Consider the following 72,089-nt stretch of genomic DNA (forward strand, 5'->3'; position numbering starts at 1 on the left):
CCTCAGTCAGGTATCACCAAGTTCCATGAAACTGGATCTTTGGGGTCAGTCTTCTGTAGGGCATCATTGTAATGAGTTCTTTATGGGAATGATTACTTTGGGTCTGCAAATAACCACAAAGTTAAAATAATAAGCTAAGGAATGCCATGGCAATCAGAGGGCCTTGACCTTCAGAGATGGGCAGGTTAATCATGACAGACTTAAAAATTGAATAGATGACTATGTTTCTAAGTATTATTCAATCTATACAAGTGGAAGGGGGGAGAACTTTTGTCTGAACAGAAACAAGTCAGTACCAAAAATAAATAAATAAATTAATTAAAAATTTAAAAAGTCTTCTCACCACATCCCCAGATACAATTTAAATAAAAAATGACGAGTTCTACCAAACCTTTTTCTATAACTCCATGTTATATACAGCATGACTAAATCAAATATGGAACTCTAGACTGTTATGTTGGCCCCATTCCCATATACATTTCATGAATATGGTCTCATGGCCCAAGTGTATTTTTTTCTTTAGTCTTTTTGTTTTGAACTAATACGAGTTTTTCTCTCAAATACCAGTTCCTTATTCTTCTGTGTCACAAATCACCATTAAAAAAAAAAAAAAAAGGCCCTGAATATGGAAGACTCCAGGTCCTCCTGAAGAAGTCTCCTAATACATCAGTGCCTCAGGACCTAAAATGCTACCATAGTTTACCATATTGGAGGCTTATGGAAATCGGTCCATACACACGAATCTTGGATCTGATGAGCCTAACCTCGTAGTTAGCTCCCTTGTTTCTGAATGGTGTTAAGGAAGATATATTGAGAAGTTTTCATGATCCTTATAGGACTCCTTGGCAAAAACAAGCAAGGCTAAAAGTTAAAATGATAGCACACTGAACGGAGAGGAGGAAATGAAGTCAGGAGTGAAATGATATGTCTGAAGAGAAACTGGGATGAATTTTGTGAAATAGTTGACCAACTAATGTGGGAGTTGGGGAGCAAATTACCTAATGGATACAAGGTTTTGTAAGTGATGGGGGGGTGTATATTTACTATTTCTAAGACACAACAGATCTAGGAGTTGGCCGAGTCCACAATGAGACAAAGGAGGTGTGTGATTGAAGTAGGGTGAACAATATTTTATTTGATAAGAAATTAAAGACTGAGAAATTAGTATTTTGAAAACATCTTCCAACTGAATGTTGAAGTAACTAATGGTTAAGGGCAGGGGACACTTTAGGGATTAAAAGATAAAGTGTTGAAATCTCAATAAACTAAAAAGAGAAAGATGTTCTAAGTTGAATAACATGAGCTCCAAAGGGACACAGTTAAATTCAACTGGAGAAATTAGGTGGGAAGTTCTGATCTTCAGTTATTGAAGTGGTCTACACAGGTGAAGAAGTTTCTTGTGGTACGGTATCAGTTGAACAAAACCAGGCTTTTGTTAAGCACTGAATGGGGGCAAAAGACAAAAATGGTGAAGATGTAGGAATTTTCCTAATATTAGAAGATAGAACTCTAAGACACAGTAGAGAGAACCAGAGGAGAGTGTTGACTAGAGCACAGGCATAAGGGCCGCACAGAGTGGAGAAGGCTGGCATACATCTTCTGGGGAGAGCAAGTGGGTACAGCTTGCTGGATACACGTGTGGTCGAGTAGAGTCACCTGGCTGAAACAGTGCAAGAGAATGAAGGCCAGCTACAGTTTCCCCTTTAATCCTGGAATTTACTCCCCTTTTGCCTGTCCCATCCCACCCCCGAACTTTACTGCCACAGCACTTTGTGCACACGCACACACACACACACACACACACACACACACACACATACCCTTCTCCTTTTAAAATGGAGAAAGTGAACACACTTTTTGTAATTAATAATCAAGCCCTCCAAATATAAAACAAATCCCAGGAAAGTCTAAAGACCTCCCTTATCTTTCTAGTCCCTCTTTTTTGAACTGCAAAGCATTTTTCCCAAAGTATAGTTCCTGTACTTATGTTTCTTTAAATGTAAAGCCTTTTTGCTTTCTCTTAGCAATTACCAGGACTAATTGATGATTCAGCCCAGCCATTAGGGGCTACTCCCACAGGGCCTCTGGGTCTCTCCAAAGAGAATGTGAGCGGACTCCTACTCTCTGTATTTAGAACATTCTGACTTGGGATCAAAATTTTCTTTCATCGAATGGCAAATACCTTCACAACGAAATCCTGGCCATTTATAGGAGTCTTAAATAGTCTTTCATCTTATACCTTGCAAGTTACACAGTCCTGATTCTCAACTTGATACTGAACCAAGGGCTCTATATTCCTTTTAAACTAGGCTGGTCATCTCATTTATCATCCAGAAAGGGCTGCTTTAGAAAGCGAAAGTGTGTGCTATTAACAATTATGGGAGACAGTTGACATGAACCAAGACCATTCTATATTTTTAACCAACCTAGGACTTGTGTGATGTTCCTTTGGGAAAGGTACCAAGTTCTTATGATGACAGGGACCGATTATTTAAGTTATACAGCCCTTCCTCCTACAGTCGTACTAACTCCAGTTAAATTTATTACCATATAAAATCACTTATACCCATTTATTAACATACCTCGCTTAGTTTACTTAGTGATGAGTGTGACTTCCATACATAGTGGAGTCAGACCAAAGCCCTTTTCCAAATATAACTAACTCTGTGCTAGAACACAGCTAAATCTGTTACAGAACTCTGACTGTTGCCTTGGCCCCCTTCTTAAACATCTCATGAATCAAGTTTCGAGGTCCTATTTTTTTTTTCTTTTTAAATTTAGTCTAATTATTTTGAACTAACATTGGTTTTTCTCTCAGATATCAGTTCTTTATTCCACCAGTACAAATGATTATAATTTGCCACCATTTGCCTGTGGGGAAACCCATACATTTCTCCTGAAAGATCACTATAAGGGTAATAAGATTTTCCTTTTTATTCATAAATAAATAGGATAAGATCTCAGGCTCATGAGTGAAAAATAGGAATATATGAAAATAAAAATAATAGTTAGCATTTCCTGAACACTTTCCATGTACCTGACTTGTCCTCATAAAGTATGCAACAGGAAATGTTATCCACAGGGCAACTGGGTGACATTTGGGGAGGATAAGTCACTTGCTTAAGGGCATAGAGATAATAAATGCTACAGGGAAGCTTGAACCCAGACTGTAATTTTCAATAATTGGAAAACATGTATACTTTAAAAATGTTTTAAATTAGGAAATATGTATACTTAAAAATGTAAGGCTAGTTAAACATTTGTAAATTGCTTCGTTTCTTGAGAGACGTTCAATAGCATTATTATAAATTATTATTTACTTTCATGCATATTGTAAATATAAGCAAAGAATTATGGGCAAGCCAAGAACTGTAGACTCTACCAAAAATTGCTGCTTTACTTGTAATTTAGTTTTCTTTCCCCCCAAAATTATCTGTTGCACTAAAATAGATGTAGAATGTAGTTATTCATGTCTAATCAAACCCATGGGATTTTTAAATGAAAGAAAGCCTATATTGAAATTTTAAAAATATCACAAACCCCAAGTTTCAATTGCAACATAATTTTGAAGCAAGAAGAAATGTTCCAAAGATGGTAAATGCAGCGACAGCAGATTTAGCTCCTCTTACTTGATGGCTTCTAGATATTGATTTTTTAAATTTTTTACTAAGGGTAAGCACCTAGGTTCATGTTAACTTTTTTGCTAATGAAGAAATTAGCAGACACAACTTATGTTTGATAATGAGCCCATTTTAATCTCTCCCAAGAGAAAAACAGGGAAAGGTAAGGTTCCACGAGTTTTGTGGAGGACATCTAAGCAGATCGTTATATTAACTTTTAGAGAAAATATGACACTTCCCTTTGCCGTTTCCAGAGGTCTCATCAGGACCCGATATTACAGTTTGATAGTGACATAACATGACCTCATGAATAATTTGAGGTCTGACTTCATGAACTACGACTACAAAGTTACATAGAGACTCACAGAATAAAAGCTAGATCTAGGTAATTTATATTTTGGTCATGTGTTAAAGGAAAAGATAAAGGGAGAAATGCCGTGTGAAGACCAAAATGACCAGTGGCCATAAAATGGGCAATTAGTCAATATAGGCCACCTGGCTGTTTACAAAGCTGATCACTTTCAGTGACCACTGGTTATTCTTCCTCTCTGGACTGTTTATTTTATAAGATGCAAGATATGAGACAACCAGAAATTATGTGGAGGAAAGTCACAGACTATTCTCAGCATCTGGAATTTCAGGTGACTTGTGTTCTGGCATCTGGGAGAGAGATTGGGTGCAATTGATTTTCTTTTTAGTGGTCATTTTTTCAAAATAACCTATAAGTCAAGAGCACGAACAAGTTTTGTTTGCTTGCCCTAAGAGATTTAATCTTCAATCTTTCATTTTAAGCATTTTTGATCTTAGGATCTTGATGAAAGAAAGTCTTGATTTGGTTTTGGGACACAAGTGAGCAGCCATCACTTGTAGTCCCTGGCCTGTCATATGTAGAATGAGCAGTATGGATTGATTGCTTACTAAGCTTGATTCCATTTCTGAAATCCATTCATTTTCGGAAGACATGCTATATACATGTACAGAAAAAGATGTCATTTGTGTTGTTTCTGTTGTTATTATCTTGTCCTTGACTCTCTCATATCTTTGAAACTGTGACATGTGGAGGAGACCATACCCCAGCACTACCAGGGTATCAACTTCTATAATTCAATGGAAAACAAATTTCAAAAGCTCATCTTCAGTTGATACAAGTTAATGAATTTCTCCTGACTCGTGTTCTCTTCTGTTGAAAGAATTTCTCTGTGGGTTTTTTATACTGCTTCTATATCTAAAGAGGTCTATTTCTTTTTATTTCCCCAAGTGAGAAAAAAAAAAAGTACTCTAGGCATAAGGTTACAGGTGAAAATATTTCTCAAGGCCCTGAAATATTCTCTCCTATGCAGTTTTGAGCTTCTCCAAAGATCATATTTGAGAACACAGTAGAATGAACCTCTTGGTGCATGGATGGAAATTATGAAAATTTCAACTAAACCTTCTTGCCAGAGATGTGACAAAATTAAGCTTATGCTTCTGGATCCACAAGGATGATCATCTAATTTCTTAGATGGTTTTATTTTAGAGGTTATTTCTAAATAAAATACTTAATTTGATGTTTTCCAATTATTGAGATAATTTTAAAAGTTTACATTGGGGGGGGCGCCTGGGTGGCTCAGTGGGTTAAAGCCTCTGCCTTCGGCTCAGGTCATGATCCCAAGGTCCTGGGATCAAGCCCCGCATCTGGCTTTCTGCTCCGCGGAGAGCCTGCTTCCTCCTCCCTCTCCCTACCTGCCTCTCTTGCCTACTTGTAATCTCTGTCCGTCAAATAAATAAATAAAATATTTAAAAAAAAAAGTTTACATTGGGCACTTAAGCCCCAATTTAGGACAGATTATGCAAGTAGAATATGGAAAATAATTTTATCATGAGCCTTTGTGAGTGAAATATGGTTTCCCATCAAGTTCAAAGTGAACAAATGCCCCAAAGCTGTCTTAGGAGAAAGGGACAATGCAGTTGATAATCAGAGATCTTGAAGAACCCCTCTCCTGCTTAGCTCTTGGGTGGATCAAAGGCTCTGAAAGTTTTTGGGAAAGATTGTGAACATCATAAGTCAACAGTGTTTGAAAGATAAAGTTAAATAAGTTTTTATATACAAGAAAAGAGTGCAATGCAATCTAAATAAGGTGCCAAAGGAAAGCAATGGAATGAACTCAAACAGATTGACTTACACCTTTGGAAGGACCATATTGAAGTAAGAATTCCTATTACATATTATTTTAGAGGAAAAATAGTGTGGTGATACAAATATTTAATTTTTAATATAAAAACAAAAACAAAAGTTAATTTAGAAGGCAAGAAAACAATTTAAAAATGAGATTTAAGATTTTATTTTTGGAGCATTAGTTCACAGATAGGTTTTTCTTTGTTTGTTTGTTTGTTGAAGAGATTTGCAGTCATTTTTATAGGGTAAGGCACCAGCGATGATCATTTTGGAAAAGGAGAAATGGAAAGAAACTGTCTCTCCCATTTCTGGATGCAACAAGTAATCTGTCCTGGTAAGTTACCACCAATTTTATAAGAGAATGTGGTGTTTTATAAGGACTTATAAAGATTGTGGGACTTTGTCTCAGAACTATGACATTTTGATATATTAGATATATTTACTTTATAATTAAACTTTCTTATCATTTCAAACTGTTATTATAGAAACATTTTTGTCTTTAATAAGGCAAATGTTCTAAAAGAAATAATGCAAGTGTGTTTACCAACACTATTTACAATCCTTGAGATGATAAACAGTATCATTTCATACAATATAAATGATATTTAATATAAAATTATTGGTTTATCTTGGCAAAATTGAAAATAAAATACCTATCAGGCATTTTTTACAAGAAAAATCCTTTTCCAATTTTTGTCTTCCTTGTTACTTTATTTCTTCCTCTTTTCTTCTTTCTTTTGTCACTTAAAAGCTTAGAAAGTAGTTTGAGAGTTTATCTGTCTTATAAAAGATTTTCTCACACTTTTACACTTTTTCAACTTATTTTTATTGTACTTTTATAGTTACAGAGATCAAGTTCCCCTTGAGAGAATTTGAAGTGCTTCTCTAAACTAATTCAGAACTTCCCTTGCTTAAAATGGATGCCCTTTTCTTTATATTGGAAACTGTTCTAACAGCAGATAATCTTGAAGTCAGGACATTTTCATGACATAGTAATCTCATGTTTATGTTAAATGCTTCAACTAAAGCTAAAATCATGAAATAAACACTGAGCATATCTTGTTAGGGATAAAATTTATATCCGGAGAGAATTAACCTCTGGGGATTTAATACCTGCAAAGTTTTGTTTATTTTTCAAATAATGTTAAGTATGGCATACGTATATTAACTGGGATTGTTTCTATATTCTGAACACATTCTCCATGAGAGAGTATTTGCAGATAAAGAGACTTATTTTCTTGAAATGACATACTTCAGAATCTTTTGCTCAATACAAGAAGGATATGAAGTCTTGGCCTAAACATAAACAGATGTAAAATATTCCCCAGGACTTTCTCCAGATCTTATCAATCTTATATTGTGTCTCTACTCACAGTGAAAGGTAAATATATCTTCAGAAAAATAAATAATATTGTATTTTATAACATTTTCTGATCATTTCCGTTATTGCTGCATTCAGCAGTAGAAGGCTAAGTGGTTTAAAAATCCAACAGCTCTCTTAAGGTTAATTTCTTTCTGGTCAGTGAAGGAATTAGCCAACTACAAATTCTTTACCAGTAAAATGAACATACGTATACTGCGTTGGTTTCCTGACAGCATTGTTAAGGCTGAGTCATATTTTGAAATAATTTTGAAGATTTGTGGTATAGTTGCATAGAAATAATAATGGGAACAAAATATCTGGTGTTCTGCTCAGATAACAAATGATTTTAATTTTGTTAAAAAGATTTAAATTCACTAGTTTATGGTTGGACTTCATAAGGACAAATGGAGTCTTTAACATACTGTTTGTAGATTTTTAAGAAGAATAGAATATCTCTATCTCAAACCTTCTCCAGGGCAAATAAGTAGATTTGTTCCAAATTTTAAAACTTATTGTACTTTTCTTCCTAAAATAATATTCTTTATCCATATATCATATAAAGAACATTAAATAGCTATTGTCATGCAAAAGAAAAGCAAATAAACAGAAAAATCCTGCAATGAAGACCTTCCTGGTATTTAAAACCCCTCCCCCATTCCACAATACAGATGGGAGCAGAGAAGGCAGAGGGGTGTATGAATTTTTAAAAGAATAATAAAATAAAAATAAAAGTAATCATAGTATGGTGGGCTTTTCTTTCTGGAAAATTCTCTCAGTACGTGACTTTTTATACTTTTTGTCTTTTCCATTTGCCAGCTAGAGTGGTATGGTGCCTGCATGAGCTGTTTCTCCTCTATTGGAGGCTGTTCGGCAATAAATTCGTGAGGAATAATAGCATGTGATCATTCTAGTTAAAGCAGTTAATAACTGGTTAAGCGACATTTCCCTCAAATGACTGTTTTCATCGCCCCAAAGCAGTCTCCTTCACCCCATCCCATTCCTCCCCTCCTCTTCAACAATGCCCCAACTTCCTCCCCAAATCTGCAGCTCCCAGCCCCCTGCAACCCTACACCGCAACCCTACAACTGTATTGTCCTCTTAAGCACCGAGCGATCCCGTCTGCCGAGGCAAGAAAGATTCAATCGATGGGGAAAAAAGGCAAATTGGAAAAAAATAAATGCTCCTGCTCTCCAGAAGGAAAACGTAGACGGAGACGCCAAGCCCGAAGCCTGCGGCGGGCCGCCCGGCCCGAGTTCCTGGCAGGTGGGGAGCTGTCCGGCGCGCAGAGAGTTAAAGGCATCATCGCAGCCATTAGAGGGAAAAGTTGCGGCGCGGCGAGCCCGGTGAAGTCCTCCAGCCCGCCCCTCTTGCCCACTCCCCACTTCCCGAGCTGGCTCGGCGTTTAGGGAGGGCAGTGATCACGCCAGCCGGAGCAGCGGGCTGACGTTGGACGAGCTGCCAGGTAGCTGAAAGCAGGCAGCGAAGCCGCGGAGGCACTTCCCCGCGTTGCAAGCCCGAGTGTGGACTCGAAGCCTCTCCGAATCCGAGCAGCTGGTTTTAACCTTCGCGAATTGCACTCCCCTCTCCCCAGAGCCAGTCCTCGCGGAGCTAGCAGCAGGATGTTTGCAGTGTCGCGCGCAGGGCTCTGAGACTGAGCCTCTGAGACGTTTGCATTCCTTTCTTTTTGGGCTTTTTGGCTGTTGGCTTCACTGATGTGACCCCCCCCCCCTTTTGGAATGATGGGGATCTTTTTGGCATATGTTGGATTTGTTTTCTTTTCCGTTTTATATGTACAACAAGGGCTGTCTTCTCAAGGTAAGTCTGTGCTCGTTGGCAAATATACATTTGCTTGCAGTGTGTGTGTGTGTGTGTGTGCGCGCGCGTTCTCTATACTCAAAGAACGGCCAAGCAGATGTAGTCAGAGTCCTAGCAAGTAACAGTGGAATAGTGTTCTGTTTGGCGTTTTTCCTTAAAGTTTATTAAATAGTAGACAAGCTAGATTTGAGAGCAAATCTACTTGGTTCCTGACAATGAAGTGGGGTTCCTGGGTAAGCGCAAACACAGGGGTGTGTGTATGTGTGTGTGTGTGTGTGTGTGTGTGTGTGTGCCTTGTGTATGTGTGCATGCACTGGGTAACCACTCATGCATACATAATCATGGCAAACAAACAGAGCTGGGGACGGGGGGCTCTCCATCGCCAGTCCTCCTCAGTGTAGGCAGAATTGGTTTAGTTTCCTTTTTCTGGGTCCTTGCGACTTCGTTTGCATGTGTGTTTATCAAAGGACAGACTCCTCTGAGGACCCATAAAAAGGCACGACTTGCATTCCAAGCAGCAGCAGCCGCGGCAGCCTGCTGAATCCAGTTGTTCGGGACTTCGCAGGCTGCAGTGATCGTTTCAGCACCATGAACAGATCACATCTCTACTGCCAAAAGACTGCATCACTTCTGCAACCAGAAATGCCATATTCCTCCTTCCAGCTTAAACAGAAAAGTCCTTTTCACATCAGAATGCCTTCTTTAACATCTGCTACTTCCTTTAAGTACAAATACAGTTCCACGCCAGTTGAGATCATTTTGATATTTCCTAAAATTTTGAAAAGACACACTGATGATGCCGCTCTTTAAAAAGTGGGGTTAAAGTGCATCCACCCTGAATCAGTCCTGCAGCCCCTCAGTCCTCCTGTCCACGAGTGTGCATTGTAACTGTGCACTTTCATCAGCCACAAATCTTTCCAAGATTACTTTTAGGGAAACATCAGCTCTTCACAAAGTATCCCTTGGACAAGAGAAAAACAACCACCTAGAGCATTCAAGAAATGCCTTTGAGAGTAAGGGAACATTTCATTTTTGTGAGTTTCACCTTAACTCTGAATTTGCAAACAGGCAGTGTCAAGACTGATAGGGAAAAGACTGAAGAAAAAAAGAATCTCTGGTGACTTCAATACAGTCTTTACTCTGAACTAAAACCAGGTGTGTAATTCTCATATGCCATGATGTATGGCAGTTTACCATACAGCTTGACGAGAACACATATGAAGGTTAATCTAGAAAGAAAGAAATGTCCACAGCTTAGAAAGTGTGCAAATTGTTTCACTGCTGAGGCCTTAAAATCACAATGGCTAATGATTGTTTTGATAGATCAGGCATGTGCATTTTGACAGGTAATTCTGATCCATTCTCTATGACTTGAAACAATGATTTAGTCATAGATTGTCTAGAAACTTAGAGCAAGAAGCTCTCCCTATATATCAGCTTGGCGGATTTATCAAAGATGTAGCTCATTGAATCCCTCTTTAAGTTTCGGGTAATGCTGCAGTCTGACAAAAGGTATATGGATCTAACCATGGGCATCTTGGCTAACAGAGATGAGTTATTTGGCCAGCTTGTTAACCTTTCCATTATTCTGGACTTCATCAACAATAAAGTTATTTAGGCATGATACCAAAAATGAACAGGAATGAGGCAAAGGAAAGGGGGTTGGGTAACCAGGCAAAGTCCGAGAAGTCACAGAGGGGTTTTGTCCCCCCCCCCTTTTTTTTTAAGTCCAAGAAAAATAGCGAGCTCTCAGGGAAGGAGACGCTGACAAGAGTGGTGTGGGTATTCCAAAAGAATGCATTTCTGTTTTGCAGCAAAATTTACCGAGTTTCCGCGGAACGTGACGGCGACCGAGGGGCAGAATGTGGAGATGTCTTGCGCTTTCCAAAGTGGCTCTGCCTCGGTGTATCTGGAGATCCAGTGGTGGTTCCTGCGGGGGCCCGAGGACCTGGAGCCCGGGGCCGAGGTGGCTGGTGCGCAGGTAGCGGAGTCTCGTCGCCCGCAACGCCCCGTGCGTCTGTCCCACTCACTCCCTTAGTCTTCTAGGTGCACCCAGGGGTACTGGACGTCCCTGGGGACCCGCCTGGCTCTCTTAGCGTGACTGATGCCAGGGAGTGAGCCGGAATGTGTCCTGGTGACATTACGTTAAAACCATGGAGGAAGTAAGGGTGTGGAGTGTTTCCCGATTAAAACTGGGAATAACCTCCTCCTTTTAGTACTAGCTGTTGTCCAGCTGTCATTAGGGGACTACTGTGTTGTTACATCCCAGGACACCCTCTGTCCTCCTTCCAGGACGGTGGGGTCGAGAGGGATTTTTCTGTGTCTCCATCTCACACACACACACACACACACACACACACACACACGTCAGTTCTTCTCACCACTGAGGTTGGGAGAAAAGAGATCGGGGGTAGGGGGAGAGAGATGAGGGAAAAGGAGGGGTAAGGGGAGGTGGGCGTTAGAGGGAGGGAAAGGGGAGAAGAAAGTGGGGGAGAGGGAGAGGAGGGGCGGCGGGGAGGTGCGAAGGTAGAGGCAATGGGGAGTGAACTAAGGAGGGTACCGGGGGCTACTCTGGAACACACTAGAGAGGGGGGCGGAGGCGAGGGGAGAAAGGGGAAGGGGAGGTGTGGAGAAAAGGAGTAGGGACTGGGAAAGGGAAGCAGCGGGGCGAGGAGGAGGGAGCGGGTCGGAGCCGAGATCGGACAGTTCGGCAAAAGACGCGGCGGACTTGTCCAAGCGAAACAAGGAAATCTGGAGAGACCCCAGGGAGGGGAGGCCCGCCGGGCAAAGACGCAGAGTCCTGTCCGCGAAAACTTGCACTCGCGCCCGCGCGCCTCCGGGAGTCCGTCCAGCTCTTCCAGGCCCGGCGTGTGGGGGATCCAGATCCCAGCGCGCGCGACTCGGCAGCGCCCCCGCGCGGTCCTGCCGCCCCGCGCCGCGCGGGCCTCAGCCGGGGACCTGCGGACCCGCGGGCCGAGGCTGCGCGCGTCCTGGTCGGTCTCCTTCCTAAATCACCCCGACCGAGATGGCCCTACTGCCCCGGACTGGGTCCCGCCGAGCCTCACCGAGCCTCACCCAGCCTCACCCAGCCTCACCGAGCTGGCTCGGTGCGGCTGCGTTCCGGATCAGGACGGGAACGGTCGGGGTCCCGAGTCTGAGCATGGTCTCCTTCTCCCGCAGGTGGAGCTGGTGCCCGACCGAGACCCCGACAACGACGGGACCAAGATCAGTGTGAGTATCACAGCGACAGGCGACAGGGGACGCGCGCCTTTGTCAGCTGCCAGGCAGGCCCAAGCTGAAAATTGGAGAATTTTAGGTTTTTAAGAGCTTTTTAACTTACTGTCCCGGGAAAAGGCAATTTCACGAACGCAGGACAAGGTCCAGTTTTCTTTTTCTTACTTCACTGGGCACACAAAAATTGAAGCAGATTTAGAGTGGATACAATAAAATTATTTCAATATTGTAAATATTTAAACAATTACTAGAGAATTATTTGCCAGCCAAGAGTGTGACATTTTTTTCTTACTCTTCTTGGCACTTACATAACTGTAGGAGTATAGGACTGCAATATTAATATTCATTCAAAGCCATAGAAATAATTATCCTTTAAGAAGAAGTAAAACATGGGGCGCCTGGGTGGCTCAGTGGGTTAAAGCCTCTGCCTTCAGCTCAGTAGTGATCCCAGGGTGCTAGGATCTATCCTGGCATCCAGGGTCCTAGGATCGATCCTGGCATCCGGCTCTCTGCTCGGCAGGGAGCCTGCTTCCTCCAACCTCTCTCTCTGCCTACTTGTGATTTCTGTCAAATAAATAAATAAAAATCTTTAAGAAAAAAAAAAGAAGAAGTAAAACACTAGCTTATGAAAATCTTTCTAGGCAGGAAAAAATTATGTTGAAATTGTATTGAAAACAACTGAATTTTCAATGTGATTCATAAGGTATGCAATGTATTCCTACTGAAAATGCTCAAAATCATATAAATATAAAACTATAAGGCAATATAAATATAAAACATAATTGGAGGAGGTCGGCCTATTGAAAATATAGAGATGTATTTTAACTTTTAATAATTCTATGTGAAATTAGAAATAAAAAGAAAATTGTATTTTTTTACTATACCACCAGTGAAACCTCCTAGAATCCCTTTATATTAATAGAACTGGTTAACTAATTCATAAATAGTAAGCAAGTTTTCATTAGGAATGAAATAGTTAGATTAACTCAGAAAGTATGTCTGCTTAGTACATATGCTATAAATATATGTATAAATATATATTCCTATTATTTATTCATTTTAGGAATCTAAAAATCTAATAACCTTCATTAAAAAAGAAAATTTATTCTGGAGCCGTTACAACAGTGAAAAAGTGGTATAAGATTGGAGTTACGTAACAACTAAAAGTATAAATATGTATTGTATTAACAGAACCAAATTCTGATATAAATGTATAAATATCAAAGTAAGACATAAAACAAAAACTACAATTTATATTCATAAACTCACTGACTTTTTAGAATATTTCAATTCAATTATTATGATATTACAGAAATTATTGTTTTCATACAGTGCTAGAAAGGCTTTACTGGTAAAATCAATTATTGACATTACTGATCTTAAATATTCCGTTTTTATAGATATATAGGGGCGAGGTTGTCTACTGACCACCATGCTTCACCCTTCAGCCATGACTGTATCCTCCAAAGACCAATAAGGAAGAGCCTCACACATCCTGAACTAGGAAGCCATACGGTTAAGATAACGTGATCATGTACATAGCTACTAACAGTATTCTCTTTATAAAAGATCATAAAGTCTAGTGAATCAGCAAAAGTTCTAGTTACAGAGATAGAAAGAAGTTTAATAGAGTGACCTTGGTCATGTATCTTAAACCAACAGTTGTTGACTTAGAATTCTCAGGAATGCTTTGATCAAATATTGATATGAGCTTTGCCTCCTTAAGAGGCAAACTTAATGTTTCCACATTAATCCAAATGAGGCCATTTTCTTTTATTAGTAGTAGTAGTTTAGAGAGGGGGAGAGAGGGGGAGGGAGAGGGGCAGAGGCAGAGAGAATATTAAGCAGGCCCTAATGGCCCATTGCAGAGCCCGGTGTAGAACTCAATCTCATGACACACGAGATCATGACCTGAGCTGAAATCAAGAGTCGGAGCTTACCTGACAGAGCCCAGAAACCAGACACCCCTAAATGAAACCATTTTCTAACAGCTCCCTAGATGATTCTAATGTATAGTTAATGCTGAGAATCCAGGACCCAAATCCCCAAGCCTCAGTTTACTCTACTGTAAAATAATCATCATAGAACTACTCCAACTATCTCAGACTTTATTAGGAAACTCAACTGAGACTTTATTTGAAACTATTAATCCCCATTATTTTCAGAGTATGGGTATATCAATATGTAATTTCACATACAAATAAATACAGGCTATGGTTATGGTTTAAATATTGATAAATATTTGTATATACAACTCTGTATGTAAAAAACAGATGACCACTTCCCAAGTTTTCTTAATTACTTATGGCCATTTGAAAGTGTATGTCTTCTTCATTTCATTTCTCTGTCTTTCAAAATCATGCACATCCTTGAATCCTAAGAGTCTTTTGAAATCCATCATCCTGTCAATCATGGATAATATATGATGTATGTCAAATCTAACTGTTCTGGTGAAGATGCTTATGGATATATATGTGTGTATGTATATTACACATAACACAAACTTATATATAATCTTTTAATATTTGTATATAATTTTGCTATTAATCTGGCATCAAAATTATTAAAAGAAATAAGAGAGCCAACTTTAATTTTGAAAATCAGACCAGTGTCTGACTGATGGCATCTCCAGGTCCAGTGGCTTAAAGACCCTGCCATGGCAGAGGGTATGTCCTTTGACCATAAGACTCCAGGTGATCTTAATCTGTACCTTAAGCCATGCCACCCCCTGATTGTTGGTAAGACTGCACCAAACATTTGAGTAGAATATTAAATATTCAAAGTTGGGGCGCCTGGGTGGCTCAGTGGGTTAAAGCCTCTGCTTTCGGCTCAGGTCATGATCCCAGGGTCCTGAGATGGAGCCCTGCATCGGGCTCTCTGCTCGGCAGGGAGCCTGCTTCCTCCTCTCTCTCTGCCTGCCTCTCGGCCCACTTGTGATCTCTGTCTGTCAAATAAATAAATAAATAATCTTTAAAATAAATAAATAAATATTCAGAGTTATTTTGTCAGTACCTTTAGTAAGGCATCCCAATGTGGGGATCAAAACACATTCTCGAACTCTGTTGTGACCAACCAAATAATTTTGTGATCTCTCAGAGTTCGTTGTAGCCGGCAGTGAAGGAAAGAGGCTTTAAAACGAAATCATTTACCATATTCTGTTTGTGCTTCATGTGACGGAGCTCTCCAGGCAGAGGTCGATCTCGTGGTTGGAAAATGGCAGGACTGCCTCTGGAACCTGGGAAACAGATCCACGTGGCCAATAGAATCTGGCGCTGACTGGATTGAACTAATTATTCTGTGATTTTGTGAAGCCGGTTGTTAGTGCAATGGGATAAATATGACTTTCGGATTTGACTGTTGAGAAAATAAATAGCTCTCTGACTGTGGCTTTGAGGCTGTTAAGACCCTTTAATTTTCCAACATTAGCAAGCTCGTGAGCGAGTATGGGAACAAAATCGTTTGATGTACCGCTTTATTTTTTTTCCCCACCTGCAATTTTTCAGACAGTGAAAGTCCAAGGCAATGACATCTCTCACAAGCTTCAGATTTCCAAAGTGAGGAAAAAGGATGAAGGTTTATATGAATGCAGGGTGACAGATGCCAATTACGGAGAGCTACAGGAACACAAAGCCCAGGCCTACCTGAAAGTCAATGCCAACAGCCATGCCAGGAGGATGCAGGCCTTTGAAGCCTCGCCCATGTGGCTGCAAGACATGAAGCCTCGCAAGAACGTCTCCGCGGCCATTCCCAGCAGCATCCACAGCTCCGCCAACCAGCGAATGCACTCCACCTCCAGCCCTCAAGCGGTAGCCAAAATCCCCAAACAAAGTCCACAATCAGGTATGGAAACCCATTTTGAGCCTTTCATTTTACCACTCACAAGCCTTCCCACAGGAAGATTGGTCAAGTAGAGTAGACAAATGTATTATGTGCGATGGTTTTAAAAATTGTTGGAGACCTAGTTCAGTTGAAATAACGAGGGGATGAGACACGGGAAGCTTAAGGCTTGCCTTCACAGAGGGATGTGAGTTGCCCTGTTAGTCACTGACAGTGCTTCACATCCAGAGGACCTGAGAGCTGGACTTTTTTTTTTTTATCCCCTTCTGTATTTACTCATTATAAGGTCAGTAAGTCATGTAATGTTGGTTGCATTATAAATGCTGGTTCATTTTCTCTACAGATTTATGTATTGATAATGGCCCAAATTAAGAGACTTTCACTTAATCAAAATGTAAATGAAAGAGACAACACATTTTCAGCAGCCCATAGCTTTAAGGCAGGATTGTTCTCCAAGGGCTTTTGATTTTGAAGGGGAAACTTCAGCTGTCTGTGATGAAAGTGATGATGATAATGGGAGGAAGTGAGGGGGGATGAAAGGCAGTAAGTGGTGCGGAGATAAGGCAGCTCCCGTAAATGTGCCTTCGATGCCAATTTGGAAGCTTAGTCACACATTTCCAAAGTCAGCTGTGCAAGTTAAAGCAGTTCTGAATGGCATTAATTTATGCAATCACTCAGCCAATGGAAACTCATTGAAGGTCTAACCTTGATGTGGGATAAAGTCTTCTCGGAATGAGCAGCACCCTGCACGACCCTGTGACTGTTCTGTATTTTGTTCAAACACTTGACGTAATATTACAGGATGAAGGGAGCATAAAAATATTTAATTTATCATTCTTTCAGTTTTTCCCCTTACAATTTATCATCGAAGAATTATTGATACTACTGTTAGTAACAGAAAATTACATTGCTAACATTCAATGTCACTTTAGCCATTAAATACAAAAACCTGGTCATTTCATTAGGATGATCTCAAATACATATATAATATATATAAAATATTTGTTTGTGAACAGCACTTTTATTTTTTTTAAAGATTTTATTTATTTATTTGGGAGAGAGAGAGAGAGGAGAGAGGTCAGAGGGAGAAGCAGACTCCCTGCTAAGCAGGGAACATGATGTGGGACTCAATCCTGGGATTGCAGGATCATGACCTGAGCCAAAGTCAGTTGCTTAACCAACCGAGCCACCCAGGTGCCCCTGAACAGCACTTTTAAAATAATATGTGCCAACCTAGGTTTCCTACTCATGCATCACGTGCTAATGGATATGATTTGGAGACAGATTGACTAAGGGTCCCTGGGAGTTTGCATTGCCTTTAAATGTAGGTGAGCAGGCATCCCAGCATCCCTTAGCCATGGCAGTTTCTGCCAATCTGATAAATAAGTAGCTTAGTCTCTTAGCCTCCCTAAGGCTCAATTTGTGTGGCTTTGTTTCATTTTCCTCTTTATCATCATTTTTGTTTTTCAAGTTAAAAACAAACCCATAGCTAGAATGTATATGTACATAGATACTATATGCATGTATGTCCACATAGACATATATAGCACACAGAACTACATTTATATATGCACCTAATGATTAGAATTTTTGTAGTCATGTTTGATAAAGATTCAGTGTTTTTGGAGACATTGTCCCCCTCTTCCTCATGTAAAAACAACAAAGAAAAAGAAGCAAAATTACAGATTAGCTTCAGCAGACAGTTTAGGATCTTCTTGGTGAGAACTCCTAATCATGAAAGTTAAATTATTAGCATACCAAGAATATCCAAACCAGATATCAAAAATCTGTTTCATTGAATAAAATCAAATGGATTACCCATTCCAATAGAGGGTGCATGGAATGAAATGTCCTATTTCTACATTATTTACTTTTGGATGAAATAATGTACACTAAAAATAGCTATTTTAACATAGTTTTCTTGGTGTTGTGATGGGAGCTAAATGGTACAGCTCTTGATATCCTCTAGCAATCTTCACATAGAAATCACTGCTTTTCTTCCAATACGCCATAAGCCTTCCTTGTTGGTTTCTCTAAAGCAAGATGGAAGAAGGGGTGCTGACTTCATGAAAATGTATATGCATCCAAAGCTATCTGCTTACAGCAAAGATCAATATGAAATAAATCAAAATCATTAACTTCTATTTTTTTCTACCAATGAATACTGAAAGATATCTTCAATACATTTAGTAATGCTTTTTGACTATTAGTTCAGAAGCTAGGGTTCCTTAGCCACCCATCCTATCCATGTGTAAGTTTCTGTGCTTGCACAATTATTGTATAAAATACAGTGGGTGTATACAAATTCCTAGGAGACTTGTTTTGTTTATAATTAATATTTAATATTTAGACTATTTTACTGAGCAGACTTTATAAATGAGATATTTGCAAGACACTTAAAGTGTTACAGTTAAAGTGTTACAGGGTGGATATGTATAGGCTAGATTCACTGTAGTACCTGCATCCTGGTTTATAATTTTGCTTTATGATATTTGAGGTTATATCCAAATAAAGCTGATTTCAATACTCATGCTTCATTTAGTCACTCTCCATCCTTCTGAGAGCTTCTATGCCAGGCACAATGATGCAAAAATGGGAGACATACTTCCGCTCTTCCAAGAGTGTATATTTTTATTTGTGAGCAAACAAAATATTTGTAAATTCCATTGGTCATGCATCTTTTTTTTCTCATATTCTAGTAAAGGCAAGACATGATGAAGACATAAAAATTAAAATCTTGCTTTTACAGGCCAAGAGTGGTAGTAGCCTTTTTTTTTTTTAAGATATTTATTATCTTAAGACAGAGATTATACTTAAGACAGAGATCAAAAGTAGGCAGAGAGGCAGGCAGAGAGAGAGAGGGGGAAACAAGCTCCCCACTGAGCAGAGAGCCCCATACGGGGCTTGATCCCAGGACCCTGGGATCATGACCTGAGCCAACTGAGCCATCCAGGTGCCCCTGTTAGTAGCCTTTTGTCTGTTTTCACTTGCTGCAAGGAGGCATGCTTCTTTCATGGTATATGTGTTACAAAAGGCTGGTTTATCTGGCCTTTTATCTTCGTGATAGTCTTAGACTTAGTCAATTAAATTCTTTAGGCTGAATTGCTCAATTCAGTATTTTTCACAGTATTTTTCTGTCCAAGAATTTCTGTCTCTATGCAGGAAAAGTATTAGCTGAAAGTAATTTGGTATATATACATATATATAACGTCCAAATGGTCATATAATTAACCGGTTTTCCTAAAGCAGAAATTGACACCAAAAAAAAGAGATGGAAAAAGAATATTTCCATCTATATACCACGAGATAAAGAAAAGATTTAACTATCATTTAATATAGCTAGTCCCATATATTTTCCAGTATTTTTGCAAAAGTTAGTGAGCATGTGACTGTACCCTCCTGCTTTAAACTGTTAACTTTTGTGACATCTCTTTTTAAAATTCATTTGATTCTCCACAGTTAAAACCAAAACAATGAGGAAAAATGATAAACAAAACTTGGCTTTTGCACGCCTTGATTTCTCATCTCCAGTGCTTTTGAACGCTCTTCAGTTTCGTGCACGCGTAACTAACGGGAGAAGAAATGTCCTGCAGATGTTCGGAGGAGGAGGACTCCCCGATCCTAGCGCGAAGCAGTTCTGTTCCTCCTTCAAAGGGAACACGGACATGTACTTGAGCCTCTCCCCTCCCCATACCAGAGCATCCTCTCCTTGTGTCTTCCTGTCTCATCCTCCTTTTCAGAAGCCGGAGGTGCCCTCCATAAGCCATCCCTCCAGTCTTCCCCGTGTTCCTGTTTCCCTGCCGCTGACTCCTCCCCAAGCCCTGGAAAACCTGCAAACCAGACTGCGTCCCGCGCCCACGTGCTTCCCCCAGCCGCACCCACCTTCCGGCAGGGGGCGCCACCGCCCACTCCCATGCCCAGCACCGCCTTCCCTCTCGCAGCTCGTCCGCGCGGTTGTGGGAGCGTAAGTCCTCCAGCGTCCTCTTGATTGGCTGTTAGAGTCCGACCTCTCTGTGGACTCCCTCCCCCGCCCAGGCCTCTCTTAAATGTAGTCCTGTTGCATTCTCACTCCCTGCTCTAATCATCCATTTTTTTAAGATTTCGACTGCTAACTTTCCCCCACGAAATCCCTCCACTCACGTTTCCAATTCTGATTTCTCTCCGGAGAGCCAGGCGAGGGTTCACTACGGTCCCCCAGGACAGCTCCGCACATGCCCTCTATACGGGCGCTGTGGCAGGGCAGGGATGGCTGCACCCATTGGGTGTGACACTGTCCCCCCCCTCCCCCAACCCTGGGCCGCTCCCTGGCCGCTTTGACAGTGGGGTATGAAGTAATCTTATGCAAGTAACGCAAGGCCAAGTCCGCACTTAGCCTTTCCAAGGCGGGCAGCATCTGCTGTGACCTCTTGGAAGCCAGGCACCAGGTGCAGCCACCCTGAGACCCCTTACAGAGAAAAGCCCGAGCCGCCCAGCCTTGAACTTCAGCCCTGCTGCTCTGTCAACCAGCACTGCTCAGCCGAGCCCAGCTGATACTGACTCCGGAGAGATTTAAAATATATGTGTGTGTATGCACACACACACACACACAGTTTGAGGGTACAAGGTTTTAGAGGGGGTCTAGGTTAGTCCCCTGAACACAAATACACAAAAATGAGTGTATCTTAGCTTCCTCACCAAAAAGAAACGTTCTTCCTCTGGTGCTCCCCAATTCTCTTAATCATCTCATGCAAACACAGATCTCGTGGAAACCTTGAAAACATTCTTATTTCCTCTTCCTGTGGTGACCACAATGAATTAGACCCTCTGTCCCGCTTTCCTCATCTCTTGCAACAGCTCCTGATACTGCTTGTTTAAGTTCTAAAGCACAGAACAGATCACAACAGAGCAAGCATGAAATAATTACTCTTCCCAAACCATCACCAACTTTCCTGATCTAATTTCCAGCGTCGTTTCTCCGGAGTTCCCAATCCTCACGCCCATAATCTTCTTAATCAGTATTTCCTCAAGTTTTCAGGATACTGTCTTACCTCTGCGACTTTGCAAATGTGTTTTCTCTGCCTGCGTCTTTCCCTCTTAGCTGAGCTCCCCTCAAATGCAAATGCTTTTATAGAGCTTCCTCGGATCCTCTTAGTTTGTTTATAGAGCTTCCTCGGATCCTCAGTTGTTTCTTCCTCTAGGGCTTGGCTGCAACTTGTTTACCTTTCCTTTGAAGCCATTGGTGTGCCTTGTAGTGTAGGAAGTTTTCCTGGGGGCTTTCCTCCTTCCGGGGCTGGATTCCACCCTACATCCCAGGAAGCCCCCCCTCTGGCTCTTGGGGTAGTTGGTCACCCAAGGCTGATTTCAAGGCTACAAACGCTACAATTTGCATATGTATTCCTCCAGGTGCCTAGACCAAGTGGGGTTCCTGTTTTTTGTTTTGTTTTGTTTTTTAAGATTTTATTTATTTATGTGTCAGAGAGTGTACAAGCAGAAGGCAGCAGCAGGGAGAGGGAGAAGCAGGCTCCTGCTGGGCAGAGAGACCTATGTGGGGCTCAATCCCAAGACCTTGGGATCATGACCTGAGAGCCAAAGGCAGATGATTAACCCATTGAGCCACCCAGGGCCTCCCAGGCTCCCCAAGTGGAGTTCATGTTTGCAGGAGAAAAGGAAAACGACAGGGACAGTAAATCTTTGTTTTTATCTTTTTATCCTTATAATTATATTTGCATAAATACTACCACTATTCCAAAACTCACCGAGACTCTGAACACTGTTTCTCAAAGTGTCCTGCAGACAACTTAAGCCAGACTCGCCAGGGAGCTTGTTAAAAATTCATATTCTAAGACTCTACCTAGCACCTCTTAAATAAAAGTCCCCGAATCTAGAACCGGAAATAGACATTTTTATGTGCAGCAATTTATGAAAATCATTAGCTCTAAAATGTTCTTATGGAGAAGGAAAAAATTTGTGTCATTTATTATGAGATACGCAGGCATGCGTGTGATGCTACAAAACACTTTTTTATAGAAACTGGTCTTTTGCCATTATTTATTTTCTGGTATTGAGGTGGACTTTTGTGAATTTGTTCTCTTCCCTCCTGTGATCAACAGCCGGCCCTTGTAAGAAAATCGGCTGTGGCTAAGGGGTAGTTATGTTTCTACGTGTAGAGTCTCTAGTCACTCAGCAGGGACGCTGGTTCTCTGAACTCCAAAATATGGTTATTGTGTTTTCACCATGAGGTGAACCTGAACATTGAGAGGCAGCTGTTGCCACAGCTGCTAGAAAGGAGGCGCTCCCCAAGTTCCCTCTGCAACTGATCAACATGGCTGCTTTCCAAAAGTGACCAGATTTAGCCAGCATGGTCTTGAAACAAAATTCAAAGCTGGCAGGCGTGGGGGGGAGTCAGATGAAGGGCCGAGGGTCTTGCAGGAGGCTGTTTTCTTCATTTAAAATATGAGGAAAGGATGAGTTACATTTAGTTAGAGAGCCAATAATATAATTTAGACCTCAATGTTGATTTTGGTTTAAATGATCCAACTTGGCTGCTTACACAGGTTAAATTAATTTGATCACTGTAATTCTATCAGTTAAATGGCTGCTATGTAAATCAAGCATCTATGAATAAGATGAAAAATAGATTTGGGGCAGTGCTTTAGATAATACAGTCCACGGGATCTGCTAGAGCTGTGTTTGAACCGGAATTAAGTAGATTAAAAGTCCACACTGGCTAAATTCGCTCACAAACCATATTTAACTCGCTGAAATGGAGTAACTAGCTGAATCCATAAAACCAAGGCCCAGCTATATGTTGGAAGGGCTTTTCGGTGCACCCCTGGCCACATTAGGGTGCATTCGTGGTTGTCAGGAGCTTTGTAATTGGGGAGACATAAAGCAGCATTGCCAGAGTTGTAAGCTCTTGTCTCTGATGATTCCTTGAGATTTCAGAAAGCTGCTAGGGGAGCAGCTATCTGCATAGACAACCAAAGGTTTGAGAAGTTGCTGGAAGACTAGCTTCTGTTGGTCAAAATAACACATGTCCTAGAAGAGACAAGAGTCCCTTCTCCCAAGGAACACTGATGCCGCCTGTAGCCTACCACAGTTGCATTCATTTCAGCCTTGGAGGGCCCTAGAAACAGCAACTGAGGAGGAAGGCCCCTCCCAAGTTATCTCCATCGCTCACGGCAGGCCATGTCTCCCTTTCCTCATGTGTTAAGTGGGAACTACGGTATAAACCTCATCAAGTTTGAGAATTAAATGAAACCATATACAGAGAGAGCTTGGCATTGATCAAGCCCTCAATAAATGATAACTGGCTGCTATATTAATATTGTTGCATATGCTTTTTTATTATTCTGATTATTATTAGGAGCAATGAGGTGCTGAGAGTAAGTGGTCTATACCACCTAGCTCCGCGGTGGTGAGTATTTTCCTCACTGGGTGTGTGTAGGTGAGGGGTTGAAGAAGGTAGACTGAGTCTTCTTCATTCCCGGCTTATGTTTTATCATGTATAATTTCAGAACTTTCTTTTTAACTTCTGTCACAATGCCATTAATTGATGATAAATTCTCCCCCATATAACCATACTGAATATATTAGCCACCAGCTGTCTTGCCCAAGGTTGTAACTAGATCCTTACTGTAAAGTGTAATAAAATTCCAAAGGACTGTTAAGAATTTGAACTGTTTGGCCTGAATAAACAGCCCATATTTGGAAATCACAGTTATGCTCGCTGGCTAAACTTAATTAAATTCAAGCTTTCCAAAAAGACCCTCAGAATTTTTACAGTCATAAAATGACCATAGATACATCTGAAAACATAAGCAAGTGAAAACAGTTAAAAGCCTTAAAAAGAAAAAAACAAAATGGATTTAGAACCCAATAAGCCCCAGTTTGTTTGCTGAGTTAGCTGTGTACAAAATATCTCTGAACCTTAAGAGCCTAATTTATAAAACAGATCTTAACACATATGCCCTAAGGGCCATTTTCAGCATTAAGAGACATGGTATATTTTAAATATCTATCAGAGTAAACCTGGCAAAGAGTTAGTTCAGCAATGGTTGGTTCCTTCCTCTTTACCTACAGGATTTTAAAGTATATTATTAAATAGCTATGATTTAAAAGGGTAATAAAGGAACACAAATATGGATAGAGGTGAAAGAAAATAAACCTGGAAATCTCTCAAATTATGTAAAATAATATAATATCTGAGAAGCTAAAAATATAAGAATTAAGGAAAGATTTAATTAATAAATGACAAGAAGAAATATTCTAATTTATGATATGTATACAAATGAACTCAAATTAATTAAAAAGCTAGGCAGAAAAGAAAAATCAGAGAAAGATTAGCATAAAATCAGGGGCCCTGAGGCTTTGAAGATTTAGAATTACAAAATATATGAGTTAAAAGAACATTTTACTATAAGTAATTTAAAACATTTGTTTAACTAAATCATATTTAAGTAAAAAGTGATACAGTAGACAAGGAAATATGTGTGTCTAATACGTGGGAAAAAGAAGAAAATAATCTTAGTTTTACATATGCTATGATTATGTAATCCATTCCAATGACTTAGAGATGCCATAATAAACTTAAATCAATTCTCTATTTGATAGCAAAACTGAAGTAGAAAATATTTGGGGCTTAATATATAACTTTCAATAGTAACAACAAGAACAAAAAGTATAAAATATCTAGTTTTTAAAAAAATAATCTCAAGCAGTCTAAATAAATATGAAGACCATTAGAACACTTTGTTCAGAGGGTTTAGGTTTGAATAAATGAATGAATATGGATGTTTTGGGATGGACAATTCCAATTTTAAGTGTGTCAGGTTTTTCAAAAATATTTATAGATTTGATACAGTCACAGTCAAAACCCTAGTCTTTTTGTTAAAACTTGACACATATAATCTTGGCGAAGGTTTTTAGAATCAATGTGTATCATCAAGGTTAGAGACTCGGGCATTTTGCTATATGCTTACTTGCACGGTGAATTGGTATTTTCCTTCCAGAGGAATATTTATCTGGAAAGATCAGTCACAGGGCTTTAGACTGTGTGTGACCCACACATACCTGAAGTGATGTTCCTGGGAGGAAATTCCAAAAAGATCAGTAGCGAAGCAAGCCCAGACGCATGAGTGGAGATGCTCTTCCACAGAGGCCTTCCCTAAACAGCAAATAGACAAACGACAAAAAGTAAGGGACCTACCTAATGAATATGTTTAAAAACATTTTTTAAGATTTTTTTTTTTTTTCTGACAGAGAGAGAAACAGCAAGAGCAGGAACACAACCAGGGGGAGTGGGAGAGAGAGAAGTAGGCTCCCCACTGAGCAGGGAGCCCCATGTGGGGCTCAATCCCAGAACCCAGAACCAAAGGTACACTTAAGGACAGAGCCACCCAGGTGCCCCAGTATGTTAAAATATTAAAATCATGCAGTGAATATTATGCAGGTTCTAAAATCAAGTTTTAATGAAATTAGGTAAGATTCAATACAGAATACAATGTGAAAAATAGAGGATACAAAACATTAAAGTAAAAAATATAGAATACAAAACTTTAAATCAACCTGAGATACTTGTGTTGAAAACAGATAAAGATATGAAAATGTACCTCAAACATCAAGATGTTATGATTTTTCATTTTTCATTATTTGATTATTTTGTGTCTATAATAAACATTTATACAATGATAATTCATTGCTTTTGTTATATGGAAAAAAAAACCATTATTTAAAATTTCCCAGATTTAAAGATAGGTTAATAAGAAGGCTGCCTGGGCGGCTCAGTCAGTTGAGCATCTGACTCTTGATTTTGGCTCAGGTCATGATCTCGAGGTTGTCAGACCAAGCCCTGCCTGGTGTCAGGCTCCATGGTCAGTGGGAAGTCTGCTTGGGTCCCTCTCTCTCTCTCTCTCTGTCTCTCTCTCTCTCTATCTATCTCTCTCTGCCCTCCCTCGCCACATACTCTCTCTTTCTCTAAAAATAAGTAAATCTCAAAAAAAAAAAAAGACCAATGACAGCTCATGAGAGAGAAAACAAACTAATGAAAAATAAAATATGTTCAATAAATTTAAAAAGACAAAGTAAAATAATGGGTATGATTGTGGAGGTCATGACAAATTAAAAATATATGCACATGCACATGTATGTACACATGTGCACATTTACATATACATGTACCCGTGTGTGCATATATATACAGTAAACGTACTGCTATGAAAGTGGTGTACTCAGAAATTGCTAGTGGCATTGAAATTAAGAACACTGTGTGTTATTTACTGGAAGCTGGATGGAGAATCTGACCATCAAATTATTCTTTTTGTTTTTCTAAATATAGTGAGTGTGATCTTGACAAACTTATTTTGATTAAACTAATCGAGCACATGTAAAGTCCATAAATTAAATATCATGCAATCATTTTTCCTCTTACTAGTATGAATCATTCAGCCCCGGATTCAGAGGGAGTGCAAAGCCGTGAGCAATGGTGCAGTCATTGGTACTGTCAAGGAAAATTAGTACCCTGGAAGATTTATAAAAGATAATTATGTTTTATTTAATATGTCTTTTAAAAAGTCTGAGAGAGCATTTTTGCATGAACTTAGAACCCTATATGCATTTAAAAAAAAAACCAATATAGGTTAAACTCTTAGTGCTGGAGTTAAAGCAAGTTGTAAAACTAGGAGTTAGGATTCCTCATTCCACAAAGCTGATAACTGTGGGGCCATTGGAAAGATAAAAAGTAAGAAATTATGTGAAGCACTTTTATCACCTTCACAGACACGAGCATTTTAATAAAGATGAAGTAATGCTATCACTCTTCATTTTAAAGTAGAAGGGTCTGAAACATTGTGAAATGAGGGGAGCCTAGTATAGGACTGATTTCTTTCTTGTGTTATTTATATGTTTTATTTTACAGACACATTCTTAGCAGCATCTCCTTCAGCCATCTGGAACACGTTTGAGTTTTAATTTTTCCGATTAAATAAATTTATTAATTTTCTCATTTCTCTTAGCATTGTAAATGGTTAATTTGAAAAATACTACATTTAGGGAGCAAGCCATAGAAACACAACTACTAAATAGGAAAAAAATCCTTGAGAATGTAAAAACTCGATTTCAAACAACCTGAAAATATAAGTATTTTGAAGATACGAGCTATGTCTTGATATTTTTGGTGTTCTTGTGGTGTCTAGTGTTGTGTTCAGCATGTAATTAGGATTAAATAGATGCTTAAGGATTGGCAATGATGTTTTGGTTTATGTATGGTACAAACCACTTATGATAATACCATTGCTCAGAAGATACATGAATTCTAATGTAATTCAGTCAATCTCTAACAAAACAACCTCAGACAGCTGTGTATTAATGGAGAATACACTTGGGTCACCCTTCATTGCATACCATGACAACAATAATAATACTCATTTATTTAAAATTATATTTAATATCACATTATGTTTAGGAAGTTTGATGAGCAGTCCGGGGCAACTATGTACTTCTATTGTATCTGCATGCCTGGATGAAAAGATATGGATTAAAAATATATATATGTATTGCTTCAGCTCTGTTAATTACTTAATTCTGCTGGCTAAGGTCATTTCTGTTATGAAGTTCATTTATAAAACATTCTAATTTAGATAATTTTGAGATAGCTGGATTAAGGAAAAAGGTACAAGCATTGGCGCAAATTTGGAAAATGTATGGGTAAAGCCTTAAAATATTTTTCTTATGTTAAAATAAGTGTGTTTTCTGAAGCTATACAGTTGGTGTTTTTCTATATCCTGTTGGCATTAGGTCCTCAACTAATTTTTTCCTCAAAAACAAACACTGCTGAACAATTAAAATTAATTTTTTAAATGTAGGCAAATTACTATATGAATTCTGTTGCTATCTTTCCTTTTCAACTTACGTAAGAAAATCAGTGAAAATTGAAATCGCTGATTTGCAACTTTTTTCCCTTCTCTTTCCTTTACTTCTGTGTCTTTATGCTGCGTGTCTCAGTTGCCATCTCTCTAAAAATGTGAGATGTGTTTCTTTCTTTGATGAGGGATTCTTCTCTGTTAATGTTGGAGAGGGACATCTATGACACAGTGCAGCAAGACTGTAGATGGAAAGAGATCCTCTGCCTCTCCAATTAGTGAGTGACGGCTCAAATAGGAAAATACAGCTCTCTTCCCTCTCCGCTCAACAACCAGTAATTCTCGCCCTGGTGCAGTTCCCATGAGCGTTCTCACTCATGAGTGTCCCCACTCAGGGCTCACTGGTCCAGCCCGCTATGGAGACACAGGCATCCCACACTGGCCCCAGTTGTCCTCCTTATTCCCTCCACTCCCCACATTGAATGTGCTTATTTAAGCCCTTTGAGAAATTTGGCATTGCTGGACAATACTGTCAGGGCATGTGTAGTCCCTAACAGGGAATTTGTGACCATTCCAACAAGATGTGGATTAATATCTACCTTTGCATTATGAATAAAGACAATGCCGATTAATAATGTAAACTCACATGCAGAAGGCATCGTTAAAATCCACGAGTAAATAGTTGCAAAGACCCGAGCAGCGTTTATTTATGTGCTGGTGCATGTAGTGCTAACAATAAATCATTCTTATCCATGCATTAAAGGAGTTATTAAATGTTTGCGGTATTAAAAACTTCACTCTCTGGAAACATTCTGTTTTCCACTAATTTATATTGGTCTCCATTCCATTTTGTCAAAGCAGCTCATATTTCCGAAGATTTCCAACAGGCAGAATTGAGAGTCTAGGGTTTGCAGGCATGAAGAATCTCCAGAGGAAATTGTGAAGCACGTTGTTAGTTTGTAGACTGAAACCGGACTGGTTTTGAATTTCAGCAGCACCTCCTACTAGCTGGGTAAACTCGAACACATCGCAGGTTCAACAGCTTCAGCTCCTTAATTTGGAAAACGAGTCTAGTAACTTCATGAGACCACAATCAGAGGTAAAGAAATAAAAGTGTTCAAGAAATATTTGCTCAAGCTGTGTGCACCAAGATCGGTCTTACTTGGATGAACGTGTTACAATGAGCATGTTTTTTGAGACACACGATGGCCTCAGGTGGGAGGGGCCGCCACTTTTCCAGTTCCTTCTCAGGTCACTATAGAAGGTAGAAACACTGATATCCTGCCACAGCTCAAGTCTGGAAAATTCTGTGGTGAATGGTGTATCAGCCATGCACCTTGGCAATTAGACTTTGTGCACATGGGCAACTGCACTTTTTTTTTCCTTCCCTCAGCTACAATAAGAGGCCTCATGACTTGAACAGAGGTGTAAATGTGCTGATGGAAAGCAAAGAGAAAAGGACATTTATATAGCTGCTGCCAGCACGCCAGGGCACAATAAAATAGGCAATTTATGTATTAGGTCAAAATGAAGCACGCTTCTTTTAAAAAATGGATTTCTGGAAGAAATTGGCACTGGATCCCTAGGAATTCTAATAAAAAGATATTCTTTTCAAAAAATTATAAGATAAAATCATCCTATTATTTGACCTTTCCCCTTCAGTAGTGATTTAGTATGTGCACACCTGAATAAAAATTACATTAAAAGCTAGCTCAAGTTTTCCCACACAGCCATTCTCATTTCTTAAAGCTGATATCCTTAATAAAAAAGAATTATGTCAAAGGGGCTGTCTGTTCCTAGAGATGTAATGGACACGCCATTCTTTATAAACGTGGCTTCGTTACAGACAAAATTATTTGACTGTTGCTTCTTTTATTATCAGAGCGTTTTCAGTTTTGGGTTTGTTCAGATGATAAGCCTCACTAATACTTTTATAAAATAGAGACTCTGGAGTGAGACTGTGGAGACCCAGCAGGAGAGAAATTGTTTTCTTTCTCTTTTCTTGTTCCTTTTGACTCCACTAGTTCCTCAAACAGGAAAAAAGAAGCGAATTATACCCATATTTATAGGCCCTGCGTTAATTGTTTCTCGTGCCTAAGCCAGTGAAAAGTTGTACTCACATAGGAGATTTATCTATCAGAAAATATTCACAGCCACGAGAAAGCAGATATTGGAAGAGCTGGTAGAGTTTAGATGGGATAAATTGTCCAGATAGTCGTCTAAATGCTCCACTTAGTTCTTTGAATTCGATACCCATATCCTCTTTTGATGCTTTTTCCGGGTAGACCAGAACTCTACCCGGTCTTTCTCACCGGGTCTTTCTCACTCCATCACTACCTTGAGGTCCTGCTATAAAACAATCCACTTTCTTAGTCCTAGGCTATCAAATTGAATAGAAAGCTTGGAAAAAAAGAAGTTCTTAGAAGAGGACATGTAGGAAGGGTGGTGGAGCCACCTTCTACTCAAATATTTAAATGAATTTGGATGAACCTATGTTCGTCTATGATATGAAAAGTCTATGGTATGAAAAGTTCAAAATATTATGATGTCATACGACATTTGGTACACCGTCTAGAGCAGAACAAACTTTACGTCTTATAAATGTTTAGGAAAAAAAGTCTGATGATTTTGTATCGTATATTTATCAACTCAGAGTTGGGGAAAAGAAACTTTAGATCTTTTCTTTTTTTCTTTTTTCTCTGAAGCATGTTATAGCCAGCGCATTTTCTCTGAAAACTTTCGTGTACGTTCAAATAATAGCTTCACGTCTTGATTTAACAGATGCGGAGACAATAGAGCATGGTCGTTCACCTCAGGGAATTTTATTTTAAAAAGCCTATCCTTATTCTAAGTTGATCTGACTTGCATTTCTTTACTTTACTACCTGTTACCAGGTAACTTAGGGTGAGTTACTCCATGTCACTGAGTTACATTTTCCTGATCTATGCATCTACTAAACGGAACTGTGGAGCAGATGAACTAAGACAATGTATGCAAATTACCTAGTACATCTTCCTGCCACACAGGAGATGCCCGGTGTGTCTTAGTCATTTTGGAAATTGATGTGAATGAGAGGGTTGCTACGTTGTTAAACAAGCCCAGTGTCTTCCAGCCTCGTGACCATGGGCGCTGGGAAGCAATGGCAGTGCAGATGGAACCGTTTAAAAAGGAAGGTCGTAAAAGGGAGCTAAGTTCTTCTATCCTGCAGATAGACGAGAGGGGCAAGGCGGACTTCGCAGTCTGGGAAGTGGTGCTGAGTGAAATGAGGCAGGGAGATGCGGGACTGAGCTGTCCGAGACAGTGGTTCTCGCAATGTGGGATAACTGCGGCCCACCTCCCCTGGGCTGCACAGGATGCCAAGGTCTCACTCCTGTTCTCTGATTGCTCTTTGTTTGTTTGTTTGCTTGTTTGTTTGTTTAAAGCAACAGATGGAGTTTTTTGTTGTTCTTTGAAATAATAATGAGAGCAAAGATAAAATGTTTGAGGTTTTTTCCTTTTCCTTTTTCTTCTTTCATATTTCTCCTTAGCCAAACTCTCTTTTGTCACAGTCAGCCTCTTGAGAAATGCTTGCGTTTCCACATCTCCGTGAAGGGGATGTGACAATGGCTGTTGCATCAGGTATAAGAGGAGCGGAAAGCTGGAAGCTAAATTTCTGCAGTCCTTAGACTTCTAAGAAGATTATTAGACTTTTCCATTTGCAAAATGGAGAAAATACCTTTCCTGTGTTACAAAGGCTTGGGGAATTACACCTGGGAGAGCACTGTGGAAATCTTTAAGCATAAAAACAAATGAAAGTCGTCATTATTAAATAGAAGTCAAAGGACATCCTGAAATGGCATTCTGAGTCGGAGAGAAATGTCTAGGTTCTGTTAGGCTGCTCTTCGTCTGGGCACGCTATCTGTACATTTTCTTCACATAATTTAGATAGTAGTATCCATCTTCTTCATAGGAAATTTTGTGTAAGGGGCAAAAGCTGTAAAATTGTCAAAGACATTGAGAGTCATTAAAAAATTGCTCAAGTTTTGTCCTTTGCCTTTAAGGGAGCTTACAGTGTAATCAGTGAGATAAGCTGTGAATGTAATGAATTACAAGTCAATGTAGGCTGTGTTAAGGCCGTTGGAAACTGGGGAACACACAAAATGGATGCAGGTTATTTGAGGGGAAGAGTTGCTTAAATTCGTGGTCCTATTAGGGAACAATAAGTCACCCTGCCTGGCCTGGGCACAAGGCAAAAGAAACCAGATAAAGCAAAATAGGCAAGCTAACACAATGTCTGCCATACTAATATGAAAAAAATTACACAAACAGTTTATGCTCAATTTAGAAAATGTAGAACAAAATGTTTCTTATTTGAGATCTTAGAAATGAGAGGCAGCAGAAGAAATTGGAACTCAGGGCTCCCAGCTTCAGTCCTGGTTCTCATTATTTCACGAAAGTAATATGTTTTATCAGTAAAGATAAGAATAAAGTATGATGAGTGACCAAAGTTTGACTTAAAAAAAAAAACAACTTTCTATAGAGTATAATAACATGTTTGATAATAATGTAATATTCAGAATGGTGTATATCTGAATGGAAAGGCCTATGATGAATATTTGTTAAAAGAACACAGGGCAAATGACAGCATTTCAGAGTCTTAGATTTTACTAAGCCTTTGGGTTTACAAAGATACAGGAGTCCCTGTTTCTTCATTCAAGACCTAAAACAGAAAGTAGAGAAAAACAATCAGTGATTTGATGATAAAATTGCCTTAGAATCTAATGTACAGGGGGAAAAAAGCTTTATAATGGTCCTGACAGAAATACATTTCATTTAATAGAATATGCTAGGAAATGCATGGACCTAGAGTGGATGAATGATTACCAGGAAAAAAAAAAAAAAAAGTGCTCTATCACAATGGCGTATTGCGTATTTGATGGCAGCTCAAAATTTTAGTAGCCTTAAAATACTCTTCACCATATGGAATTCGGTTTCTTTCCGATTATATGCTTATGTAAACTTTGGTTTAACTTGCACATGCTGGACATAGTATGGTTGGAAATGTTGGGTCCAAATGAAGTAGCTGTTGCCTTCATATCTTTTGGGAATGAGGGGTTCAGGCATTTCCTATGAAGGGTTGATTATATGAGGAAGGGGCAGGTGGTCTATGACTGGGCAAGTGTGAGCTAATCCCCAATGCCCACACTAAAAGGAAACCATTATTTCACAAAGTATCTTCTTTGAAGAGTGGATCATTTTGCTTGCTTTTATTGCTCTCAGCATTTTTTAAACCTTTACTCAATATCAGACATATTTTGTGTCAAGTGCAGTTGGCTGTTCTAAGAGCCATGTAATCATTTTCTTCTTCTCTTTTCCTTCCTCCCTGCCTCCCTTTTCTTTCTTAATTTTCTTTCTTTTTTTCTTTTTTCTTTCCTTTTCTTTCCTTCCTTCCTTCCTTCCTTCCTTCCTTCCTTCCTTCCTTCCTTCCTTCTTTCCTTTCTCTTTTCCTTTCCTTTGTTTTTGATTAAATGAATACTGTCAAAGAATTTCTCTTCAAAAGATAATGAGATCTGGGCGCCTGGGTGGCTCAGTGGGTTAGGCCGCTGCCTTCGGCTCAGGTCATGATCTCAGGGTCCTGGGATCGAGTCCCGCATCGGACTCTCTGCTCAGCAGGGAGCCTGCTTCCCTCTCTCTCTCTCTCTGCCTGCCTCTCCGTCTACTTGTGATCTCTCTCTGTCAAATAAATAAATAAAAAACCTTTAAAAAAAAAGATAATGAGATTATATATTTAATTTTGGAAAGCTCTGATGGTAGTGGTTCTACATAGATTGTATATATTTCCCTTGCATGAACTTTGTGCTGAGAGCTGCACATGACCACTACTATCACCTTTGTATTGAACATTCTTACCTGACGTGAATGAAAGCACCCTCTAGAGACTGGCCAATAACTGCAGGGTCTTCAGCCATTAGGTATCTGTGAGGAGATATTGTGTTAAATATATGGTTCACTACCAAACAAAGACAATCAGTTTGTTCACTACCAAACTCTGACAATCAGAGTAACCTAACCAAAAACAAAAAACACCCAACAACCAATAACAACAACAAAGGTAATGCTAGTCTATTAAATGGCCATCTTAGAACCCCCAAATGTTTATTCTGCAGTGATGTTTTGAGAGCTTGTGTTTTTGCCTCTATTTTTATCATTTGGCAATGTGGACCTGAGCATGATTTAGGGGAAATATTCAGAAGATTGAATTTCCATACCCCTACCCCTTCAACTTGTTTCAATCTATCTCCAATTAAAAAAAAAAAAAGAAGAAGAAGAAGAAGAAAGAAAGAAAAAAGAAAGACCCCCCCTCCCAAAAAAGAAATTCTTTGAGCTTCATCACATTTTTGTTTTCTTACAAATAAAGGTATTTAATATATAATTAATAGCTAGAAGCTTACTGAATAAAATGTATGATGAAGAAAATGCAAGAATACAATTTAGTTCTCTCCCTTACAGTGTCTTCAAGCTCTCTCAAAAATTTCCAACTCTTGATAGTACTCAGCCTTCCTCAGATTTTAAGATAAACACTTGAGGGATGCCTAGGTGGCTCAGTGGGTTGAGCCTCTGCCTTCGGCTCAGGTCATGTTCTCTGGGTCCTGGGATTGAGCCCCACATCAGGCTCTCTGCTCAGCAGGGAGCCTGTTTCCCCCTCCCTCTCTGTCTACTTGTGATCTCTGTCTGTCAAATAAATAAATAAAATCTTTTAAATAAATAAGAGTAAACAATTGAGAAAGATCTTTCTCTAAAACAAAATGCCCTAATGCACCCAACCCAGAACATATTCTCCCTGCCCTTGAGAAGCCTGCTGCTCTCAGTTTTGGTTATACTCCTTGGTTTTATGCTTATGCAGTAGTAAAACAGGGGATGCGTTTTCTCTGTACCAATAGAGGATTAGCCAAATGACTATAGTGAATGATCCTTAAAGAATTACTTAAAGGAAGAGCATTTGGATTTCTTCCTCTCAGTGTTCCCAACCATGGGATGGCATTGTTTGAAAACAGACAAAACAAAACAAGACCAACTTCCTGGGACTGAAATTCTTTGTATGTGTTGTTATTTGCAGTGCATGCCAAGACATTCATGAGCACCAGAGCCAAGCTGGCGAGCTAATTAAATATATATATGTATGTGTTTAAAACAGCCTAATAAGGAGCATTGGAAATCTTCAAGATGAGCGAATATCTTATAACTTCTTCCGCAGGTGCGAGGATAGCTACAAGCCATGGACTTTCTGTCCTGCTTCTTGTTTGTGGCTTTGTGAAGGGTGCTTTGCTTTAATCTAAAGTGCTGACTTTTTTCCAATATCACTTTCTCTTCTTAAAGCAAAGAGCAAATCGCCTGTAAAATCTACGGAGCGGACAGCAAAGTTGACCCTAAACTCCAAGCACCACTCTGCACCCACTGTTCTCTAATTACCTACCCAAGGAGCGCCTGCTTCCGGAAGCATAAATGAAGAGGCTATCACACGCTTTGTTCATAACATTTTCTTGGGCAAATCACTGATCTTTTATTTCAAGAAAATTAGTGTGAAGTGATAGGACTTTTTCTAATAGCAAGATCTATTTTTTTTTTTTCCTTTTCCTTCGGCTACTTAAAGCATCATCTCAATGACTGCTCAGGGGTTGGCCTGAACGTCATCGGTATAGCAAATATTTACTACGGATTTCCTACTAAAAGACACATTATCTGCAGGAAACAAACAGAAATCAAAAAGCTACAGAACATAAACTATCATCAAACAAAACCCCCGGTTTGGGGCAACAACAAAATCGTCAACACTGCGAGTCAACAAGGAGAACATTATTTTAAATAAGACATAATATAAGAGGTTTTGTTTTTTTTTTTTAATTTTCTTTTTTTTCTTGGATTTTTTTTTTTTTTTGCCTTTTTCTTGATTACAGTTCTTGTTCAATGGTGGCAAGTGCTGATTACGGCCAATCCCTGTCAATCCTGGGAGGTTTCTATAAATACATTTTGAGTGTTCTATATTTCGATGTATTTTAATTCATTTTGCAATTCCTGTATATGCAAACTTGACAAGTTCTGTAAATTGCTTATAGTACGTGTGATATAACTTCAAAGTAGATAGACTATGACCCTCATGCAAGCTGATTTTTATCATTAAATATATAAATATATACATATAAAGATCTATATGTTGGGCCACCAACCAACTTTTTTTAGATAAAGCATTTGTTTTTCACTTATAATTCATATATTGTGTGAATTTTGTAATGCCTTGTTTCACTTCCACAGGTTTGACAGCTGCAGATGGTCTCTGTTGCCCTCTGCTTCCTTCTGGAAAATGCATATTCAAAATTGTATTGGTCTCTGATAAATGAATTAATTTTGTTGTGTGTATGCTGTGTTGAAATTTGCTATGTTTCTTTATATACGGTGTTGATTGAGGTTGGAGGGTCTCTTGACTCTGAAGAATGTACACTCTCTGGTTTTGACAGCTCTCCCTCCATTATTATCATCATTATTATTTTCAAAAAGCAAGGTTGCTTCTAGAAAATTTGCCTTGGAGGTGAATGTGGATAAAGTGAAGTGGTCACCATGATTACCCAAAGTCATGGAAGAACACTTCTTGCTGTGGCTTAAAATGCTGCTTCCTTTGACCTTTATGGATTTTTGTAGCTTTGTCACTCTGTTATTTACTGCTAATTATATTTTAATGTCTCCTAATTAAAAATTAAAATTTGGTTGTTGGCTAAATAGAATATGCAAAAGATGACTGCAAATCCCCAACTAAAGAAGACAATGTGTTCAAGTTTTCACTGGTTAAGTGAATTATAATTTCAAATATTGCATTCTTATTTTTGGCTTTATGATAATTCAGATTATTTTATTTGGAAACTGTTTTCTACTCTGGCAAAGAATGATAGGCAGAAATTAATGTGTTCCAGATACACTAGAATAGATACAGATTGAGACAGAAATGACTTAAGTTTTCCTTACAGAGAGATTCTTCCATTTTCTTTCATAACAAAACCAGAAGATCATCTTTGTAGGACCAGCAGCTCATAGGCAAAGGTCCTAAACTGAAGCTTGAAGGCAATGAATACCTCTGCTTTTCAAAGGTAAATTCATTGATTTTCTGCTGTTCAATTACAAGCAGTGTGCATATTTTCATAATATCTTAACATTATCTTTGAGAAATAATGTTTCAGGCTAAAACTTTTATTGACTTCTTTTTGTCCATTTGGTTTATTATTTCAGTCTAATGAGAAAAATAAAGGATTTAATTACGCTATTTTATTAACCTAGAAATTTATTTTCTTTCAAAATTTAATACTTAAAATGCATAAATTAATGTTAAATAAATATTTATTAAGTCTATCTGGCCTCTAAAGATCACATATATTCAAGCATAAATTAACTTACTGATTCAAATTCAGTCAGGCTGGGAAAATCCACCATGGAATTTACTTTTACCCAAAGTTCAGGTCATGAGATTGGTCAACTTTAAAGCAAGACAGACATGTATCTGTATCAATGATGTTTACCATGCTCGCTCGTAATAAAGGATATATGCTGGCTTGGGAAGAATTCTCGCTAGATTCATTGTATCAGTGTCCAAAATAATGAAGTTTCCTTTGTCAGTGGGATTCCAAGAGTCTGGCTCACTGACCACTGTGAGAAAGAACATGGCACACTCTTTCTATCTCCAAACTTGAAAAGTTAATATGTAAACTTAAATATTGGATAGAAGCTTTAAAAAAATTAAAGAATCTGTCTAGCATTTTTCATCTTGTATCGTGTACCTCTGGGACTACTACTCATAAGTAACCATGACTAGAAACAAAGATTGAAAAATAAATTATATGATTTTCTCAACCTTGATTTCTAAGATGAAATGTTTTTCAGAAGAGGAAGTCATAAAAAGTTTAAATTACTTACCTGAATTCAAACAAATTCTTTAGTTTTTCTTAAAGACTTACATATTGCTTACAAATGAAACAATGCAAATGAAAACCCTTGATGATAAAATAAAATAACAAAAATCATCTAAAGCAGGAGCTCTTAATCTGAGTTATAAACAAGCTTAGTGAAGTCTATGAACCCACAAAAATTATATGCATCTTCTTTATCCATTCATCAATTGATGAACATTGGGCTGTTTCCATAATTTGGCTATCATAGATAATGCTGCTATAAACATAGGGATGTATGGATCCCTTTGAATTAGTGTTTTTGTATTCTTTGGATAAATACCTGCTAGTGCAGTTGGGTCAGTGGGTATTTCTGTTTTAAACTTTTTGAGGAACCTCCATGCTGTTCTCCAGAGTAGTTGCACCAGTTTGCACTCCCACCAGCAGTGCAAGAGGGTTCCTTTTTCTCCACATGCTGGCCAACACCTGGTGTTTCTTGTGTTGTTGGTTTTAGCCATTCTGACAGGTGTGAGGTAGTATATGTGTATTTGTTCCATGGAGATGGTCCCTTCCATTCATTAATTCTGAAAGTGATTTGATTATGATTTATTGGCTGAAAAGAAGAACGCTTAGATGTTTTTGAGCACCTAAAAGGATCTGATTATTATTTTGAACTAATTTACCTTAAAGTTCTTAGAAGCGAGACATGTTTAGGGAAATAGTAAATATAATTTAAGAAGTAAATGTAATTTGAGATAATACATAAACTGTAACCGTGTCTTAGAGTTAAAACTACAAGCTACAAAATACAATGCACATAATTTCAAATATGAAGCCCAAATAATTTTAATTTTAAAGTTTATTTATTTATTTAAGTAATCTCTACACCCCATGTAGAACTCATGACCTTGAGTCACAGGGTCTTCTGACTGAGCCAGCCAGGTACCCCCAAATAATTTTAATTGGAGAACTGCTCATTAATAAGGGAAGCAGTCTGTCATTTAGAAAGTGTTTTTAATTTCTTTGCCCCAGTGATGGCCTAGATAAAGTCCTTTCTTGTACCTGGGGAAAGACAGACAAGAAACATCCAAAAACAAGGGAATATAAGATAGTGATAAATTCTAAGAAAAAAAACCCATTAGGACAATAGAAAGGACCATGACTGGAAGTGAACAGGGAGGCTGCTCAGAGGAGGCAACATTTAATCTTGAAGCTTGTCAGGGGAGAGGATCTGGGAGAAGCTTCCCGGGAGAAGAAACAACAACTTGCACAAAACTCCAAAGGGAAGTCCATCTAAGCTGGCTCATGCAGGACAAGGGTATCGTGAGGGGAGTATGGCAGGAGATGAGATCAGGCAACGGAGAGCCAGAGAAATGAAGCAAGGGCAGAGGAACCAGTTTGTGAAAACTCCAAGGTGAGCTATTTTTCTGAGATCCAGACACAGGCTATCTCCAGACCTGACTTCTTACTGTGTATAGTTTTGCTTGTAAGCAAAAGTCTTTCAAAACAAAATTGAATCTCTCAAATAGTCGAGTAATGCTTTTGTGTTGGAGCTCAGGGATCTATTAGGTATGAAGGAATTTAATAGCATTTTAATGCTAATTTACAATTGATAGTTTTGAGGGGGAAAAGAAAAAAATTGAGAGGTAATCGGGACTGCTTTTAGTACAGAACTGAAATAGTTATAATTACAAATGTAATTTGAAATAAAAACATGTATATGAATTGAAAGTGCAGACAGGTTGAAATAAAAGAGACTCCTAGACACTTGGTAGAATATTGTCATTAAAAAGATAAAGGGAGGGGAAAATCTCTACGTATACAACGGGAAAAAAAAAGTGATTAAAAAAATAGGATCATAGAATCCTCCACAATATAAATCCCAGAAGACAATGGATTAAAGAGCACAGTGGGAAAAATATTGTGACAAAATAATTTTATACTTAGTTAAGTTATATTTTCAGTGTTAGGGAAATAAACAAAATCATTCTGAGATAGGCAAGGTTCATAGAAAAATTGTACATGTCTACTCTTAAGGCTATGCTTACCAACTATATGTTCCAACTAAGAATCAAATAGAATTTTTAAAATAAATAGGCATGGGGGTGCCTGGGTGGCTCAGTGGGTTAAGCCTCTGCCTTCTGCTCAGGTCATGATCTCATGATACTGGGATGAAGCCGTGCATCAGGCTCTCTGCTCAGCAGAGTACCTGCTTCCGCCTCTCTCTCTCTCTGCCTGAACCTCTGCCTACTTGTGATCTCTGTCTCTCTCTGTCAAATAAATAAAATCTTTAAAATAAATAAATAAATAATAAATAGGCATGATATAAACTAACATATGAGCTCTGAACTCCAAAGAGTCATTGAATATTTTATTATATTTTACTGCATATATATGAAGAGAAACAAGTTTCCAAAATAGCATTTACACTTATTGTGTGCATGCAGTGAAATGCACTCTAATATTTTCTATTTTGTTCTGTTTCTATTTTTTGTTAACACTTGTCACAGAACATTAAATTGATTTTATAACCCAAAATCTGGGGGAAAAAAATCACAGGTAGATTTTATTCCAAAATGTAGTACAAATGGCAAGCATAATTAAATGGCATTATATAATATAAAATGGTGATTTAATTGAGTTCTGAACTCTTATTCTATTTTTAAAATCTAGGAAGTCAGAGATGACCCATATTTTCCAAGGGGAAAAATATGTCTGCTTCCTCCTGTATTAAGGTGACATGACACATATTGGGGGTTAGGGAGTAATAGGTTTATTGTACATGTCTGTGGTCTTTGTGTTCTATTTTAAGTTTGTATCATTTTCTTTTTCTGGCTTATTATCATCTGAACCTCTTGCTGTGTTTGACATATCTTTAACCCCTAGTTAAACTGATGAGGTCTTTTGGAAGACATTTCCTTCTTCAGTCCTTTAAGAACTACATTGGAGAGATAGCATGCCAGCATATTTGAAGTCTACTTCCATGGCTGTCCCCAGACACCAGAGAAGTGGTAGAAGACATTAGGGTAGTAGTATTTCATCACTAGAGGAAAGTCATGTATGGTGATAGTAATAAGAAGCAACCCCAGGGAATGCCTGAGAAGCTCAGTAAGTTAAGTGTCCAACTCTTGATTTTGACTCAGGTCATGATCTTAGGGTCATGAGTTCTGCACTGGGCATGAAGCCTGCTTAAGGTTCTCTCTCTCTCTCTGCCCATCTCCTGCTTTTTCTCAGAAAGAAACAAAATGAAAGGAAGAAAGAGGGAGGGAAGAAGGGAAGGAGGGAAGAAAGAAAGAAAGAGGAAGGAAGGAAGGAAAAGGAAAGGAAAAGAAAAGAAAAGAAAAGAAAAGAAAAGAAAAGAAAAGAAAAGGAAAGAAAAGAAAAAAGAAAGAGGCAACACAATCTTGGAAAGGTAATCAGAATGTCTGACCTAAGTTTTGAATAGTTGATTGTGGAATCAGAGGAAAGAGAAGAGCAACCTTCTTGAAGACACACTTGATTTGTGGGATCCACCTTTTCTTTGAAGCAGTTTTGAACCACCGTACTAAAGTTGCACTCATTACCCAAACCCATCATCAGAGTCAGATTTATTAATGGATCACTGGCCCCAACGATAATACTTCACATGAATCCTGGGAATATTACTGTCAGTATCTCCCAAAAGAACTGAGGCATTTAGAGAGTAAGTGTGCATCGAAGAAAGAGATATATTCAGACCTGGTGTGTTACTGGGCAGTGACTCAAAATTAATACTATACGCTGGGGACCCAGGCATATCTAGTGAAAGATGTAAAGGGCAGCAATTCATAGAATATTTCCCCTAATCTCTTATTGGCCATGGAGACCACTCTACCCACCAGGAGTTATTTCCCCAGTTCCTAAACACACAGTTGAAGTGTCCAATTTGAGCGGCAGAAGAAAAACTCTGTATTGTTTTTCTGTCCAGTTAGCTAATGGCCATGTTTCTGAAGGACCCTGGAATTTCTCCTCTTTACCAAAATAGTCCATAAGAAACTTCAGTGGCAGAAATAAGAGACACTACTAGAGTCACGGATAAAGCATGTACCTCTTTCTTTGGTAATACAAAAGACTGCTGAGTCCTGAGTCCAGGTTAGCACAGGCTTAATGAGGTGCTGAGTGCAACTGTAGCTGTGGGTTCAAATATGGATACTTTCTGGAGCAAATTAGCAGACCTCATAGCACATGTCTTATAGCTAGTAATTTGGTAATTCTCTGTTTTGTTTTAGAAAAAAAAATTATCTAAATAAATAAAAGGATTGTTTTGTTTTACCTAGCAGAGATGAAAGTACCCTTTTACCTTCTTGCCTCAAAATTACATTGACTATCCAGGCCTGAGCCACGATTTTGTTTTCTTCACCAGCCCCTCAGACATCCTATTGATCTTTCACATTGATGGCATCATATTAATAAGATCTGTAGGTCTGAAAAAAATAGGGCTATGGTGTCCTTACTAATATGTGTGCACTATATAGGATGAAAGATAAATTCTAAAAAATATAGGACTACAGTGGCTTCAAGTATAATTTTAAACATTCAAGGAAACATAATTCCAGTTTTTCACAAAATGTTCCAGTGAATAGAAAAATATAGCATGTTCTCCACCTCCCTCTATGGGATTAGCATTGCCTTACTAGAAAACTTCATAGTAACAGTGGGAGAAAGGGCAATTATAGGTTACTCTAACTCATGAATATAAATGCAAAAATCAGACACAGAATTACCAAACAAATCCATCAACATAGAATACACCACATAGAATAAACATGGTTTATTTTCAGAATGCAAAGTTGGAAAAAACCAAAGATGAGATTCTCAATGGTCATATAGTTTCCAGAAGCAGACACTGAGACAGGATCTGAGTATAACTGATTTATTTGTGAGGTTCGAGGACCACGAATCAAAGAGAAGGAAAGGAGACAGAAGATGAATGTGTTGTCAAGTCAACTACCATTGCAGGTAACTGGAGTTCAATCCCATGAGGAAACGAAGCACCTGGTATAAAACACACACCTGAGTTCTCTCCATCCCAAGGAGAAGCTGAGGTATTTAAATATCAATTCATGCCAGTCATTGACTGAAAATGGCAGCTCTGTGGGGAGGAAGGTAAGAGGATTTATTTCCAGGCATTTCAAGCCTGCCTTGGGCAAAAAGAACAGACTTTGTGCAGCTTCAAAGACAATCTTTAGGAAAACAACTGCAGCTGTCTGCCATGGGAAGCTTTCTTGAGCATACGGAAGTGCTGAGACACAACGGATGTGGATCATAACAGAGCCTGCTACAACATTAACAGAGGAAGAAAGTAAGCATAGATCTCAGTAGATGAAAGAATGGCATTTGATGAAATTCAACATCCATTCATGATTAAGAACTCTCGAAAACTTGAAAAGTCTTTCCTCCCCTGGTAATGCCTATTTTTAAAACTGTTGTAGCAAATACCATACTCAATTATGACACACTGAATATTTTTCCTTTATATTCAGAAACGAGGAGAAAGACAATGAAGCCCATTATCCCACACTTATGTATTATATAAGTATGTTCTTAGAAGTGTTTTAATGATCCAGAATTGGGAAGAACACCAGTAGTCATTAATAGGAAAATATATAAAGATATACTATGTTCATGAAATAATATACTGGGGAGCAAAGAAAATAATCCAACTAGGGCTATTTATAATATTATGGATGAATTTTAAAGCTATAGTTGATCGATTAAAGACAAGGGATATTTATGGTAAGATTCTGTTTATACAAAATTCAAGAATAAGTAAAATTGAATCAGTGTCTGAAGCATGCCAGAAAATTTCTTCTAAAATGGAGAAATATGTCACACCTTATCCTTCCTAATACAATGTTTCATGGTCCTGTTTGGATTTTGGAAACACACACACACACACTACAGTCCATTGTGCTGCTCTGATTTATTGAGTCACCTGAAAGTTTGCCAGATTTGAGTGCCCACAAAGGAAAAGAAGGTTTTTCACCTGGTCCAGGTCATGAAGGAAATAGCTCTGCCCATTCACCTTTATAGCTCTACAGGTTCAGTTGTGTTCCAGGTATTCTGTTAATATATATAGGATCTGATAAAAAATATTGCTAGGAGAATCACTATGAACATTGTTTGATTTTTGTAGGAAAGCCATGCCTACTGTGACAATTTCTCCACTGACTTTTAAGAAACCATTTACACTGTCCCCTGGTACAGATTAAATAAAGATGGGATATCAGGCAATTATGACACGTGTCAGAAGTTAGTGTTACCTATAAAGTCCAGCATTCCACAACAGTCCACCATTATGTAGCCATAAGAACTTGTCAGAGAACCTTCGGAAAGGTACAAAAATTACACAAAAATGTCACACTCTCAGTTCCATATCCCTGCCATAAGCATCAATCCTTAATCAACCCACATTATAGTGTCATGAAGAATTAGTTCTCCATAAAGGAAAAAGTTTAAATTCAACTTACGGATGATTTTGCAACCAGAAATTCCCTTTTTAAGAGATATCTAGAGGCCATACAAAACTTGACTTGAAATATTCAACAGCAGATCTTTGACAATCAAAATAGTACACATACATGCTGGTACATATTTGATATGTGTATTAGAAGTGATAAAGACAGCATTCCAAATCACTGGTAAAAGAATGATACTATCAGCAGTTGTGGAATAATGGATTAACTATTTGGGGAAAAAATAAAGCAAAATAAATTAGGAAAGAGTAAATTAAATGACAATATAAAACTTAAACTTTAGGCAAAAATTCAAATCAAAAGAAGAACTAAGGGAAAAAGATTTCAACACATATGATAAACCTGAATCAATATCCTTCCATATTTTTAAAAACTTAAATCAGTAGGTGAGAGGAAAGCATCTCAGTTTTTCAAAATAGGGAACAAATAAGCAACATTTTTCAAGAAAAGAAATATAAATAGCTAATATATATGAAAATACTCAATCTTACTAAAAATAAAAGAAAGCAATAACAATAAGATCAATGTTTTGTAAGCATAAATCTGAATTTGAGTAAAGTAGATGTTCTTAAATGTTTTATTATAAAATAAGAGAAAACTGTACAAATTGTATTCTCAGCCCAAGAAGGTAAACATTATCATTTAAATGAACCACAGGAGGGCTCTTGGGTGGCTCAGTCATTTAAGTGGTTAAGTGTCTGCCTTTGGCTCAGGTCATGACTTCAGGGTCCTGGGATGGAGCCCAACATGGGGCTCCTTGCTCAGCAAGGAGCCTGCTTCTCCCTGGACCGTTGTCCCTCCCACTCTGTCAAATAAATGTTGAAATATTTAAAAAATAAATAAACCACAAAAAATAAATAAAATAAATAAATAAATAAACCGTTGTCCCTCCCACTCTGTCAAATAAATGTTAAAATATTTAAAAAATAAATAAACCACATAAATAAATAAACAAATATTTAAATAAAATATTTAAAAAATAAATAAACTGCAGAAATAATGAAGACAAACATAAAAATAATGAGTGATGTAAAAGAAAAACCTTAAAAAGCAGATATCAGGGAAAGTTGAACAAATGACAAAATAGGTGAAATTCTGGGTGATGGACTCAGAAAACAGTGGAAGAAAGTAAAAATGTTAAGACAAACAAAAACTCTTAGGACACTAAGAGTTTAAAAAAAAAAAAAAAAGGTTGCCTGGGTGGCTTAGTTGGTTAAGCATTCTGCCTTTGGCTCAAGTCATGATCTCAAGGTTCTAGTATGGAGCCCCTCATTGGGCTCCCTGCTCAGTGGGGAGTCATCTTCTTCTGCACCTCCCACTTGCTCCTTCTCTCCCTCCCTCTCTCACAAAAATTAAACAAAATCTTTTTAAAAAACACACAACAGAATAAAAAATACATGTGTGATAATCTATAATAAGTTCAGTGGCATGAAAAGCTCAGAATGGCAACATCCACATCAATGGAACCACAGAAAAGCTGACGGAGGCACACCTCCCTTGAGAACCAAAATCTCTAAAAGACCAAGATTTGAAAGGGACAGAAATAAAAACTTATGTTAGTGGTTAATTATGTATAATAGTATGAGGAACCACTCCCTTTTCCAGTCTTGTTTTCTGGACCCTTGTATGCTGACTTTGGAAAAACCAGCACCACATCTCAGATACTGATTCAAATCATGTATTATCTTTCTGTGTATTGATACCAGCTAAGGCATAACTGAGTTTCAGTGGCCCTTGTCTTTGTTTTATCATAAAAAAGCTTCTGGGTGATGGGGTATGTGGTAACACCATTGGATTCTATGGATATGCATCCTTTGGCACACTTCTGCTGTGGAATGATTCGTTGGTCAGAGACATGATACTGGAATGATAGCACAGGAAAAAGTATCACCTAAGGGAAGGAAATTCATATACAGAATTCTTGTATGTTCCTGACATAACAAATGGTCATCCCTTTCGTGATGGAGAGAATCCAGTATAATCAATCTACTACCTACCAGGTCTTCCTGGGAGTGATGCCTTGTCGGGCTCAGCACTGGTTTTCACTATAAGCAAGATGGATATTCATCAGTGTGGCAGCACCAAGCAGCCTTTGTGTGAGGAAGCCCCAGTCCCGGAGCCCAGGCAAATGTATTAAGTAAGATGACATAGGATAATATAAGATTGTGATATGGCTAAGAAAGTAATGATCACCTCTATAGATGATAAATGATACTTGATGAAGTTCAAAATTCTTTTTAAAAACTCTTTGTAGAGTTGCCTGGGTAGCTCAGTTGGTTAAGCATATGCCTTCAGCCAGGTCATGATCCCAGGATCCTGGAATCGAGCCATGCATTGGGCTTCCTGCTCATTGGGGAGTCTGTCTCTCCCTCTGCCCCAACCCCCTGCTCTTCTCTCTCTCTCTCTCTCTCACTTGCTTTCTCTTTCAAATAAATAAATAAAATCTTAAAAAAACAACTCTTTGTAAACTTGAATTTGAATTTTGAAATTTGCTCAATAAAATGAATAAAATTTATCTTAAACCAACAATAAACAAACTATCGGAATTTAAACACTGTAAACACTTTCATCAAGCTAAGAAACATAACCGGGATGCCTGTTATTGTTGTTTGATATTTGTTGTTTGATAACAGTGATTTGATAATCTAGCTGAGCCAGTGTAAAATGCAAAAATAACAAACAAAAACTGAAAAGAAAATAACCATCCTAATTTGAGGTTAAATAATTATCTACTGAAAAGCACAAGAGGGTGAACGGCATATATTAAGGCTAGTAATTAACTATAATATGGCAAAAGATAAATATTAATACATAAAAAAATTTTCCTCATGCCAGTTAGGAAAGCATAATGAAAAAATAAGTGCATTTATATTGACAACACACACAGATTAAATAAGAATATGAAGACAGATATCAGACCTAAATGAAGAAAACAAACAAAAAATACTGAGGACACAAAAGAAAACTGGAAAACATATCATATTCCAGAAAAAGTATTTACAAAGAGAACACTCCTTCCCAAAGCCACACATTTCCAAGCATTCTAGCTAGGGTTTTTGTTTTTTTTTTTTGGAATTTTGCCAAATTACTTAAAATTTGTTCTTGAGAAAGAAGTGAGGGAAAATACCCAGGGAAAAATTTTTTAAGAGTAAAGAATGCAGAGTGACACTCCCAGATAATGCAAGTATAATAATTGAAATAATGTGGTTTGAGCTCAAATATTGACAGGAAGATAAATGGAATACAATGAATGTTCCAGAAATATTCAAGTGTATGTAAAAATAATACATGATAAAGGTGATATGAACAAACAACTGGGAAAGTGGAGTTATTCAATCAGTAATTATGATTTAATGAAGAGGGAGTTGCATAGTCACTATTCACCATGAATTCATGAGTATTCTAGGTGGATTTGACAAATAAATGGAAAAAAAAGACAAATGAAAAAGTTTGTAAAATTTCTGTAAGAAAGACAATTTTTGGAAAGGTAATCGTAGGCAAAGAAGAAACAGACATTATCCTTAATCACACATATGAAAAAAAGACATTAACTCTTCAGTTAGAAAGTTGGCTACAGACATAATCAGTTATTAGACTTGGACAAAAGAATATAGAAGAAACTGATTATAATAGAACATTTTTTATAAAGCTACTATGAAAATATATTTAGAAATAGAAACATGGAAGGACTATAGATACTAGATACTCTTTCTGTTCACTCAAAACCTGTAGACATATATTTCCTGGGTGATCCATGGCATTTAGTATTATGGAGACAATGTCTACAGCCAGACTGAATTTTATTTCTGGGTTGGTCAACTGCTTTTTCCCCAGAAACTTTTAAGACTTTTTTAAAAAATTCTTACTGTTAAACCTGCTGTGAAGATCATTATTTTTCTCACCCAAATTATCTGTTCAACCTTAGTTTAAATATCACTACTCTCTGTCATTTTTGTTGTTGGAATACATAATAGAAATTTTGAATCCATTTGTTCAGAATAACTGTTTTTAGCTTAAAGTCTGAGCTCATGACAGATCCCAAAGTGTGCAAGAAGCTACACATATCCACACTGCCAAACTATTAAGCACCTGACAATGAACAATTTAGACAGTCGCCTTCCACCTGTTCTTACACAGAGCTCTAAAGCGAGTTGTCCAGGTCCTGGCACATAGCAGGTGAAAAGTAAATATTTCCTTCTATTGTTACTTTCAATGACAAGGGCATTATAGACTAGCCCAGATCTCCAACTCTGTGTCCTCAACATGAGGCTCATTTTCTGATACAGTAGTTAATTGACAAATAGGGAAGCACAACACAGTGATAAGGAGGATGACCCAAGTCAACACAATACTGAAGAAGAACAAAGTTGTGGGACTGACACTGCCTAACTTCAAGACTTATTATAGAGCTACAGTAATCAAAACAGTGTGGTATTGGCAAAATAGACAAATAGATCAACGGAGCAGAATTGAGAGCCCAGGAATAGACCCACACAATTGAAGTGAGTGATTTTTCACAGGAGAGCAAAGGCTATTCAATGAAGAAGAGAGATTTTTCTCAATAAATGGCACTGGAACAGCTGGGTATCCACCTAAAAAACAAGGGATATTTGTGCTGATCTTATATCTTCCCCCCAAATTAACTCAAAATGCATCTAAATATAAAGCCTAAATGTAAAACGCAAAACTATAAAACTCCTAGAAGAAAAAAATAAAGTCTAGATGACCATAGATTCATAGATTTGGTGATGAGTTTTAGATACAACACCAGCTGTATACTGAAAGAAAAAAACTGATAAAGTTTGCTAAAATTAAAAATTCTGTTTTGTGAAAGGTAGTTACAAAAGAATATAAATTCAAGCCACAGAACACAAGAAAATATTTGTAAAATGCATATCTAACAAAGAACTTATATCCAAAATATGAAAATAATTATTGAAATTTAATAGAAAAATTTTAAATATGTGCAAAGGATCTGAGTGAACACCTCACTATATATAGTGAGGTGTGTATATATATATATATATATATCTCCTAATGGCAACTAAGTATAGAGAAGATGGGCAAAATCAAAAGTCTTTGGGGAATTCTGAGTTGAGATAATGAAATACTGCTACACACCCATTAGAACACCTAAAATTCAAAACACAGACACCGCTGAATACTAGTAAGGATATGGAGCAACACATACTCTCATTCACTGCTGGTGGGAATTCAAAACTTATGGCCATTTTGGAAGACAGTTCAACAGCTTCTAACATAGCTAAATATACTGTTACCCTATGATTCAGCCATTAAACTAAGTATTAGCCAAATGAGTTGAAAACTGTCCACACTAAAACCTGCACATGAATGTTCACAGCAGCTTTATACATAATCAACAAAAACTGGAGGTGCCTGAGATGTTCTTCAAAAAGTACAGGGTAAATAACTGTGGTACATCTGTGCAATGGAACATAATTCAATGATGAAAAGAAATTAGCAATCAAACCATGAAAGGCATAGAGGAACTTTAAATGTATGTATTGCTAAGGGAAAGAAAAAGCTACATGCTATACGATTCCAACTATATGACATTCTGGCAGAACAATGGAGAAAGTAAAATATGGGGAGGATGGGAAGATGGAAGGGTGGAGTGCAGGGGAATTTCAGTGCAGGGAAACTATTGTGTGTAATACTGTAATGGTGGTAAAATGACATTGTCCATTTGTCAAAACCTATAAAATTGTACAACACGAAGAATGGTTGCTAATGTAATTTATGGACTTTAGTTAATAATAATGTATCAATATGAATTCACCAATTGTTACAAATATTACACTAATGAAAGATTTTAATAATAGGGAAAACTGAGTGGGGGCAAGAGAAACTATATGCTAGCTCTCTGTACTGTGCACACAATTTCCTGAAAACCTAGAATTTTTCTAAAAATAAAATCTATTAATCTAAAAAATAAGGATGACTGAAGTGTTTTAAAATCTGTCAACACAGTTTATTGTCTTTCAAAAAATCAAGATGCTTAACTACAAACTGACTTGGCTCAGTTAAGGTCAAGGGTTTTGATAGGGTTGTAACAATCACTCTTCTATTATTTGTATGTCTTTAAAATCACACGCCATTGTTACTAATTAAGTCATGAGGTCAGTATCTCCAATTAAAACTCAAGTCAAAAAACAAGTCTTCACAGGGGCGCCTGGGTGGCTCAGTGGGTTAAGCCGCTGCCTTCGGCTCAGGTCATGATCTCAGGGTCCTGGGATCGAGTCCCACATCGGGCTCTCTGCTCAGCAAGAAGCCTGCTTCCCTCTCTCTCTCTCTCTGCCTGCCTCTCCGTCTACTTGTGATCTCTCTCTGTCAAATAAATAAATAAAATCTTAAAAAAAAAAAAAAACAAGTCTTCACAGACCAAGATGCAAAATATACATTAAAATTTTAAACTACTAAAAATTGTAAAATGATGATAACTACGTAGAGAAAACTGTAATATAAACAATGAGCCCTTAGAGCATAACATTATATGCATACCTACACCGTGCATAGTTAGGAATTCCTTTGCTGTAACATTTCATTCTGTCTGCATCTCAAAGGTTTGAAAATGTGAATCATAGATCTTTGATGACTTTTTTAAAGATTTTATTTATTTATTTGAGAGAGAGTGAAAGAGAGAGCGAGCATGAGCCCGGGGAGGGGCAAAGGGAGAGGCAGACTCCAAGGCTGAGCAGGGAGCCTGATGAGGGACTCCTTCCTGGGACATCAGAATCCTGACCTGAGCTGAAGGAAGACGCTTAACTGACTGAGCCTCCTAGGCGTTCCTTATCATGGATCTTTGGGTAGATGCTAGTGGTACATTTCATAAGCCCCCATAAATTGCATCTCTGTATTCCTAATGTAGTGTAGACCCTTGCCTGGAATAGAAATGCAATGCTTGCAAGTAAATAAGGAGGAAAGACAGCCAAAAAAACCAAAAGGATGAAGATGCATTGATTAGGTTCTTTAAGCAAATGTCTGAGTTCATTATCTAAACTTGATGGAGCTCTGAGTATTCTAACTTCTAACCAGCCTTTTCACAGCCCCAAACTTTGGGGAATCAAAAAGACAGTCAAACTCCTCTGGGTTTGACCTCTATTTCAGATTTTTGAGAATAGACAGAAAGTGTTAGATGCATCATTCATTGCCTTGAAATTGAGCTCATTTCCACCTCTACCTTATGAAGATTTTTCTTAAAGCATCTATTTTGTAAAAGTATTGTTATGGATGAGGCTGAGGTGTTTAAAATAGTTTGTATACTAAGGCAGGAATGCCTTGTTTTTGTTTTTGTTTTTGTTTTTTCATGACAGCCTTGTTTCATTTTTAAGTTGGCACCAACAATGTATTTTCTCTTCCTCAGCACAGATGTATACCTCTTTTTAGCATGGCCAGAATGGTCGGCATTGGCGCATCATTTCAATGTTTGTTGTAACGCTTCCTTGCATTTTATCATCTGTGATTTGAGAGTAGTGAATGAAAGTGATTTACATAAGCTTCTAAAATTACAGCTAACTGTGAAGACATTAAATGTGTTCTCAGCCGAGAGTGACACATCTTTCTGTTATATATTAATTTGACCATCCTTCTTTTCCTTACTCTTTCAGGGAGTAAGGGATGGAAAAAAAAGGAACTCATAAATTTGAAAAGAATGTGTGTTTGGGCATTGGGAAATAAGTTTGCAAGTTGCTTTTGGCATTGGACAACAATAAAGATAGCGCTGGGAGACCTATCTTAAAGCATTATAGGAAGAAATTCAATCAGAAATCTCTACAAACTAATTACTAATTGCAGTGCTAGTAGGAGAAGTGGAAGAGATAACATGACTGATCCCAGAACTGAATTACCAGCAAAATTAGACTCTGAAATACATACTGACGGCCTACTACTCATTTCAGGTCCATTGCTGTTTTCTCCGTAATACACAGTAGAAGATGTAAAGATTCAATAACTTCATGAACTATTACTATAAGGCATTAACATATCTATACATTTTATAATGCCTACATGTTTATTGTAAATATCTAATAAAATAAGGAAGGTGTACACAATTATAATTATATATGAACCATCTATTATAAATGATTTAGAGTTTCAAAAGTCATTTAATTTCTTAAATCCAGTTAGACACCAGTAAATGCATCCAATGAATGGACAACATGACTTTCCTTAAAACTTGTCAATGTCTCTGATTTGCCAGTAGAGCATAAATTACATAAACTGGCAGTCAGAACTCTCTGAGGTCTGTATTCACCCTCCTGCCTCACTCTTATCCCACAATGATTCTTCCTAGATACCCTCTGGTCCAACCAAAGCCTTATTCATCACACCCTCACACATTACAATCCACAAACACATCTCTCCAGCCTGGGGCTACACACCTCGGGCTATTTCTGAAGCATGTCTTCTCTCCAAATAACACCTGTCCATCCTGTTACTTTGAAGAAGCAGCAGGTGCTATGAGAGTTATATGTAACATCCAGGACAACAACATCTGCACTACTAAACGTCCTCACTACTGAAATAAATACAAGTAATAATACTACAAGTTGCCTTTCCACTCAGTCTTCAGCCTCTTTCTCCCCTATCTTGTCACTTTTCCCTGTGTGTTGGCCTGCTCCAACCCTGGCCTGTCTTCCCCACTCTCTGCTCATCATATTCATTATCTTAAACTTCAAATTATTCCTCTGGGTTTGCATGTAAGGTGTTGTTGTTATTGGGTGTATTTCATTTTAAGTGTCTCAGTCAAGACAAGGCTTCAGGGAATTTAAATGACATGGCCAAGACAGTACAGAAGATGGGGAAAGACAGGACTCTGAGACACCTGTTTCCTAAGCTGGTGTCTTTTCTCCCATACTGTGCTTTCTTCTATAAAAATGATGCCTTCCACCAGAGAAGTAACGTGCTGGTGATGAGACACTTAACCTCCCTGATCCCCAATTTCCTCATCTGTCAGTGGGAATTATGTGTCCTGCCTTGCACATCTTATGTGGCAGCTGCAAGGAACAAAGGAGATAATGCACGTGAGGGAGTTTCTGAAGTGCTAATAAAAAATTAAAAGTGTCACTTTATTATCTTGACATGGAAGACAGCTGAAGAGCACTGGGATTAAAACTACCAGATTTAATCTCTTTCTATACAGCTCCTTACTAGAGACTGAATCTAGGTTTAGATTCAACGGATGTCGGATGTCAGATCTGTGATTTCCCAATTCCAAATTAAAATGACCTTTAAGTTACAAAAAATAAAATAAAGAAGAAAATGGCCTTTAAGTTATCAAAAGAAGTATCAAATTTGCAAAAGATTCAGAGTTTAGGAATTCTTAGAAACAATTCTCCTAAGACTCCAATAGCTTACAATTTGAGTCAGAAAACCAGTTGTGCCTAGATTAAACTGAAGTCTTGTTAGAAAGTTCCAAAACAACATCTATGAACAGTGATGAAAACAAGTTCTATTTCTAAAGACCAAGATTGACAGTGTATTGCCAGGATTTGCAAGCATTTCCTTTAAAACAACGAATGGGCCCTCAGAGTCTGCCACACTCACAAAGCACCCTTCAGCCCTCCATGCTCCCTGCCGCAGCTCACAGATAGAACAAGAGTTGTGAGGAAAAGAGCAGTGGGTCCTCTGCTAAGAGCCAGCTGCTTGTTGGGTAGCTGGAGAACTCCTCCCACACGGGAGGACTTGACCAAGGAGCAGATGGGCAGAGTCTTGATGTCCCAGCAACCTGGAAACTGTGAGTTTTCAAACTTTATCACTTTCTTTTCAGTGTCAATCAATAAGCCAGGTATCAGTAAAGGATGATCTCATTTCAATCCAGCAGAACCACACTACATCAATGCCTGGACATTTAAGCAGGGGCTTTGCTTGTCCAGCAGCTGCAGAATGGAGATGAGAATTCATAAAGGACCAGGGTGGGAGTCAGAAGGGCTGAGACAAATCCAAGTACCCTGAGAGCAAACAGCAGCCCTTGGCAGAGCTTTATTAGTTCAAATTTTGCAAATAGAAAACTCAAGTATAAATAAATTTAAAAAAACAAATGAACCAACAATAGTAGAATTTATAAAAGGGGGCTCATGTTACGGGGTACTTGGGTGGCTCAGTTGGTAAAGCAACTGCCTTCAGCTCAGGTCATGATTCTGGAGTCCCTGGATCGAGTCCCACATCAGGCTCCCTGCTCAGCGGGGAGTCTGCTTCTCCCTCTGACCTCTCCCCTCTCATGCTCTCTCTCTCTCTCAAATAAATAAATAAAATCTAAAAAAAAAAAAAAGAGGGTTCATGTTGGTTATAAAAATCAATTAAATACATTACCAGTATTTTAAAAATAAAAGTTGTAACATAAAGCCCAACTATTGGGAACCAATTCTAAAAGTGCTCTTGAACAAATGACCTCAAACATGTGAAAAATAATCTGTGTATCAGTTCAATTGCTTTATAATTGAACTATAATGTTAATGTAAAAGACATTTAAGAGTTTGCAACATCATGGAAAATTATTGAAAAATATAAAAACATGAAATTTTATGAAAAATGTGATGATGTTGATGGCTAATATTATTAGGTATTCACAATGTGGTAGGCACACTTCTAAGATATTTACATATTACCAACTTCTTTCATTCTCATAAACATATGGTGCAGGCACTGTTTCTTTCCCCTTTCTTGAATGAGGAAACTTAGCTTCAAAGAGGTTAAATAACTTATAAATTAATGTCACAGAAAGATGATATGGCAGAATCAGGATTTAAAGCAAATTATTCTGGTTTCAAATTCTTATAATGACTATACTATATTAACAGCCATAACATATATATGAATATACGTATATGGCATAATTAATGCTGACATGACATAAAGCAAAATATTGTGAAGTATAATAATCAAGGATATTAATAGACCTTCTTTTCAACTTAGTAATTTTTAATTATAAAAAGAAATAACGTACTACTTCTAAAATGTAAAAGTGAAGTCATTTTGTTTAAAAAAAATTGTTACCATACACCCACACTAATGTGGGTGGAAGAATTAACATATACAATATAAAAGACACCATCTGTACAGTTGTGTAGTCAAATCAAAATGGATTTTTTGTATGTTCAGGGACTGTGTTGGTTCAGCACTGAGCTGTCACCAAGTTGACTCAATTTAAGAGATTCACCTTCCTGTTCTTTATACTTAGTGTTTCTTTATTCTTTTACTTGTATTTTAAAAATTATCTAAAATCAATATGTATTTATATATTCCTTAAATATCAAGGTAATAATAGTAGACAATGCTTTTAAACCAGATAGGGTGAAAAGGTAATAATATTCAGAAGAAATGAGACCAGTGAACCCTAGAAGTAAATGATGCAAGATTTACTCATGAGTATACAATTAATGTAAATTTGAACTTCTCATCTCTTAGGTATTTCTTTAAAATTTTTATTTAAATTCCAGCTAACATACAATGTAAAATTAGTTTCAGGTGTACAATTTAGTGATTCAATACTTATAGACAACACCGTGTGCTCATCACAACAAATGCCTTCTTTAATTCCTCTCACCTATTTCACCCATCCCCCACACCCACCTCCCCTCTGGTAACCCTATTTGTTCTCTGTAGTTAAGAGTCTGTTTCTTGGTTTGTCTCTCTCTCTTTTTCTAAAATTATGTTCAGCTAGCCATTGTATAGTACATCATTAGTTTTTGATGTAGTCAATGATTCATTAGTTGCATATAACACCCAATGCTATCCCTACTAAAATACCATTGGCATTTTTCAAGGAGTTGGAACAAACAATTCTAAAATTTCTATGGAACCAGAAAAGACCCTGAATCACCAAGAGAATGTTGAAAAAGAAAAACAAAGTTGGTTTGTATCTCTTTCCCCTTGCCCCATGTTTGTTTACTTTGTTTCTTAAATTCCACTTATGAGTAAAATCATATGGTTTTTGCTTTCTCTGACTGACTTATTTTGCTTAGCTTAATAGCCTCTAGCTCTGTCCACATCATTGCAAATGGAAAGATTTCATTCTTTAATGGCTGGGTAATATATCATTGTCTAGGTATATACCACATCTTCTTTATCTATTTATCAGTTGATGGTCACTTGGGCTGTTTCCATAATTTGGCTGTTGGTGATAATGTGCTATAAATGTCAGGTTGCATGTATCCCTTTGAATTGGTATTTTTGTATCCTTTAGTTAAATACCTGTTGGTACAATTGCTGAATCATAAGGCAGTTCTGTTTTTAACACTTTGGAAACCTCCATACTGTTTCCAGAGTGGCTGCTCCAGCTTGCATTCCCATGAATGGTGTAGGAAGGTTTCCCCTTTCTCTGCATCCTTGCTAATATCTGTCATTTCCTGTCATTTCAGCCATTCTGGTTGGTGTGACATGCTATCTCATTGTAGTTTTGGTTTGTATTTCTTTGATAACGAGTGATGTTGAGCATCTTTTCACATGTTTGCTGGCCATCTGGATGTCTTCTTTGGAAAAATGTGTATTCATGTCTTCTGCCCATTTTGTAATTGATTATTCATTTTGGGGGTGTTGAATTTGCCAAATTCTTTATAGATTTAGGATACTAATCCTTTATCAGATATGTCATTTGTAAATATCTTCTCCCATTCCATAGTTTGTCTTTTAGTTTTGTTGATTGCTTTCTTCACTATGAAGAAACTTTTTATTTTGATGAAACGCCAATAGTTTATTTTTTGCTTTTGTTTCCTTTACCTCAGGAGACATCTAGTAAGAAGTTGTTATGGCCAGTGTCAAAGAAGTTACTGCCTGTGTTCTCCTCTAGGATTTTGATGGCTTCCTGTCTCATATTTAGATCTTTCATCCATTTTGAATTTATTTTTATGTTTGGTGTAAGAAAGTGGTCCAGTTTAATTCTTCTGCATGTTGCTATCCAGTTTTACCAAAACCATTTGTTGGAGAGACTTTTTTCCATCAGATATTCTTTCCTGCTTTATTGAAGATTAATTGACCATAGAGTTGTGGGTTCATTTCTGGGTTTTCTCTCTTAGGTAGTTTTAACAAAGAATGAATTTTAAGAGCATAGCTTCAAGCATCCATGCATTGATGTCAGTCCAAAGTCACTTGGCTTAGTGATGTTTCTTAACCCCAGTGTCTCAATTTCCTCACACACAAACTGGGAATAATGATAACACTTACCTCATAGACCTGTTGAGACTTAATAAATGTGATGTTCATGTAAAGTTCTTTTTTTTTTTTTTTTAAGATTTTATTTATTTATTTGACAGACAGAGATCACAGGCAGGCAGAGAGAGGAAGGGAAGCAGGCTCCCTGCCGAGCAGAGAGCCTGATGCGGGGCTCGATCCCAGGACCCTGAGATCATGACCTGAGCCGAAGGCAGAGGCTTTAACCCGCTGAGCCACCCAGGCGCCCCCATGTAAAGTTCTTAATTAGAAAGCACTTGTGTTCAGTAAGTGTTCAAAATCTGTTAGCTATTTTTCTTATTTAGAAAATAAAGTAACAGACAATAAAAATAGGCAGCATCATATTTTCTTAACAATATTCTCTTACAAAATACTAACTTTAGTGGGGAGGATAAGGGTGTCACAGATGAAAATGAAAAGACTAGAACTTTGCTACTCAAACTGTATTATTTAGATAAGAAACATCTTCATCACTTAAGAATCTGTTAGAAATGCAGAATTTCAGTATGTTCTCTTCTCCCCCGTCACATCTGAATCAAAATCTGCATTTAACAAGACCTCTCAGGAGATTTGAATGCTGTTTACAGAAGAGGTGGCTTGCTTATTATGTACCTTGTCCTAAATACCTGAGATCAGAGACTCGGATCACATGCCTCTCCTCCTTCCATGTATTCTCCCCTAGACCTCTGACTATAGGAGTCCCAGCTTCCTTTGATGATACATGCCTGCCTAAGACAATCACCTCTCACAACTTCTTTCACCGTTAAATTTCAATTCAAATGCTAAAGAAAATATCTGCCAGACAAACATGTAGACCAATGTAACAGAAGAGAGAGCCCAGAAATAAACCCGTACACATATGGTCAACTGATCTTGGACAAAAATGCCAAGAACACATCATGGAGAAAAACAGTGTTTTCAGCAAATGGTGTTGGAAAACTGAATATCCACATGCAAAAGAAATTAAATTAGACTCCCACATTAATCTATACACACTGTTCACTTAAAATGGATGTAAGACCTAAAACTGTAAAACTCCTACAAGGAAACATATGGAAAAATCTTTTTGACATTGGTCTTGGCAATGGTTTCTTGGATAGGACATCAAAAGCACAGACAATAAAAGCAAAGATAGGCAAGTGGTACATCAAACTAAAAAGCTTCTGCATAAAGCCAAAACCAAAACCAAAACCAAAACAAAACAAAACAAAACAACAACGACAACAAAAATCAACAGAATGAAATAACATCCTACAAAATGGGAGAAAATATTTGCAAACCATTATCTGATAAGAGTTTAATATCTAAAATGTATATGAAACTTAAATGTTTCAGTAGTAAATAAATCACCCAATTAAATAATGGACAAAGGACTTGAATAGACATTTCTCAAAGGAAGACATACAAATGGCCATCTTTTCAAACATGAAAACATGCTCAACATAACAAACTAATCACCAGGAAAATATAAATCAAAACTACAGTGAAATATTACCTTACAGCTATTAGAATGGCTATTAGATAGATAGATAGATACATACATACATACAAGTTGTGGAAAAATTGGAACTCACTGTTAGTGGAAATGTGAAATGGTGTTAGCAGGTATGAGAAAACAGTATGGAGATTCCTCAAAAAGTTGAAAATAGAACTACTACATAATTCAGCAATCCCATTTTTTGATATATATCCCAAAAGAATTTGAAATCAGTATCTTAAGGAGACATCTGTGCTCCCATGTTCATTGTAGCATCATTCACAATAGCTTGAATTGCCATCAATAGATGACTGGATAAAGAAAATATCTCTCTCTCTCTCTCTCTCTCTCTCTCACACACACACACACAATGGAATATTATTTAGCCTTAAAATGGAAGGAATTCCTGCCATTTGCAACAAGATGAATGATGGTAGAGGACATTATGCTAAGTGAAATAAGCCAGGTGCGGAAGGACCTACATGATTCCACTAATGTGAGAATCTAAAATCATCAAATTCATAGAAGCAGGGACGCCTGGGTGGCTCAGTTGGTTAAGCAGCTGCCTTCGGCTCAGGTCATGATCCCAGCGTCCTGGGATCAAGTCCCACATCGGGCTCCTTGCTTGGCGGGGATCCTGCTTCTCCCTCTGCCTCTGCCTGCCATTCTGTCTGCCTGAGCTTGCTCTCTCTCCCTCTCTCTCTGACAAATAAATAAAAAATCTTAAAAAAAAAATTCAGAGAAGCAGAGGATACAGTGGTGGTTTCCAGAGGTTCGGAACTGGGGGAAACTGGGAGTTGTTGTTTAATGGGTATAAAGTTATGGTTATACAAGATGAATAAGTTCTGGAGATCTCCTGTCCAACACAATGTCTATAGCTAACACAGTATTGTTAACTTCAAAGTTTGTTAACAAGGTAGATCTCATGTTAAGTATTCTTAGCACATACAAAAAACAAATAAACAAAAGCACAAAGGGACACAAGAAAACTATGGAAAGTGTTGGATATGTTTATTACCTTGATTGTAATGATGGTATCATGGCTGTTTGCCTACGTCCAAACAAAAATTACAAATATTACATATGTGGTGTTCTTTGTATATCAATTATACCTTACTAACACTGTCTTTTTTAAAAAAGGAAATATCCAGAACAAGATGATATATGAAACTTTGATTCTATTTTATTTCTCTTGCAAATTGCTTCTATCAGAACCTGAGTAAAATAAACCCTGCTCTTTCTGAAAATGATCACTGGCCACCATAAGGGCACAGTATGCCTTACTGAATTATGCTGTCAAGTGGAAATTAGCAATTGACCTGTGGATCCCTTTTTAATAAGAACATTCCTGCTGGTATTGATTTATAGGGAGCATTATTTCCTGTTGCAGTATGAGTAGTAATAATTTTTCCTTGGAGGCACCTTATGTTTTTAAGAGTTCCTATAACAAATGAGATTTTAACAAGGCAGGAGTGATTTTATGTGATTGGAGACTGTTTGTTATGCACTGGTGATTTGTTTAATTGAACACAATCTAGAAGACTCAAGTATTACAAATACACATCAGCAACAACTGCTCAACACATATCTGAAAACAGAAATGGAACCTGAGATAATGGAAACAAGGAGGCACTTTTAAACTTATGAGCAAAAAAGGGACCCAATTTTAATCTGGAGCCATCTAGAACTCCCTAAAACATCTTCCCTTTCCAAAGTAATGTAAAACTCTTGACCTTTTCTAGCAAATATTTAACTTGCCTAAGGGTTGATTGTTCTGTGTTGACATGAGCAGGTGTTGAACTCCTTGGCTGATGTCCTGTGTCCTAACACAACTGTGATTTTATGCACTTACTCAATGAGCCAGCCTCTTTGGTGTGATTCTGTTTTCCTTGATTACTTTCCTCACTGCTAAGAGACAATCTCATTGAAATGGATGAAAGCCTATTTCTATTTAGGCAGATGCCTTGTTAACCTCAAGCTTTCAGAAGAGAATATCAACCCTGTCCACAAGTTATTGTCTGTGAAGTCATGAGGATTGGTCCTCATGCGGAAACATAGATTATATACACCCATGCTTCCTGTTGGGGGCACACCACCTTGAGGTTGTCATTGCCCAGTATTTATCAAAAGCTTCACTATGATAATCCACACTTCAGAGGAAGGATTGCCATCTTCATCTGAAGATATTTTCCCTTCATCTCTAAGTCAAAGGAAATCTAAGAGCTGGTTGATTGGACCACACTGTCCATGAGAATTCTTGTTATTTTTCTAGTTCACTGTAACACAAAAGCATATATATCTAATGAACATTAGTATAAAAACAAAGAAGCTATAAAGACATTAATAGAACTTATGTAAATGATGGCTGTCAGGATTATTTTATATACAAAGAATGTCCTGGTTGGTGCTCATAGCAGACTAGTTGTACATCTTCTGAAAATTGAGTTTACCTTCAGGAAACTGCATCATATGATTCATGCATTTTCCTTTTGCTTTGTCTGCTGAAAGCATGACATGTTGAAAACATCGTATGGCAGGGGTGCCCAGGTGGCTCAGTATGTTGGGCCTCTGCCTTCAGCTCAGGTTATGGTCTCAGGATCCTGGGATTGAGCCCCTCATCAGGCTTTCTGCTCAGCGGGGAGCCTGCTTCCCCCCATCTCCCTGCCTGCCTCTCTGCCTACTTGTGATCTCTGTCTGTCAAATAAATAAATAAAATCTTTAAAAAAAAATGCTACAGTTGATCCAGTTCATTGAATTTTCCTAACTCTTGGCACCACTTTAAGTTCCCATTTTAGTTTGTTTTCTGTTTGTCACCTCCACTTTTAACATTTATTATTTTCTAGGCTTTTGTTTTCTTTGAAGGTGCCATAAATCTTTTATGGAAAAAGATGCAGCATGTGTCTGAATAATAGGGACGAGTGACTGCCCTCAGGTAGACCACTCTGGCCTCCTGAAGTTATTTATACCTTATGACAGTTCCTTCTCAACAATCCAATTAGCAACCACCATCTACATTGTATTGAGTGCTTTAAACTATTATTAAAACAAGGAAAAGACATTGTATTGATCAAACAAGAGGAAACTTTGCTGGCCACAAAATGCTTTATTCCTGAGCTAAAAATGGGCAAATGGGAGAGAAAGAGGTATAAAGAGAGGAAAATGACTGATATATCTTTATCTTCTCCATTTAAATGAATAAAATAATTTCTATTTATGAAAAATGTCCTCTCTTTAATAATGCCCTAGAGGTACATGACTACCAAGGAATTTTCTTCAAGAGATTTTGCATTAACAGAAACACTTTTTGAGATGGGGTATAAATTTAAATCATTCCTAGAATGCCAAGTGAAGAAGCTTTCTCCCTGAGCTTTATTGAGATATAACTGGCATTTAAAATTGTGTTAATTTTAAGGCATACAATGTGATGATTTGAAATACACATATGTTTCAAAGTGATTACCATAACAAGGTAAGTTAACACACTCATCACCTTACATAGTTACCGTGTGTGTGTGTGTGTATGTGTGTGTGTGTAGTGAGAACATCTAAGGTCTACTCTCTTAAGCACTTTCAAGTACAAAGTACAGCATTATTAACTATAATCACCATGCTGTATATTAGATCCCTGGACCTTGTTCTTTTTATAACTGGAAGTTTGTGCCATTTAAACCAGCAAAGAACAGCAAATTGTGTTACATATTGCTGTCATGTAGAAAGGTGAGCAATGAGAGTGTCATTGGAATGGGCAACTTGGATGGAGGATGACCTTGTCAAGTGAGGTTTTGGTAGAATAATCAAAGAATAATCAAATAATCTACCAAATTCTTTGTTAGAATAATCAAAGCTTATCAGTGTGGGTTTAAAAGAGAATGAGTTGGGGAAAATTGGAGGGGGAGACGAACCATGAGAGACTGTGGACTCTCAGAAACAAACTGAGGGTTTTGGAGGGGAGAAGGGTGGGGTTTGGGTGAGCCTAGTGGCGGGTATTATGGAGGGCACATGTTGCATGGAGTACTGGGTGTGGTGCATAAACAGTGAATTCTGGAACACTGAAAATAAATTTTAAAAAATAAAATAAAAGAGAATGAGAGAATGTGAAATGGAAAAAGGAAGTGCAAGAAATGTTTCCAAAAATTTCTTTTAAATTAATGACAGATAAGTGGGACATTGCTGGGTTCAAGGGAGTTATTTCTTTTACGAGTTTTTTTAGGCATACATGTATGATGATGGAAATGGTTCAGTAGAAGGGAAATTTAATAATATTTATATCAAAGATGATTCAAGTGCATCCTTGAATTGGAAAGAGGGAACCAAATTAACTATGGAAATGGAGGAGCTGGTTTTAGGAGCACAGAGAGTTCATGCAGTGTAATAAAAGGCAAGACAGAGCATTTACATACAAATGCAGGTAGATTAGGGTGGGGAATGTGAAAATTCTCATTTAAAGTTTGTATTTCCTCATAGAAACAGAAATAAGAAAGAAAGTCATCACTTGAAAATGAATAGAGGAAAAGGGTTTTAGAAATTTGGGGAGACTTCTGAGTGAGTGGGAGAATGAAAAGATGCAGGAAATGGGACCTGATTGGCAGGAAGCACCAAAATCTCTTTTAAGCATACTGGTCATGCATGTTTAATGTAAGTGCATTATTATCATTGTATGTTTTTCTCTGGTTACTTTCAGTTCCTTGGTTGCAAGTGTATAAAGTTCATGGAGAATTTGAATGAGCTAGTGTGACATTTATGGAAGTGACTACAATGTTTGACCAGTAACTCTAAGCTAGAAAAGAAAGGATGTAAGGCATGAGTGGAATTTGAAGGACAGTGACAAGGTCATGGGTCAATTTTTGGAGGGCTCATTGAGATGAACGTTGTTGAAATTAGAATGTAGAGGTAGGGGCACCTGGGTGGCTCAGTGGGTTAAAGCCTCTGCTTTCAGCTCAGGTCATGATCTCAGGGTCCTGGGATCGAGCCCCACATCAGGCTCTCTGCTCAGCAGGGAGCCTGCCTTCCCCCTCTCTCTCTGCCTGACTCTCTGCCTACTTGTGATTTCTGTCAAATAAATTTAAAAAAAAATTAAAAAAAAAGAATGTAGAGGTAGTGCGTTAAAATTAAGGTTGTAGTTAGAAAGTGGGACACTTAAAACTGAGCTTATGAAGGAGTTACAATTACTGATGCGGAAACAATCAGGGTAAAAACAGGGGTGGGTTGACAGTAATAGTGGACAGGTTCATTGGAAAAGGAGATCTCGAGTCTGCAGGAGATTGGAAATATTTCCTATGAATGTACTGACATAACAGAAAGTATGAATCATGAGTTAGAAAAGGAGGTGACAAATTAGCAGCTAAAATATCCCAGGGAAGAGGGATAACGAGAAATAAGAGTAATACAGGATACACTGAAAAAGCATGAGCTAGCTTCAAAAAGTCTTGGGTTTTATGAGGAAGAAGCTGGGATAATGGTCTGGAAACAGTAATAAAAAAAACATTACAGGCCTCTATTAGTTATTTGTTGTTGCATAACAAATGAACTCAAAACTTAAAGTAACAATAATCATTTATTATCTCTCATAGTTTCTATGAATTTAGATAAGCCACAACAGGAACAGTTAATATCTACTCCATTAAGTCTGGAGCCCCATTCAGAAAACGTAAAGCCTGGGGTTGGAATCATGTGAAGTTTCATTCACTTCCTGGCCATAGAAGCTGTGAGCCTAGCTGGGACTGTGAGCTGTAGGACCCACACATGGCTCTCCAGGTGGCCTAGCACACTGGTTGGGTTATAAGAACAAGTGCTCCCAAAGGGAGAGAAAGCTAGGCAGAAGCTACGTGGTCTTTTACTGCTTAGCCTTAGAAGTTATGCGGCAACACTTCTGCTAGATTCTAGAGACTAAAGTAGCTGCAAAGGTACAAGTCCAAGAAAAGAGAACATAGACCCCTCCCCCACACACACCCCAGTGAAAGAGCGTCAATGTCCTTATTGTACAAAGAGCACATGGGATGGGATATATAACGATATGGCCATCTTTGGGAAATGTGATCTGCCACAGCCACGTAACTGAACTCTAGGATCAATTGCTGACATGTAGAAAGAACACAAGTACCATTTAAGAGGGCTTCCAGGAAAACAGCAAATGTAGTTACAGCAAAAAATTAACAAAGGAGTAAAAGAGGTAGTTGTTGGATATGTGGAGCATTTTGCGAACTCTACACTGTGGAAGAATTTACGAAGTTGAGGAAGGTGATAATCTGAACCATATGTCTATCCAAAGCCATAAAGAGGTAAGAGTCTGAGTGATAAACTCCTGAAGATTTTGGCTTGTTTCCATAATGAAGGTAAACAGAGGTGTAGGGCAGAATGGGATTAATTCTCAGGAAGGGAGAGGAGTTGGTTTTGTTACGGGCACTTGAAGCCCTGGTGGCTGCTCCAATCCATGCAAGAGCGGATTTAAGTCTGGCAGAGGGATGGCAGGAACCAAGAGTATTCAAGGCACACCATGACCAAGAAAAATTGATCCCAATATAGCCAAAATGTCTTACATTAGAAAAACAATATAATCTACCTTATTAAGAGATACTATGAGGGAAAATTATACATTCACATTAACACATGCTGGAAAAGCATTGGATAATATGACACTAATTTATGACAAAAAGAATGCACTTAGCAAACTAGGAATCAAAGTGAAATTTGAACTTGATAGTGTGTCTACCAAAGACCCCAAGCAATTAGCTTGCTTAATATTAGAGTAATTGAAGCATTCTCTTTAAAGTCAGGAACAATTCAAGGGTATCTGCTAACACTGCTTAGACATTAACAACATGGTATGAAAATGAGTAAGAGGTTTATTATTATAAAGGAAGAAACAATATCACGATTTACACATTAACAATAATATGATTAATTACAAAGAAAATAAAAGGTACTCCAAAGAAAAATTATTAGAATTTACTAGTAACCAATATACAAAATTCAATAGCTTTTCTATGAATCAGCAATAATCAATTATAAGATATCCTCTTACTACAGTTCAGTCCCAATAGGAAAAAAAGAAGTATATAGGGATACTCAAGAATATATCCGAGGAGTCAAGATGGCGGAGAAGTAGCAGGCTGAGACTACTTCGGGTAGCGGGAGATCAGCTAAATAGCTTATCTAAAGATTGCAAACACCTACAAATCCAACGGGAGATTGAAGAGAAGAAGAACAGCAATTCCAGAAACAGAAAATCAACCACTTTCTGCAAGGTAGGACTGGCGGAGAAGTGAATCCAAAGCGACGGGAAGATAGACCGCGGGGGGAGGGGCCGGCTCCCGGCGAGCGGCGGAGCAACGGAGCAAAATCAGGACTTTTAAAAGTCTGTTCCGCTGAGGGACATCGCTCCAGAGGCTTAACTGGGGTGAAGCCCAGGCAGGGTAAGCGCGGCCTCAGGTCCCGCAGGGTCGCAGAAGGATCGGGGGTGTCTCAGTGTCGCAGAGCTTACCGGTATTAGAGCGGGGAAGCCGGCTGCAGAGACAGAGCCGAGGAGTGACTCTCAGCTCGGGGTTGCCTTGAACCGGTCGCAGGCTCGGTCAGCTCTGAGCGCGGCCGGAGGCCAGGGTGACGGGAGTCATTTGGCGCTGTTCTCTGAGGGCGCACTGAGGAGTGGGGCCCCGGGCTCTCGGCTCCTCCGGGCCGGAGACCGGGAGGCCGCCATCTTCATTCCCGCCCTTCGGACTCTACGGAAAGCGCTCAGGGAACAAAAGCTCCCGAAAGTGAACCCGAGCGGATGACTCAGCGCAGCCCCGGGTAAGGGCGGTGCAACTCCGCCTGGGGCAAAGACGCTTGAGAATCACTACAACGGGCCCCTCCCCCAGAAGATCTACGGGAAACCCAGCCAGGACCAAGTTCACCTACCAAGGAGAACGGCGGAATTCCAGAGGAGAAGAAAGCAAAGCACGGAACTCATGGCTTTCTCCCCATGATTTTTTAGCCTTGCAGTTAATTTAATTTTTTTTTTCTTTTTCAATTTTTTTTTCTTTTTCTCTTCTTCTGCTAAATTTTTTTTAACTTTTACCATTTTCTTTTTTTTAACGTTTTTTAAATAGTTTATCTAATATATATATATTTTTTCCTCTTTTTATATTTTTTTCTTTATCGGCTTTCTTTTTTTTAATAGTTTTTTTTTCTTTCTTTCTGAACCCCTTTTTATCCCCTTTCTCCCCCCTCACAATTCAGGATCTCTTCTGATTTGGCTAAAGCATATTTTCCTGGGGTTGTTGCCACCCTTTTAGTATTTTACTTGCTCCTTCATAAACTCTTATCTGGACAAAATGACAAGGCGGAAAAATTCACAACAAAAAAAAGAACAAGAGGCAATACCAAAGGCTAGGGACCTAATCAATACAGACATTGGTAATATGTCAGATATAGAGTTCAGAATAATGATTCTCAAGGCTCTAGCCGGGCTTGAAAAAGGCATGGAAGATATTAAAGCAACCCTCTCGGGAGATATAGAAGCCCTTTCTGGAGAAATAAAAGAACTAAAATCTAACCAAGTTGAAATCAAAAAAGCTATTAATGAGGTGCAATCAAAAATGGAGGCTCTCACTGCTAGGATAAGTGAGGCAGAAGAAAGAATTAGCAATATAGAAGACCAAATGACAGAGAATAAAGAAGCTGAGCAAAAGAGGGACAAACAGCTACTGGACCATGAGGGGAGAATTCGAGAGATAAGTGACACCATAAGACGAAACAACATTAGAATAATTGGGATTCCAGAAGAAGAGGAAACAGAGAGGGGAGCAGAAGGTATATTGGAGAGAATTATTGGAGAGAATTTCCCCAATATGGCAAAGGGAACAAGCATCAAAATCCAGGAGGTTCAGAGAACCCCCCTCAAAATCAATAAGAATAGGTCCACACCCCGTCACCTAATAGTAAAATTTACAAGTCTTAGTGACAAAGAAAAGATCCTGAAAGCAGCCAGGGAAAAGAAGTCTGTAATGTACAATGGTAAAAATATTAGATTGGCAGCAGACTTATCCACAGAGACCTGGCAGGCCAGAAAGAGCTGGCATGATATATTCAGAGTACTAAATGAGAAAAACATGCAGCCAAGAATACTATATCCAGCTAGGCTATCATTGAAAATAGACGGAGAGATTAAAAGCTTCCAGGACAAACAAAAACTGAAAGAATTTGCAAATACCAAACCAGCTCTACAGGAAATATTGAAAGGGGTCCTCTAAGCAAAGAGAGACCCTCAAAGTAGTAGATCAGAAAGAAACAGAGACAATATACAATAACAGTCACCTTACAGGCAATACAATGGCACTAAATTCATATCTCTCGATACTTACCCTGAATGTTAATGGGCTAAATGCCCCAATCAAAAGACACAGGGTATCAGAATGGATAAAAAAACAAAAACCATCTATATGTTGCCTACAAGAAACTCATCTTACACCCGAAGACACCTCCAGGTTTAAAGTGAGGGGGTGGAAAAAAATTTACCATGCTAATGGACATCAGAAGAAAGCAGGAGTGGCAATCCTTATATCAGATCAATTAGATTTTAAGCCAAAGATTATAATAAGAGATGAGGAAGGACACTATATCATACTCAAAGGATCTGTCCAACAAGAAGATCTAACAATTTTAAATATCTATGCCCCTAATGTGGGAGCAGCCAACTATATAAACCAATTAATAACAAAATCAAAGAAACACATCGACAATAATACAATAATAGTAGGGGATTTTAACACTCCCCTCACTGAAATGGACAGATCATCCAAGCAAAAGATCAACAAGGAAATCAAGGCCTTAAATGACACACTGGACCAGATGGACATCACAGATATATTCAGAACATTTCATCCCAAAGCAACAGAATACACATTCTTCTCTAGTGCACATGGAACGTTCTCCAGAATAGATCACATTCTTGGTCCTAAATCAAGTCTCAACCGGTATCAAAAGATTGGGATCATTCCCTGCATATTTTCAGACCACAATGCTCTAAAGCTAGAACTCAATCACAAGAGGAAATTTGGAAAGAACCCAAATACATGGAGACTAAACAGCATCCTTCTAAAGAATGAATGGGTCAACCAGGAAATCAAAGAAGAATTGAAAAAAATTATGGAAACAAATGATAATGAAAACACAACAGTTCAGAATCTGTGGGACACAACAAAGGCAGTCCTGAGAGGAAAATATATAGCGGTACAAGCCTTTATCAAGAAACAAGAAAGGTCTCAGGTACACAACCTAACCCTACACCTAAAGGAGCTGGAGAAAGAACAAGAAAGAAACCCTAAACCCAGCAGGAGAAGAGAAATCATAAAGATCAGAGCAGAAATCAATGAAATAGAAACCAAAAAAACAATAGAACAAATCAACGAAACTAGGAGCTGGTTCTTTGAAAGAATTTATAAGATTGATAAACCCCTGGCCAGACTTATCAAAAAGAAAAGAGAGAGGACCCAAATAAATAAAATCATGAATGAAAGAGGAGAGATCACAACGAACACCAAAGAAATACAGACAATTATAAGAACATACTATGAGCAACTCTACGCCAACAAATTTGACAATCTGGAAGAAATGGATGCATTCCTAGAGACATATAAACTACCACAACTGAACCAGGAAGAAATAGAAAGCCTGAACAGACCCATAACCAGTAAGGAGATTGAAACAGTCATCAAAAATCTCCAAACAAACAAAAGCCCAGGGCCAGACGGCTTCCCGGGGGAATTCTACCAAACATTTAAAGAAGAACTAATTCCTATTCTCCTGAAACTGTTCCAAAAAATAGAAATGGAAGGAAAACTTCCAAACTCATTTTATGAGGCCAGCATCACCTTGATCCCAAAACCAGACAAGGATCCCAACAAAAAAGAGAACTACAGACCAATATCCTTGATGAACACAGATGCAAAAATTCTCGCCAAAATACTAGCCAATAGGATTCAACAGTACGTTAAAAGGATTATTCACCACGACCAAGTGGGATTTATTCCAGGGCTGCAAGGTTGGTTCAACATCTGCAAATCAATCAATGTGATACAACACATTAATAAAAGAAAGAACAAGAACCATATGATACTCTCCATAGATGCTGAAAAAGCATTTGACAAAGTACAGCATCCCTTCCTGATCAAAACTCTTCAAAGTGTAGGGATAGACGGCACATACCTCAATATTATCAAAGCCATCTATGAAAAACCCACCGCAAATATCATTCTCAATGGAGAAAAACTGAAAGCTTTTCCGCTAAGGTCAGGAACACGGCAGGGATGTCCGTTATCACCACTGCTATTCAACATAGTACTAGAAGTCCTAGCCTCAGCAATCAGACAACAAAAGGAAATTAAAGGCATCCAAATCGGCAAAGAAGAAGTCAAACTATCACTCTTCGCAGATGATATGATACTCTATGTGGAAAACCCAAAAGACTCCACTCCAAAACTGCTAGAACTTGTACAGGAATTCAGTCAAGTGTCAGGATATAAAATCAATGCACAGAAATCAGTTGCACTTCTCTACACCAACAACAAGACAGAAGAAAGAGAAATTAAGGAGTCCATCCCATTTACAATTGCACCCAAAACTATAAGATACCTAGGAATAAACCTAACCAAAGAGACTAAGAATCTATACTCAGAAAACTATAAAGTACTCATGAAAGAAATTGAGGAAGACACAAAGAAATGGAAAAATGTTCCATGCTCCTGGATTGGAACAATAAATATTGTGAAAATGTCTATGCTACCTAAAGCAATCTACACATTTAATGCAATTCCTATCAAAGTACCATCCATTTTTTTTCAAAGAAATGGAACAAATAATCCTAAAATTTATATGGAACCAGAAAAGACCTCGAATAGCCAAAGGAATATTGAAAAAGAAAGCCAAAGTTGGTGGCATCACAATTCCGGACTTCAAGCTCTTTTACAAAGCTGTCATCATCAAGACAGCATGGTACTGGCACAAAAACAGACACATAGATCAATGGAACAGAATAGAGAGCCCAGAAATGGACCCTCAACTCTATGGTCAACTCATCTTCGACAAAGCAGGAAAGAATGTCCAATGGAACAAAGACAGCCTCTTCAATAAATGGTGTTGGGAAAATTGGACAGCCACATGCAGAAAAATGAAATTGGATCATTTCCTTACACCACACACGAAAATAGACTCAAAATGGATAAAGGATCTCAATGTGAGAAAGGAATCCATCAAAATCCTCGAGGAGAACACAGGCAGCAACCTCTTCGACGTCAGCCGCAGCAACATCTTCCTAGGAACATCACCAAAGGCAAGGGAAGCAAGGGCAAAAATGAACTTTTGGGATTTTATCAAGATCAAAAGCTTTTGCACAGCAAAGGAAACAGTGAACAAAACCAAAAGACAACTGACAGAATGGGAGAAGATATTTGCAAACGACATATCAGATAAAGGGCTAGTGTCCAAAATCTATAAAGAACTTAGCAAACTCAACACCCAAAGAACAAATAATCCAATCAAGAAATGGGCAGAGGACATGAACAGACATTTCTGCAAAGACGACATCCAGATGGCCAACAGACACATGAAAAAGTGCTCCATATCACTCGGCATCAGGGAAATACAAATCAAAACCACCATGAGATATCACCTCACACCAGTCAGAATGGCTAAAATTAACAAGTCAGGAAATGACAGATGCTGGCGAGGATGTGGAGAAAGGGGAACCCTCCTACACTGTTGGTGGGAATGCAAGCTGGTGCAACCACTCTGGAAAACAGCATGGAGGTTCCTCAAAATGTTGAAAATAGAACTACCCTATGACCCTGCAATTGCACTGCTGGGTATTTACCCTAAAGATACAAACATAGTGATCCGAAGGGGCACATGCACCCGAATGTTTATAGCAACAATGTCTACAATAGCCAAACTATGGAAAGAACCTAGATGTCCATCTACAGACGAATGGATAAAGAAGATGTGGTATATATACACAATGGAATACTATGCAGCCATCAAAAGAAATGAAATCTTGCCATTTGCGACGACGTGGATGGAACTAGAGGGTATCATGCTTAGCGAAATAAGTCAATCGGAGAAAGACAACTATTATATGATCTCCTTGATATGAGGGAGAGGAGATGCAACATGGGGGGTTGAGGGGGTAGG

General features: G+C 38.1%; 1 protein-coding gene across 3 annotated transcripts; it reads left to right on the top strand.

Annotated features, from left to right (window-relative positions):
* Positions 1-8,365: 8,365 nt before the first annotated feature.
* Positions 8,366-37,777, top strand: VSTM2A (V-set and transmembrane domain containing 2A). 3 transcript variants are annotated; one of them, XM_047696060.1, is made up of 5 exons: positions 8,366-8,953; positions 10,768-10,934; positions 12,134-12,184; positions 15,691-16,027; positions 35,096-37,777. In XM_047696060.1, the coding sequence occupies exons 1-5, from the start codon at positions 8,875-8,877 to the stop codon at positions 35,170-35,172; spliced, it is 711 nt and encodes a 236-aa protein (XP_047552016.1). In that variant the 5' UTR covers positions 8,366-8,874; the 3' UTR covers positions 35,173-37,777. The 3 variants fall into 3 exon arrangements, with proteins under 3 accessions (XP_047552016.1, XP_047552017.1, XP_047552015.1); XM_047696061.1 differs by lacking the exon at positions 35,096-37,777 and adding an exon at positions 34,958-35,087; XM_047696059.1 differs by having other exon boundaries at positions 8,450-8,953; positions 35,218-37,777.
* Positions 37,778-72,089: the final 34,312 nt, after the last annotated feature.

Source organism: Lutra lutra, chromosome 11 (genome assembly GCF_902655055.1).
Source record: "Lutra lutra chromosome 11, mLutLut1.2, whole genome shotgun sequence".
Lineage (NCBI taxonomy): Eukaryota > Metazoa > Chordata > Mammalia > Carnivora > Mustelidae > Lutra > Lutra lutra.

What these genes read in the sequence shown, in the direction of transcription:
- VSTM2A (XM_047696059.1), top strand. Translation starts at nt 8,875, where the DNA reads ATGATGGGGATCTTTTTGGCATATGTTGGATTTGTTTTCTTTTCCGTT. An exon ending in CCGAGGTGGCTGGTGCGCAG is followed by an intron (nt 10,935 to 12,133) that starts GTAGCGGAGTCT and finishes CTTCTCCCGCAG; the next exon opens with GTGGAGCTGGTGCCCGACCG. An exon ending in CAAACAAAGTCCACAATCAG is followed by an intron (nt 16,028 to 35,217) that starts GTATGGAAACCC and finishes CTCTTCTTAAAG; the next exon opens with CAAAGAGCAAATCGCCTGTA.